A 60,948-nucleotide genomic window follows, 5' to 3' on the forward strand; every position below is an offset into this window, starting at 1 on the left:
GAGGCAGTGGGAAGATTGATTTTTGTTAGCCAGGTTGACCTTGACAAAGAGCAAGAAGATCAAGAACTCTCTTCGCTTGATTGCTAAAAAGCCAGGCAGAGAGAAAAAGAAGCAGCCCGTCTTGATTCCATGAAAAGGTTTTGAGACTCCAGGCAAGCAGAGGAGAACAGCTTCCAGGAGAGGATGAGAGTCAGCACTCTGACAGTTTGGGGGGGTCTAGGGCAAAAATCTGCATTGCATTGGCATCTGCCTACATAGCTGAATATCAAGCTGATCCCCTTCAGTTGGACCAAAGGGTACATTCTATGCTCCCAGATCTCACCATGAGCCGTACTTCCCAGGCACTGCCATGTTCGAGTGTTATGGGCCTTCTGGTGTACCGTGCAATAAAACTGACTATTTTTTAAAAAGAGTGGGCATCTTGTATCAGAGAAGAACGTGCTTCCTTGAGCTTTGGGGGAATTATGATGCTCCTCTCAATCCAGGCGCCCATTTTTGGAGCACCTTGTTTTAACACAAACGTCTGCTTTATAGTGATGTGCCACTGTAGCGCCAAAATGCATTGGAAGGCTGCAATGCTGGGGGGCGGGGGGGGCAGAAAAATGGCCTTGGGAACCACATTGGACAAGTGCTGGAATTTCACCCTCAGCTGGTGGAGAAGATCTTTGCTTCACCCTTCACTTGAGTCCCTGTCTTGATAGCAGGACTCTGGTTGTCAAAAGGGCTGTGAAGACTTTAAAAAGGTAAAGAATTAAAAATAAACCCATCTTCTGTTCCACACCTTGGGAAAGGCAGTGGTTACTATTTCATGAAGGCCATGGTTACTATTTCAGGCTACTTTTTTTTCTTTTTAATCCATTCTGTTTCTTTGAGAAGGGGTCTAAATTGTCAAGGGACTCCCCAGGTCCAATACTGATCTCCAGAGCCTCCTAGCCTTGTCCTGGTGACTAATGCCTGGTTCCCTGACCCTTCAAGTAGAAGGAAGCAGGAGAAGCAACCATTAAGGTTGATATACCTTGTCACCTGACTATCTCTGAGAGGTGGTGAGGACTCAGCCCAAAGGGCAAGGCCCATGAATGCAGGGCAAGGAGGAAGAGGTGGGTGCCGACAGGGCAGCCCTGAGAGATGCTTGCCAAAGGGACCCCAGAATGCCCTCAGCCAAGAGCATGCTGCCAAGCTCTGTAGCTAAACCTTCCCCATCCCAATTTCTTCCCCAGTGCTTAGAGTCTTCTTTCAGGCTCTGGACTTGGGGCCACAAAACCTGTTGCCATTCTAAAACTGTCTCAATCTCAAGGCGACACATCTCTCTCTTTGCTGGGATAAGTAGAGGAACACTTGCTGGAGGCATTCAACACAACGTTAGAAGCACTAAAAGAGAAAATGGGCCCACCATCTGTCAGATCTGCTTTGATTTGGATTCCTGCCCCGACCAAGAGGTTGGGCTCAGGGACCTCACAGGCCCCTTCCAACTCCATGATTCTATGATTGCATGACTTGCTATCCTCTGGGTAGGTCCACTCCACTATGGCATCTTTGACATACACGCAGACAGATACCCACAGGCACAAGCCCAAAACCCTGGTCCTACTCCCTGAGCCTGTCCAAAAGCAGCAAACGAGACTCTCCTGGGAGTTTGCGACAGTGAAAGTTAGACCCTGAACTGCACAGTGTGGCTGCCTACCATCATCAGCTGGAGGAACAGCCACCTCATGCCTCTATATCCAGAAAAGGGGTAGGAGAAGAGCAATAGCGATGTAGTAACACATGGATTCTCTGTCTCTTTCTTAAAATCCCCATCCAAACACTTTCAAAGGGCTTGAGTGGGCTTTCCTTATTCCTATACATTTATAGGCTGTAGAAGTTACTTTTTTTTGGAATACAGCTCTTGGAATATGTAGACAACACAATCAATGGTTGAGGGATCCTGGGATTTGCAGTCCAAAAAATTCTGCACAGTGATGCAATGATGTGATAAAGGTATTGACCCTAATGGACAGGTGAAACTCCACAACAGGCAAGGGACTGGATGATGTCCACAGTAACCTACAAGTCTGGTTTGAACTACAGTACATGCCTTGCAGTTGAGAGGCATCCGTCCAAGTGCAAAGAAACAATCCTCTAATGGGGGGGAAAGAAAGATATCTTAGTGTTAGGCGGCAAAGAAACTGGCTGGATAGCTCAGTGGTTAGAGGTTAGGAGTTCGATTCCCCACTGGGCCTTTTGAGAGAAGAGCCAGCCTGGGTGGCCTTGGGCAAGCTGCAGTCCCAGGGCACCCACTAGAGGAAGGGAAGGGGAAACCACTTCTGAATATTCTCTACCTGGAAAACCCTGAAAAGGGTCACCATAAGTCCGAAATGATTTGATGGCACATGTTAAAGAGGAAAGGTGATGTTGCTTCCTTCTGCATCTCAATGTTTTAAAGAAGTTATAGATCTAAAGATGGTGTGTAGTGTGACTATTCAGGAATCCATAGGCCTACTTGGAAAATCCTGACTCCCCCCCCCCCCCCCGCACTTCCTGTCACAGGCAGATAGGGAACGGCCTTATCCTGAAATCAGCACCAGTTTGGTATATAGACTACAGTCAGCTTCTCATCTACACAGTGTCTTGTGAGAAGGCACTGTGGGGGGGGGGGCTTGATAGTTTCAAGTATGAAGACTCTCTTGGGCTACCATCTTAAGCTGTAATCCTCTATTTGCCAATGGGGAGTAAGACCCACTGAACTCAGTGGGGCCTATTTTCGAGCAGACAAGGAAACGGTTCCCTGGTTGGTTTGGCATACAACCCAGCAGCAAAGCACAGGTGTAAGAAAGCATGGAAGCCTAGCTCACTGGGAACCATCACAGCTACAGGTCTGTAATCTGATTCAGGTGCTTTCCTATGGCGGAGAGACTACGAGGCATCAGGACTAAATGGCTTGCCTTGGACCCCAACGGCCAGAACAGATTCCGGGAAGCGTTACCGAGAAAACATTCCTTCAAGTTCTGCTGACTGTAGTCGCTTGATCTGGAGTCCTGGAAACCTATTTCCCTGCCCAGCAAGGCTGGGGAATATGCAAGGTCTCCAGATGTTACAGGACAACTCCCGTCCGATCTCGACACAGGCTTGGCCACATCAGGATGCTAGAGTTGTGGTGCACCAACATCCAGAGGGCAAGTACTTTTCAAGTATAACTTCCATAGGCTTTGCATGCTCAAGATGCCAGGATCCATCCCTTGCGCAGAGCTTGGAAAAGGTACTTGCTTTAGACTCATCATCATCATCATCATCATCATCATCATCATCATCATCATCATCATCATCATCATCATCATGTGCCGTCAAGTGAATTCTGACTTACGGCAGCCCTCTTCAAGGTTTTCCAGTTGGACAATACTCAAAACCAGTTTCCCATTCCCCTCTTCCGGGGGTGCCCTGGGACCGTGCAGCTGGCCCAAGGCCACCCAGGCTGGCTCGTCTCCCAGTGGGCACCACGGGGCATTGAACTCCCAACCTCTGGCTCCGCAGCCAGAGACCTAAACCACCGAGCTCTCTACTGAGGTTGTTTCAGAGTCCAGTTCTCCAAAATCATTCAATATCTGGTTGGGGAGACCCAGAAAAAAATCAAAAGATGGCTCCCCTCCAACTCTGAAAAACAGAAGAAGCAACTTTTCAAGCCCACAAAGCACCCACTAGTATTTGCAGACCGGGTTTTCCCATCCTGAACCCTCTTGATGCTGATGCAACTCCCATCAGCCCCAACCAGCACAATGAATGGTGAGAAAGTATGGGTGCCATAATCCAGCAACATCTGAAGAGCGCCAGGTAAGGGAACACTGATGGGTACAATATTAAGGTAGACAGATCAGCTGTCTTGATTCAGTCTAAGCTCTTGCTGCATGTTCCAGATACAATACTGAGTCTTCCTGGGTTGTAAAATGTTTATTTTTAAAGCTTTTCTTTTTTCTCTCTCTTTCTCTCTCTCTCTAATTGATCACCTGTCCCTCCTTCACCATGTTTTATACTGGACATCCTTTAGGACCCAGATAGATTCTCCAGCCCCAAACAGAATCCGGGGGGGGGGGGGTTAAGAAGAGAAAGAGGATTGAATGACAATAAATTGTTTGCCATTCCGGATGTGATGAATCCAATCCAGCCGGCAGGAGGGACGGAAATAGATACTGCAGGGAAGGGAAAAGGCAGCAGTGGGGGGGTGGGGGGAGAGAAGCAGAGGGTGAATAGAAGGGAGTTGACAGCCACGGCTGTTAAGAGTAAAAGCCATGACAGAGTGAGCCATTGAGAAGGAGGTTCAAAAGCAGCCGGGGCCGGCAGTAGATTTCGGGGGGTGGGGGGAATTACCTCCTTTGCTCTCTGGAAGCAGGCACAGATTTCTGCCTGCCTACAACTATCACGCAGGCTGGACAGCTCAGTGGTTTAAGTACTGGGCTGTAGAGCCAGAAGTTGGGAGTCTGATTCCCCACTTTGTCAGAGCCAGCCTGGGTAGCCTTGGGCCAGCTGCACAGTCCCAAGGCTGCCCCTAGAGGAAGGGAAGGGTAAAGCACTCCTGAGTATTCCCTGTCTTGGAAATCCTGAAAAGGGTCACCGCAAGTCAGAATGGACTTGATGACACTTGATTATTCTTATTACAGCTATCACACTCCCAACATTGTGGGTTGGGGCAACAAGGCAAATGGGAGAGATGCTAAAGAGGGTCCTCCAAACAGAGATGGGAGAAATGAGCTACTCTGGATGGGGGATGGTGGGAGAGGTTGTCCAAGAGCCCCTCATGTTTCCCATTTCTCCTTTCCAGGGGCACAAAGCTCTACTCAAGAGTGAAAATTTAGACCAAGAATGTGACTTGCAAGACCGAAAAGTACTTCCCGATCGGACGCATAAGGGGGAAAAAAATGACTGCAGATGGTTTCCAGAATGCCCCACCACAATCGGCTAAGCGCAGCCTTGCAGTGGGCATCACATACAAAGGTTTTCTGGACAGGCTTGAAACATTCCTCTCAGGGCTGATCTGAGAAATGTTAATGTTTCAGGCAAGGATCAAGTTCCAGCCAGACTTCCCAAAAGAGAATAACTCCTTCACCGTACCCTAGATATAACAGGCCAACGGAAAGGATCCAGGACAGGCGATGTGGCATGCAGAACTCTTATCCTCCAAGCTGGGGAAGGACTGTGGGGCTCAGATGGCAACGATCCAATGCCGCTTGTCACTTGACGGTGTCGACTCACTTCATCGAAGGAGAGGGCTAGCCCGGCTGGATCACCTCTCCCTTTTCTCCCCTCACCCAAAAGGCCATAAACCAAGAACAAGCGTCTTTGGACCACATACTTGATGTGTAGGGTGGGTTGTCTTGGGGGGGGCAGGACTTGTGCCCCCTACAAAAGAACACACTCACATTTCCTACAGATTTGGGGGGGGGAATGAGTTGGTTCATTCCTGTTTTGTCCAGAGAGCTGGAAGAACCTGGGGGGGGGGGGCGGAGAGGACTTTTTCTCTTACTGAAATCAGTCATCTGGGAAAGTCCATCGATCTGGCAGTGCTCTAGACGCCTCCCTGCTCCTTTTCCTGCAAGCCATCGCTCATTGTTCAACTGCTCATGCAGTTATTACTTTCGTAAAACCACACAACTTTTTCATGCGCGCAGAAGAAATGACCCGATAGAGGGAGGCAAAGCTTTTGATTTACTCAAAAGCTTCCTTTTAGACCAAACTTCTCGATCTTCTGGCCTACACACACGAGGATCACAACCCCCATCACCCCAAGGGAGCCATTTCAAGGCTGCTCGGGTGTGATGGGTACTGTAGTCCAGTCTCTCTGGAGGGGACCAGCTTGTTAAAGGCTGATGGTGACCAGCACCCCGCCCTACAAACAGGGAAGCTGTAACTATTTCCCTAGAAGTAGACACAATGGCAAAAACAAAGGAGGGAAAGCGAAATATGGGTCGTCGGAATTGTCCGCATTGAGGATCCAGACACAGACGGACATATCGGCCGACTTAAAACACTTCCCTCATTTTCAAATACATAGGAGATGAACACACACTCAACATCTGCCAGAATTAACAAAGTTCTTCTTCTTTCTTAAAAGCATTGGTTGAAGTTCCATCTTGGCCGGGTCCACAAGGGTGTGGCCCAGTGGGAAAAAATGCTCCCTTAGATGCTGGTCCCATCGGAAGGTCCAGCTGAATGAAGGCTGGTCTCATGCCACTAAGAGCCCGAGTTACCAAGCTCGTTCCAGTCTTGCTTAAAGTCACGAACTCACACAGTGGGGTAATCCAGATGAAGTAAAACCTGAGCAAGAGAGTGGGACGACCTTATATGTGCAGGATCGCAGAGTATATGTCCACAGGCCTTTTATTCCGTGCCAGCCTCAATCTGCAACAGGGGATAATACCACTCGCCTTCCCTTCCGGGCTATCGCACAATCCTGCAAACCGAGCACTTCCAATATGATGCAGAAATGCTAAAGATTTTTAACGTTATTCACATGCTTGGCCAGCAAGCTGAGCCACCGCGCACAGAATTAAAAGGGAATGGTCTTTCAGCGGCCCATTAATTTACAATTAAATGACTCATACACAGCCCCCCGCCCTGACTCTATGGGTCCACCTTCTTGTCTTCTTGCTTTCTCGTCCTCTGAAACATGCATCATGGCCGTCGCCCACAAGATCTACTTTCTGCAGTACATTAATGCTCCCAAACCTCCCTTAGCCCACCGAGCGCTTTCGCATATCATTTCACTATCAGCGCACACTCCACACCCCTGGATCAATCCCTTCCAGTTCCCACACATGTCTCAGTCTTGTGGAAAAATCCTGCTAGCCACTTTCAAGGCTCCTCTGGGAGTCCATGGATCATTTTTAAAATCCAGGGAAATTTCCTGTCTTCCCCCTTCATTGGCTCAAATATCACATTCAGACGGCTGGAGGCTACAACCATCAGTCAGAAAGATGAGGGTTGTAGAGTCCCCAGCACCTTGTATCCCAATAGCCTTCAGGTCTACTTGAGTGGCAAAGGAAAACGAGAGAAACGGAGGCTGTCCACACTGGCCTTTAGTTATGGTCTACGGTTTCCTGATAGCACTGTATGGCATAGGCGAAAAAGACCATGTCGGCTTTTGCTTCTATTTAGAACAGTCCATCCTTCCCCTTTAGGAGCTGGCCCGTATCTTTCTGCCACAGGGCTAGGGCATGCAATCTTTTTGGAGTGATTCACTGAGATGCAAAATAGCTCTTTGTTCTCCCTTTGCAGATGAGTAGGTACCAAGAATTAAAACAGATTGCACTGAAGATAAGGATTTTTAAAGCACTGGCCGGATCACGCTCAATTCCACAGTGTGGACAAGCCCATGGGCCCAAAATTTTGCTTCCTTTTTTTTTCAGTGTACCCAACACGTCATGGGCATGTTTTCTGGAACAGAAAGAGTGGGGCCATTCAGTCAAAAGGAATCTAAAGAAAAACTTTGCAGTTTCTAGTCCAGAATGGGCAACTCTATTATCCAAGGAATTGTCCAATCTATCTAGTTGTTAAGGTGGGACTTCCACCAGCCCTTTTCAGAATAGACCAGGATGCCAATTTATTTATTTATTGGACTTATATACCACCCCATAGCACTACAAGCACTCTCCGGGCGGTTTACAATTTTAATTATACAGGCTACACATTGCCCCCCCCCCCAGCAAGCTGGGTACTCATTTTACCGACCTCGGAAGGATGGAAGGCTGAGTCAACCTTGAGCCGGCTACCTGGGATTTGAACCCCAGGTCGTGAGCACAGTTTTAGCTGCAGTACAGCGTTTTAACCACTGCTGTAGTCCAACAGGTGGAGGCGGCATCAGTTGCCCACTTCTGATCTAATTCCACCCACCTCCCACATTCTTTTTCAAACAGGGCACCAACCAAGACAATCTATGGGAAATTTCAGATGCTCTCAAACTGTGGGGCCTTTATTTATTCCTTTTGTGTCCTGTCCCCATTTCCTACCCAAAAATCAACTGCCTCTGTATGTGGAGTTTCTTTTACTGATACCACCCCATCTCTATAACACTGTCTAATCTGTGAAACAGCCCAACACAGAGAGAAACTCCATTTGACAATTAAGAGGATTAAAAAAAAAAACAGCTTGGGAGAAAATGTCTAGGTATCTAGCGGTGGAGCTAGAGGTTGGGAGTTCGATTCCCCTGCGGTGCCTCCTCGACAGGGGCTGGGCTGGATGACCCACAGGGTCCCTTCCAGCTCTGCCATTCTAAGACTATAAATGAAGAACAAGTGAATGTCCTCATTCAGGAAGAAATGCTTTTCTTAGGTCATCTACAGGCATGCACAGAAAGCAGGTCTGGACCTCTGCATCGATCTTGGGGCGGGGCGGGCTGTACCAAACCAGCAAAGATTCCTGATTCCCCAAAGTTAACAAATTCAAGCATTTAAGGTTTCCTCTGGAAATCTACCTAGTATTTCGGAAACGAAGGAAGCCAGTGAAAGACGTCCACTGCAAGTCTATTCATTTTATCTATGGATGCTGACTCGACTGCAGTTTTTACCTGGGTACCCCCACCCCACAGATACCTGTGGGCTCGAAGTAATCCGGAGTCTCGGCTTCCTGCGGGGATCATTCAGGTCCGGCTCCTCGGTCTTAAGTGTGCCTACCCAATACTGCCAATTCAACTTGTGGAAATCACAACCGCGGGGGATACTGGGGAGAATACCCGCCCTCCGCTCCTCGGGGCACCCCTGCCGTATGGCAACGTTCCTAGACAGCGCAGGCTTTCAGGATGAACAGGGCTCCTCCGCACGGCAGCCACCGTCTCCGGGAGCCTCGGTGAACTTTCGAGGAAGACGCGGGGCCGCCTTCGCGAGCTCCCCCGAGGGCGGCCAGCGAAGCGGGACCTCGTCGCGGGGAGTCCCCCTCCGGGCACCGCACCCGGCCGCTCCCCCCCCCCGACGGAAGAGCCTGCCCGGCCAAAGAGTAGCCCCTCCGGTCGGATCCCGGCCCAGGGCAAGGGGGCGCCAAGGGGGTCGCCAGGTCCGGCCCGCGATCGAGCCTGGGCTCCGACCTCGGCGGGTCCCTGCCTCGCCCACCCCCCGCCCGCCTCGCCCCCGGGACTCTCTCGGCGAACCCTCCCGGCCAAGCGGCTCGGGAAGGGAAGAAGGGGGGGCGGCGGCGATCGCGGGCCCCGTGGGGTCCGAGCCGTCGAGGCTTGCCTGGGCAGCAGCCCGGCGCCCCATCGCTGACCTAAAGTCATTCCTCTCTTTCCCCCCTACCCCCCCGGGCTGGCTACCGTGGCACCCCCGACGGGGCAAGCCGGGCGCCTGCGATCCGGCCACCGGGCGCCGCAGAAGGGGACGCGTCCCGCCCCTGGCTCTCACCCAGCCGCTCAGCCGGCCCGACGAAGGGCTCTGTGGATCGCGACGCTTCCACACCTCCGGGCAGGTACCAAAGGCGAAAAAAAAGCAATACCTTTAAAAACATACACACAAAAAAAAAAAAAACTTTCGCTTTTCTCCAAAGCTCCCCGGGTCGGTCCTCGGCAGGGACCTCCCGGAGAAGCCTCGCCTCGGGCTTCCCCAGCCCGGACACCACCAGCGCTCGCTCACCTCGGGGCCCCTGGAGAGTAGCCGGCGGCGGGCTGGCTAACCGGGCGCTCCGACGGGCTCCATCCTCCCCGGGGCAGCAGGAGCGGCGCCCGCGATCTCCGCGCCGTCTACGGGCGAGGCGAGGCGAGCCCCGCCGCTCCAGCCAGAGGCGCCCCCGAGACTCCGCCCTCTGGGGCGGGGCCGGCCCTCGGAGGGGCGGGGCGTGGAGCGGGTCCTCTTTTTTGTGAATGCCGGGGCTCGCTCCGCCGCCGCGCGCTTGTGAATGGGGGCCGGGGAGAAGGGGGCGGGGAAATGGGAGCAGCTAGCTCCGCCCCCTTTCCCCTTCCTTGCCCTCCCGCCGCCGCCCCCGCCCTGTCCTTCCCTCCCTCCTTCCCTTTGCCTTCCCGGAGCAATTAATGCTCCCCAAGTGGCGTCATTCCGCTGAAATGGAATCGGCCCATTAGACGCCCCCCAGGGGGGCTCCCGCGGCAGCTCCTCCGCTCCTGCCAAGGCGGGCCTGCCAGAAAAGGGGTGGGGGGCGAGCGCCGCGACCCAGGAGGAGCAGGTTCGGGGCCCCGGGGCTGCCCTCCCGCCAACCCGGGAGGAGTCCTGGACCTCCAGACCACCAGCGATCCATCGCGGGGATGGGCGAGAGAGGAAAATGTCTGTGTGTGTGTGTGTGAGAGAGAGAGAGAGAGAGAGAGAGACAGAGGAAAGCCTCTGGGCATGTGCAGAGTGCCTCCCCGAGTCATCTATGCTCATCTAAGATTCATGGAAAAGCTTCGAGGTCAGGAAGACGTGAGGCCTCCTCTGGGTCGTCCAACTCCCCCCTAAAACCACACACACACCCCTCGATTTTTAAAAAGAAAAACAAATTATAATCTTTTTTTAAAGAATTTCCCCATCTCCGCCACCAAGCTGGATTTCTCCGTGCATCAGCCCACGCCCCCCTGCGGGATCTTTTTTTTTTTTTTAACCAGGCTGTGGAGGGAAGAGTCACCTTAAGGGAGATCAGGCCCAGCCAAGTGATCTGTTCCAACCTGACCTTTGGAACTCCCCCCCACTAGAGGCCAGCCTGTCCCCATCTTTGCTGTCCTTCCACCAGCAGGCAAAGACCGTCCTCGTCAGGCAGGCTTTCCCTCAGTGACAGACTGCCTGAGTGGGATTTCTTACATGGATTGTTACACATTACTGCTTTGAATGTGCTTTTGCTTATGTTTTTAGTGTGTTATTTGGTGGCTCGTGGTGTCCCAAACCAGGTCCAAGGTTCCGACACTCACATAGAAAGCCCTCCACGTTTTGAGCCTATGCTACTTGTCGGAGCGTCTCTCCTTCATGTCATCTGCCTGACCCACAAGATCACCCCAGTCTGGACTCCTCCGAGTGGTCACCTCAAGGGAGGCGCAGAAATCCTCTAGAAGAGGCAGGGCCTTCTTTGCGGTGGCTCCCACGTTATGGAAACAGTTTCCGGAGGAGCTCTGCTGAGCCCCCTCCCTGTGGACATTCAGGAAGCAATTAAAGACCTTGCTTTTCCAGGAGGCTTTCCACACTGACCCCAGCTGACCACCTCCCCCCCAACACCTTCCCCCCCTCCTCCTCTTCTCCCTCCCCCCTTTTCTCCATCTGCTCTGGGTTTATATGATTAGTCAGTGCCATCTGCTTTTAGGGGTTATTGTTGCTGCTTTTAACGTTTCTACCTTTATTTTTGTTTATATGTATTGTAACCAGCCAGAGTAGTGCTCCAATACTAATGGGAGCAGGATACTGAATGAACCAACAAGCGGATGAATGAATGAATGAATGAATGAATGGCTGTTCCCTTTGAACAAATAGGCATAGGCTCAGAGCTGGATGAAGACAATCTGATGCTTTAAACTAGCTCACGTCTGGGGTGGGGCACCACTTTATCCAAAAAAAAAAAAGCCCAATTCTAATAAATACTTTTTTGTTTTTTCTTGGAATAAGTTGTGATGGTTTTGGTATGCGAAGACCTCTTATAATACGAAGCCCCCAACCATCGTTTACTAGTCTGGATCTCTCTGTTTCTGAGTTAGATCCAAGATTTGCCTTCCATGGACAAAATGGTCCACTTTGGGATTTTCCCCACCGGTTGTTACTGGATGTATTGGGATCCTGCCCCCCACCCCCAGTACCACCTGTCCATATATGTATATACTGTATATCCGGAATTGCTCCCTGGGCTTTCACTCTGTCTTGCTCTTCTGCCTACCTTCTCTGTCCTCTCCCAAACTACTTCACCTTCCTTCTCTTCCATTCTCTTCCCACCTACTATTCTCAAATCTTCATATTTTGGCCACAGTGCTTTCTAATGTTAATTCATTTCCCGTTCTCACAAAACAGTACAAATAACCAAGGTGCAAGGGGCAGCTGATATATTTTCTCTACCCTTCTCTCTACCTCTTGCAACTCTCTCCGCTCTTCCCTCCTTTTTTTCCCACCCACTATTCCAGTCCCAAACCTTTCTAATTTTATATGTGTTATTTTGTTTCTCACGTTTGTGGTGTGGTGCGGAAGTAATATCACTTTTTTAAAAAATAGAAGGCAGGATCAAACCTTCAGGATTTTCCCCCCATCGTGTTTTCTAACTTTATTAAACAATTTCTAGTTTTCGTGTTTTGTGTTATGGTGCAAAAGTGGCAATATTTTAAAGAAGCCAAAAACTGGAACTCAAGAATGGCTGATATTTTCCCTTGCCGTCTTCCTGCCTAGTTCACTCTCTCTTCGCTTTCGCTCCTTGTTTTAACATCACCCAGCATTCCCCCCCATTAAGTCAATTCTGACTTGTGGGGAGCCCTACTGCCCCTTTCTGGGTTTTCCAAGAGAAGTGCTTTACCCTTCCCTTCCTCTAGGGGCAACCTTGAGACTGTGCAGCTGGCCCAAGGCCACCCAGGCTGGCTCTTCTCCCTGGAGGCACAACAGTGGGGAATCAAACTCCCAATCTCTGGCTGCACAGCCAGACACCTAAACCACTGAGCTATCCAGGAGCTGTATTAGAAATGTTGTGCTTGTGTGCAATATGGAGTGGCTTATTATCAGGGAATTTGGGCGATGGGGTGCCCTGAAGAGGAAGTAGAGAAGTCACTTTCCAGCAACCCAGTTGTATGCTGCTGCTATATCTGGATTTCAGCTTACTAAGGCTTTGTTTTTTAAAAATCTTCTTTTCCTGCAGGTATGAGACTCAGTCAGAAGGGCGGGGAAGCTTCCTATTTAAAAAAAAAAAGATAGTTTAAAGGTCAGGTTTAACAAGACAGCCAAAGAAAATGACTGTGTTGTCAATTTTCTTCAAAAGTTTGAAATCAGATGATTTCCCTCCCAATTTCGTGATTTGGTGAGCTGACTTGATTTTTGACCTCTGGATGTTAGCAATTTCCTTTGGTCTCTTTTCTTTTTCTTTTTGAAAATGCTGAGAGAGAGAGAGAGAGAGAGAGGCAGCTAATTTTGGAGCCAAGAAACCTCCTTAGTTCCAAATTTCATTGTCAAACTAACAAGAAGGGAGAGCTTAGAGCTATTTCCGAGATCCATTAGCACTGGGTCACTGTCTTCCTTCCCTCCCTCTCCCTCTCCCTTCCAGCTTCAGTTCTGTCTTTGCAATCCAATAATTAGCTGCCATGAATCAGCCCAAATGCTTTGAGAAACGGGGGGGGGGGGGGTGTGTCTTCCACCATTGTAACCACCTTAGATAAGAGAAAATGTCTGACTATATTTTGTGAATTGACATTTGAAACAAAGCATGCCTTATTCTGGGGCCTGGGCGCAATGTGGGACTGGGTTTACTTGTAGACCTCTCAGTGGTTGGAAGTGGAGCCATAGCAAGGGGTCTAAAGGTTGGGAGCCCCTTTCAGCTCAAGGGCCAAGCTCTGTATCCGAAGTGGGGAGGGATCTTAACCACAGGGTACGTGGCAAAAGGATGCAGTCACATGTCACAACATATTTTAGTTTCAGGCTCTTATAGCTGAGTGTTTCGTCCTTTGAGAATCGGGGTGGGGGAAAGCGTGGACAAACGCTAGAAAGCAACCCAATAACACAGAAGGAGGATATTGCCCTTAGGCAAACTTCAGGAGGCCAGTTTGAGATCACGGGAGGGCCCGTTCCAGCCCAGGTCCTAAGTTTCTCATTCCTTGTTTAAAGAAGTCTGACTCCAGAACATTCTGTGACTGGAGTAAGAACCTTGTCTCTCCTCCCCCCCCCCCCCACCCACCTATGGCTGAATTCATTTCATATTAAATAATTCTCCCCATGTTTGGAAAAATTACCTTTTGAACGAGAACTCTCGGAATTAAAAAGCAACTTTCCCATACTTTGATCCTGCCCGATTTCAGAAGCACAGCAGTTTCAGGCAGCCATTATCAAAGCTTTGAAAGGTGACCTTTTGGGATGCTGAACATTTTTTCAATAAAAGGCAGCTTTTCTAAGCTCTGGCCATCCTCTGACCAGTACCATTGCTCTCCACATTTGGAAGAAATCACAGCAGCGACACAGTTCCATGAGGCAGACTATCTGTAGGTATAACCAATTATTGGTCTCATGAGAGCAGTCCTCCTCATGTGTTATACTCTGCACTTGAGAAGGTGACAATTCCAACCACAGAGGCCACACACGTTGTCCACTTTTAGTATAGAATCTCCATAGATACCTCCAGGTCTTCTCTATGGACACATTGTTGGGGTTTTAAACAACCTTATTTATTTTATTTATTTATTTAATTAATGCCCTGCCTATCTGGTCCACCGGACCTTGCATGCTGCCTGTAGTTTGTTTAGCTGGGAGGGACTTCTTCTGTGCTGGGGTGACTGTCAATCTACCCAGCGTTAACCAATCATTCCTTCTTGCCTCAGAATTCAAAGACAGCCCCGCCTCTCTACTGGGTGCTCCATTTTCTCTCTTGTCTGCTGAAGCCAGTTGTTTGTTAGTTTTGCTGTTATCTGTTTGCAACTGTAAGTAATGAGGTATATTTATTCTTTCTACTACTAATACTTCAGAGTGGGTTATTGAGACTGTAAGTGCCAGTTAAGGAGAAAGGGGTGGACTATATGAGGGACTTGAAGCTCTTCTCCTCTGTGAGTCTCTGTATTGCTGCTGTGTATCCAAGAGAGAGAGGGAATTGTAACCAGATATTCAAATCTCTGCAACACACATCATCCCTCATTTGAAGAAAATAACAGAAGGGCAGGTTTAGAACCCTCCATCCTTTGCATGGGCAATGCACATGCAAAGATGATGCCAGAACTGTCCTAACATGTAGCTCCCACATTGGTGTGGCAAGGGGAGAGCCTGATTTATTTGTTTGTTTGTTTACAACCTTTGCAAGCCATCCTATAAAAAAGGCTCTCTGTGGCACGTGATAACCAACCAACCAAAATAACAAAACAGACCATATACAAAACATGAAACCAAAGCCATATCATGAAAAGGAGCATAAAGTACAACCGCAAAGCATAACTTTACAGCGCCTCAACTTTACGCATACAAGGTGTTAAAGATGAGAAGCTCCGACTTGTCATTTTTAAAAGGTCTGGGTTGAAAAGCCGTTTTCACCTGGTTTTCCCCCAAAATGTGAAGGATCCGGAATACCACTTTCCCGTCAGGCACCTGAAGCAGCAGGTGATAAGATGCGGCCGCAAGGAGAGAAAGTTGAGCGCCATGAGGCCTCCCCTTGGGATCCCCCCTCCCCCAGCATCTAGCTCCCCAAGACTGGACAAGTTACTTTTTTTGGACTACAACTCTGAGTATCCAGAGGGAGAATCCAGACATTGCTGCCCCAAGGAGTGATTTTCCAGGCTCCGGGATTTTTCCTCAGACGTTGCTTCAGATAATAACTGCCAGGACTGGCATGGAGACTCCAGTTTGTGCATGCACCCCCCAGAAAGGGACGTTCTGGACCCAGAGCTGGTCACAAGAGGGAAGGTCCATTTAGCTCTCGGGGTTGCCCAATCTGGCCTGGAAGTCATCCCCCCCCATCTCAGCCTTAGCTCCTTCCCCTTCCCTGAGAATCCTGTGAACTGCCTCAGCCTCGGCAGGATACGGGCGAAGTTTGTCTATGCACAACAATCCAAAGTGAGAGCTTCTCTTGTGTCATGCTCAGAAGCGCAGGGTGCACGTCCAGTGTGTCCAGAAGGAAGGAAGTGGGAGGGACCTGGTAGGAGATGGGTCACCTCTGTGCGCACGGACATGCGCATGCACATACACACACACAGTCTGGCATCTGGCAAGCACTGAACACTCACCATTAACACCCTCTGAGAATAGGAGCAGCTGGAAAGGATGGCGTGTCCCTGGGAAAGTCAGGAGATCCCGGGATGAGGTGTGGGAGCATCCTGCCCTGCCAGGAATAAAGATGGGAGGGGGCAGGACCACACTTGCATCTGCAGACACGCTGTTTTCACAGCTGATATCCTAGCTGGGGCTAAATATAGCCGCTTGGGGCTTCTTGCCCGTTAAACTTTAATAAACCTCTCTGCTCTGGATCCTACTTCCTTTTCCTTCTATTTTTCTCCCTACCTTGCTCTCTTTCTCTGCTCTTCCACTCCTATTTCTGCTTACACACACACACACACACACACACACACACACACACACACACACACACACACACACACACACACACACACTTTGGTACGTCTTCCAGTATGAGAATATTTGTTGCAAATATTTTGTGGACCAGAGATTAGGAGGTTTTGTCTGGCATTCTGCAAACCCAGGTTCGGGTTCCCACGGAGCCACAAAACCCAGTGAGCCACAAATCTCACCGGGTGACCTTGGGCCACACATTCCTACCTCGCAAGATTGTTGTGAGGATAAAAGTGAGAAGTTAGGAAACCATGTACGCTGTGTGCCTGGAGCTTGTCAGAGGAAAGATAAACTTTTGTGAGAGTCAATAATACTGTCCCTTAACTCTGACTAGCTGTTAAACAAAACCCCAGTGCTCTAAACATCCTAAAAACAATAATGCAGTCTTCTAGAGAAATAACTGGTAAGCAATGTCTTTCTCTTAGGATCTGGACAAATTCCAGATTACTAACTTGAATCAATCTGGCGCGGACTGGTCTGTATGGTGAAAACAGAATGGCCAGATTCTGGATCAGAGTGAAACAGCCATTTTCTGTTCTGGAGCAAAATGAAGTGAATTTGCAAATCAACCTTGCATGGGACATAAATCACTTCAGACTTTTTCCTTCTGGTTTTTTTATTTTTTATTTTTTTTTTAGTGAACTTCAAAGTTCTGGAGTTAGCTGTCTGAAAACTGGCAGGTTTAGCTCCCTTCTTTCTTTCTTTCTTTCTTTCTTTCTTTCTTTCTTTCTTTCTTTCTTTCTTTATTTATTTATTTATTTATTTATTTATTTATTTATTTATTTATTTATTTATTTATTTATTTAATATCACGCCTATCTGGTCAGGTCAGGACCACTCTAGGCAGCTAGAGACGATCATGTCCCCAATTTTCACAAATTATTTATTTTATTGTAAACATTTATATGCCACCTTTCTATTAAAGGATACAAGGCAGTTTACAGGATTAAAAGAAAGCCTGTAAAAGGAAATGTGGTCCTTCAGATAGCTTGGACCCAAGTCGCTTAGGGCTTCGTTGGTTAAAATGATCACTTTAAAAATCTAGCTACTGTATTTTGGTTCAAAAAGTTGCAAGTCAATTTAAATTGGATGGAGCACAGATCATTGCAGATGATCCAAATCAGGATATATTTAAAAGCCCCAAACTGGCCTTCAAATTGGACCAGGGGGTCCATGCACTCCTGTCCGTCTGTCTGTCTGTCTGTCTGTCTGTCTGTCTGTCCGTCCGTCCGTCCGTCCGTCCGTCCTTCCTTCCTTCCTTCCTTCCTTCCTTCCTTCCTTCCTTCCTTCCTTCCTTCCTTCCTTCCTTCCTTCCTTCCTTCCTTCCTTCCTTCCTTCCTTCCTTCCTTCCTTCCTTCCTTCCTTCCATTTCTGTAGGATAATGGAAGCCTTGTTTAGCTTACAGGGGTACCCAAGCCCAATATGTGCCCTCCCCAAAACCATAAGCTCTCTATACTACAGTAGTTTGCACAGTAGGCATAGACGAGGAGTGCAGCACGCTAGCCAGGGCCGGCTCTACCCTTAAGGCAGAGGGAGGCAGGTGCTGAGAAGCGCCAGCCCGGTGTCAGGAGAGGGAACTCCACACTGCTGCTCTTTCAGCCCTTTACCTTGGCGGCTTCCATTGGCTGTGGCAGAGGATGCAGCATCATCACTGGGCTTGAAGGAACAGCCCGACTACCAGTTGTCTTTTTCGCACGGAGGAGAAGAAGCTGCCGTCTGGTTCAGGCGTGGTGAATCTCCTAAGCCAGACCTTGTTCCAGCTGTCCTCCCTCCAGTAGCCTTGTATCCCCAAAAAGGGTTAGTGCTGAATTAGAATGCCACTTCTTATATAAATCTAAATATGATATGGGTCTATTGCATTATATTTCTATCGATTGGGTGTTTTTTCTTTCCCTACCTGTAAGGTGGGCAGATCCAGTAGAATCCTCTCCATGATGGGAATAAATGTACACCTTGAATATGGCCAGAGAGGATGGGCATGGATTTTATTTTGGCTTGTCATGAAAGCACCTGCCAAAATTAGCCAGTTTCTTCCTGCTCGGAATGGAAAGAACTTGAAGATTTCAAACAGTTCCGATGCAGGTGAAGGTGTAGCTGAGATATACCTGCTCCCAGGAATGTGGGTCTCAGGTGGCATAAGTGAACACAAGGGCTTCCTACCTGCAGGGATTGACAGGCAGATGACAGCTTAGCAGACCAGAGAGTGGACATCCAAGGGGCTCAGGATCTTCTCAGCACCCACCAGCCAAGCAAACACGCAAGGTAGCAAAAGCTTGTGCCAAACCCCCAGAATGTGCTAAGGAGGTTAAGTGCAGCCAAAGGGGAATCAAGGAAGTTGTGGCGAGATAGAGGCCAGGAAAAACCCCAGTGATGTCAGAAAGGGAATCAGAAGCAAACATTTGCAGGCTTTATTTCCTCTGGACATTCCATGGCAGCACCCACAGCCTCAGATCAGGTCCTCAGAGACAAAGTGTAATAGCCATTTACCTTTCCTTCCTTTCAGGAAGCGGAAGTCATCCGAGACTAGTTGCTATTAAGCGTTCAAGTTTGCCATTTTATGCATTTGCTTCATTACATTTCTGTCCTTTCCTTTTTGAACTTGGAAAAATTACGTTTCGGGCTCACAACGCTCAGAATCTTGTCACTAGCAGAAATCAGAGCGCTGGATTCTGATGCCTGTTGTTGTGTCACAACAACATCATATCACCTCTGAGTTGTTATGACCCTATGAATGAGTGACCTCCACAGTATCCCAACGTTTACTGCCCCGGTCAGCTTTTGTAAACTCAAAGCTATGGCAGCTAATCCATTTTGTACGTGGTCTTCCTCTTTTCCTGCTGCCTTCAACTTTTCCTAACATTATCATCTTTTCCAGACACTCTTGCCTTCTCATGATGTGCCCAACAGAGGACAGCCCCAGTTTTGTTGACACCTTCTGCTCAAATTATTTTTTTCCCAATCTCTTATTTTACCCCTCCAGCAGTTCAAGGCCCTCCATCAAGAAGCAACGGGCAAACTATTTCGCTCCCATGACAGCATTTTCCCTCTCCTTTACTTAACCCAGGATGTGTCCGGCCAAAGATGGTTTGCAGGTTCGATCAACTTGCAGAGATCTCTCTACTCCGCAACAGATGGAACAGGAATCCCTTGCAAATATTCTTCTGGAGGGGATGACCCGTCATTTGCTTATTCGTGGCTCTGCGTAGAAAAGGGCAGGAGGTTTTCCCTCTGAGTAGACTGGTCTTCGTAACTAATGCTTTTAATTTCCAGAAGTTTGACGGCAAGGGATCTGTCTAAATGGAATCCCACGGTGACATTTTATGGACTTCACTCTAGTGTAGAAAGAAATAAGTTGCACAGATAAGAAAGCTACTGCAAGCAAAGAGGAAGTCTATGTAGGGCACCTCCACCACGGTCACCTTGAAATGCCTGGGGAAAAAAAAGCAACATCTTCTCCCCTAAACTTCTCCAAGGTAGCTGGCATGGGGGTGGAATTCCCAGTCCTCATTAAGAGTTACCTTGACGGTATTAATAGAGCAGCCTCACCTGCAGTCTTCCTTGTTCTAACCTGTGCAAATATTTCACACGTCCTTCTCGAGCTGGGTGGGGGCTCCTGTGACTACAAAGAAGAGAAAGAGCGCTGCAGCCAGGCATCTGATGGGCACGGAGAATTACCCACGTTCTAGTCCTGGCATCTCCCGCTAGGGGTGGGAAAGGGGGCCCACCCCAAATCCTAAAGGCAGAGGTTGGTCTTTTCCAACCATCCCCCTCACATGTTCTCGGTCTACAACTCCCATAATCCCTGGCTGGACAGGCTGGGGATTATGGGAGAGGTAGTCTAAATGTTACCTGGAGATGCAGGAGAGTGTGTTGTCTGCTGTGGGGCCCTGGCGAAGAAAATGCCCATCTCCTGGGAGGGCCCAGTTGATACCAGCCTCATGTGGGCATGATTTGTGCCCATACTGGCCATTATTAGGCTTCAGAGTTGAGGCCTTCCATATTCTCTTTTCACCCCTTGATTTTAATATATTTTAAAATATTTTATAAATGTCTAGCTGGGTGTTTTTTTATTATTGTTGTCCATGCCCCCCTATGAAGATCTCTAGACAGGCGAGGGGATAACAACAAATGAATGCCCTAGAATTGGTCAATTGATTAAGCCTGCAGTTGGGAAAGGCTGCCCTTCCCCAAACGGGTGCCTTCCACATGCTTTTGACTACAATTCCCACCACCCCCCTAGTCGTGCTGGCCCGTGCTGATGGAAGTTGTAGTCCAGACCATCAGGAGGTTGTCTAGTCAGGGAAGAAGGAGTGGACAATAATGCCTCAGCCATTATTTATGCTTTTATGTGGCTATTAATGGCCATCGCTTTTCTAGTGCTTGGAATACAGACAATGTTAGCTGATGAATAGCTCAGTGGTTGAGAAATCTGCCTTGAGCTATCATGCTGTTGAAGCACACCTCGTATATCCAAGTGTTTTTGTCTGTGTGTTGTTGTTGTTGTTGTTGTTGTTGTTGTTTTCAGAGCTCGGGAACCCTGCTTTTCTGCACCACACCTCTCAGAATCCTTCAGCCAGCACGGCAGGCTGATGACCTCTCCCCCTTGCTGAATCTGCCCCCTCAGTGTCACTGCCCTCTCTTCTTAGGGACTGTTGTCGTTCAACTGGGTTTGATTTGGTCAGCTTTTCAAAGACAGGACACCTCCCAAGACGGGACTGGCTTCTGTGAATGAGGATGCACAGCGATGCACTTCAATTTTTAATGCAGCAAAAGGTACCCCGTCATCAGTCGTCTCTCCTCCCCTTCTTAGCTGATCAGGAGCCACTGGGTTTGCACCAGAGAAAGCTGCTTCTCCAGCAGACAGCCCATTAGCTGGGCTTCTCCTTCCTTCTCTTTCTCTGTCTCTACCTCCTGCTTTCCTTCTTGCTCCCTTTAAGCCAGAGCCTGGCTTCTGGCCAGTCAGCCATTTCCTGGTAATCTAATAGCTGCAGATAAACTGAAAATGCATTTCCTGTCACCCTGCATTTCCTGCCACCCTGCTATTTAAATATAAATATAAAGATTAGATAGATAGATAGATAGATAGATAGATAGATAGATAGATAGATAGATAGATAGATAGATAGATAGATAGATAGATAGATAGATAGATAGATATGTACATACGTACATACGTACATACGTACATACGTAGATAGATCCATAGATACATAGATACATAGGCAGGCAGACATGGCTTAGGACAGAGAATATGCATTCATAGTGTAGGTTGCATTAAAATTTCTCCTTGGGATGGGACTGGCTGGAAGGTATACTGAGATAGGGGTGGGAGATCCACTGCATTATGCTGAAGCACAAGCTCATTTTAGTTAAGTGGTCCACACTGCAAAATTTGGTGCGATCCACCCGGTGCTTAGAAGATCCCTATCTTCAGTGCAATCTATTTTAACTCTTGGTTCCCATCTGCAGAGGCAGAACCGAGAGCTATTTTGCACCTAAGTGAATCATCCGAGAAAGATGGCATGTCCCAGCCCTGTGCTGGAAAGATATGGCTCTTAAAGGGGAAGGATGGACTGTTCTAAAAAGAAACTCAAGCAGACAAGGTCTTCCCCCCCCCCACCTCTGTGCCAAACAATGCTATCAGGGAACCATAGATCATAACTATATGCCAGTGTGGACAGGCTGTGTGTTATAAATCCTCACAATGCAGGGTTTGCTATATCTCACTGTAAGGCACAGTCTTTCTACCATCCATTTCATTGATTATTTTTCTCTCTGAACTACACCATGCTCTCCGTGGAGTGGAACACAGCAACGCCATCAACCTGGCCATGCTGGCTTCCTTAGCCATTCATAATTTTTATCAAGCATTGATCTTTCATAAATTTTGTTCACCATTAGGAGAAAACAGGATGGATGGAATGTCCCATTTCTTGAACAAGCCATTGGAAATAGCCCATAGGCCATTTCGACATCAATACGGGACCCACAGGCAAAAGCACCTAACACGCAGTCAGTCCTATTTAAATAATTGCCCTTCTAACAGCCTCATGCCAGGGACCCTAATTTGATGTTAGAGAAGGTCCTTGATGTGGGGGAAATTCATACATGATCATTTGGGCAAACGTGATGTTATCTGGAGAGAGAAAAGTGGCAACAACAGCACAGCAGCATGGCGCCTTTTATGCACCTAATATTTTACCCCCCCCCAAAAAAAATGAGCAAGATCTTTGCCAGAGAAATGCAGTCTACAAACAGACATAAGGGAAACTGCGAAGGAGAGGAAAAGAGATGGAAGCAGCAGTAAACAGGCAAATAATATGTGCTTAAATACTTATTTTTTAAAAGCATACATCTTTATTTTATTTTATTTTGTGATACATCCGTATCCCTCCAAGAAGCTCAGCTGCTGTGATATGGCTCGCCTCCTTTCCATTTTCAGCATCACAACAGTTCTCTCAAGTAAGGCCACAGCAAGGAGGCTAACCTTCCCTGATCTTGGTCCGCCTTATATTCTTGACTGCTCTGTTCCCATCATCCACAACCAGCATGGTGGGTGGCCAGGGACAATGAGAAGGTCAGGAAAGCATCCGGCTAGGTGCTCACTTGAGTCCTGGTTGCTATTGCCTGGTCAGAGGGCAGGGAGCTGTCCCAGGTGCTGAAAAAACACAGCTTGGATTCTCTGGTACCTGAAATCATTTGGCCTCCTCAACTTTTCTAAACCAATCCAGAAACTTTTGAACCGTCTTTCTTGGGCATGACACCAGGTAACACAGATGGGATAGAGAGTTATCCAGTGACCTATGCAGCTTCCAAAATTAAAAAGCATTATGTTAAAAATCTCAAGAAAGAGACACTGAAACAAGAGAATCTTATTGCGAAAATATGGGAAGTGACAAAAAATGGATATTCTGTCAGATGGGCTGAAAGACTGTTCAATTCAAAAGGAAACTGAGCAATGGGATATATTGTATAAATGGCTGCAGTTACCAGATAGTGTTGGAGTAACATAGAATTAAACTAAAATTAAATGATAAGATGAAAGCAGGAGGGTAATCAAACTGTGAAAAAGCAAAAAGTTGCTCTGTTATTGTAATATGAATTGATTGGATGATGGGATACTCTGTCCTCTCCTATCCCCCTAACTTTTTTCCCCTCTTCCCTATTCCCCCTTACTTTTTGTATTCCCTACCCTGTCCTTAAATAAATACTTAAATTAAAAAAAACTTTTCTAAACCAATCCAGCATTCAACTGATGTGCTGAACCACGATGACTTTCAGCCTTCCCCTCGGCTAGCATGGTTAACAGTCATGCTGGCTAGGGATGACAGAAACTGTGATCCTACATTCCAACAAGGATCATGCGGGTCTTCAAAGGGGCAACTTCCACCTGTCCCTTGTCAATGGCTATGCCAGCTGGGACTCACGGAAACTGCAGCCCCAGAACATCTGGAGAACCACACATTCCATACTGGCTGGATTAGGCATTAATTAACATCACTCTTCTTTGGAAACAGATATTTCCACTGGCTTAATATTGCCGATCAGTGAGTTGACCACCCCAAGAAGTAGCAAAAGGAAGAACTACAATTCAGGGGCAGAGGATTGTGTTGCATTAAAAAGATCTCAGATTCAACTGCATAGTGTCTGCTTCTTAAAGTATCTTTGGCCGCTGGTGACAAGAAAGTAAATCCCTGCTACACAGCAGGGCTGTGCATTTGACCCCCAAGTTCCGCTTGTTGGCCACTTCAGGACTTCCAAATGCATTCCAACTTGGTCAGGAGCAATCTGTGCCCCACCCAATTCAATCTGTGCCCGAGACTCCTATCAATCTGCCGATCTACAGAGTCAATACCCTGGAAAACCAGAATGACTATAACATCTCTCTTTTCACACTCATGTCCAAAAAAATGTGCAAACACAACTGACCCTAAAGAGCAGAGTAAACCAACCACATTTCTGACAACTGCATACAAAGCATCTTTAGATTTTGATATTTTTTCCCCAAAAAATATAAACTAACCCAGCAGAAGCAGTTTGTACCTCCATGTGATTAAATGTATACTCTGAGTACAGATCAGATAGGGGGTGGGACATTCAAATTTTTAGGACTCCAACTCCCAAATTCTATAAGAGTTCTCCAGGCAGAATTCTGGGAGGTGCAGCCCAAAATCAAAAGTCTACAGATCAGCGGTGCCTTATTCAGGGCCTTATTTAGCCCGTTTCTACTTTCAGGAACAAGGAAGCTGCCCCAGTGCTTTCTTGGAAGTATAGATTTTCCTGGGAGATGTAGTTCTTTGGAAGGTACCTTCTATAGAACCGAATAAGCAGCAAGACTACACCTCCCAGAAAGTACAAGATTCCTTGTGTTTGAAAGGAGAAAGTGACTGAAGAAAGCAGTGATGGAGGTAAATACGGTGGGTCTGTAGATTTGTGTTTCTGGGCTGCACCTCCCAGAATTCATCCTGGGGAATTCTTAAATAGTTCTGAGAGTTGGGGGTACAAAAAAACCCTCCAGAACATGGCCAGACAGCCCAAAAAACCTACAACAACCATCACCACATTGCCTAAAGGATCCTAGGACCTGTAATTTAAAACAAACAAACAAACAAAAAACATAACCCACTGATATTTCATTCCTCCTGTATAGAGACAGACAGGAAGAGTCTGAGACTGGCAGCTTGTATACATGTTTATGTTTGTGCATGCTGGTGCGAAAATTGACCATCTGTTGTTGTTTCTAACACTTCATTTCGTTGTTTTTTCCTCCCTGCCCGAACAATTATTGGGCTGAAAGATGGACTTCCCATTTGTTTTCCCAACTGGACAGAAGAACTGATGTTCTGGTTCTTGGTTGATCAGAAGATCTCCTGAAGTAGAACATCTCGTCCAAATAATCCAGGAAATCATTTCAACCCATTTCAGTATTAAAAGAAGGCTTCGGTTTCTAAATATATAGATACATACACACAGTGAGAGATTTCACCCTATTATTTCTAGCTGGAAAGCTGTCTCCTTTCATCTTCGGTGTGGAATCTTAGCTGGCTGTGACTAATTGGTGGGGCAGTGACTCGGTATATGTTCAGATAATCTTTGTTAATAATAATAATAATAATAATAATAATAATAATAATAATAATAATAATAATAATAATAATAATAATAATAATAATAATAATAATAATAATAAAAAATGTGCCATCAAATCAATTCTGACTTATAGTGGCCCTTTTTCAGGGTATTCCAGGAAGAGAATGCCAAGAAGTGCTTTACCCTTCCCTTCCTCTAGGGGCAACCTTGGGACTGTGCAGCTGGCCCAAGGCCACCCAGGCTGGCTCTACTCATAGGAGGCAGATTCAGGAATTGAGCTACAGTATCAACCTTTGGCTCCGTAGCCAAGTACCTAAATCAGTGGACTTTATCTTTATTTAATAAACTTTATTATTAGTCCTGAGTAAAAACCAAAATGCCAAATATATAGATGTGAGGTGCATTTAATTTTGTGCCTCCACAAACAAATGATACCACCTCATCGTTCATGAAAGTAGATGCCAAGCTATTCACCATCCTCAGACAGACTCAAATGATATCCCTTCCTTCTGTGACCCAGCAGCCCTTCTGTGATCCTCACAAGAACCCTGCGAGGTACACTAGGCGGAGAGGTGGAGACTGGCTGGAATCATCAGGTGAGCATCGTGTTTGGGGCGGGATTCAAACCTGTACCTCGCCAGCCTAGGCATGACATCACACCACACTGTGCTGGCTTTCAGCCAATTGGCTTCTGCTTGCCAGCACAGCAGCAGTAAGACTTCTGGAGGGGACAGGACTGGGAGACACCCCTCCAGCTACTGCAGGCAGGAGGTGAGGGCAACAGGGAGGTCCCCCACCCGCCCGCCCATCACCTCCCCAGCAATCTGAATCGAGAGAGTCCAGAGAAAAGAGCAGCGAACTTCTGCCCAGCCCCAAACTGCTTAGCTGGAGCATCTGAGACGACAGATAACCAATGTTATTTAATTTATTTTTTCAAAAGAGAGAGAGAGAGAGAGAAAAGGAAGGAAGTTAATAAATAATGTAAAATGGAGAATGCATTAATGAAAGGCAGAGCAAGGAGAAGGAGAGGAAGAGAAGGGAAGGATGGGGCAGTGCAGGAGAGGGGGGGGAGAGGGGTTGGGAGGGGGGATATATTCCTGCCCTTATTGATTGTATATGATTACATTAGTCCTATCAAATATTTATAGTACATCCCACAAGAGGTCATTCTGTGTATCTGTGTGTGCGCTTTCCAATCCAGTCGTGCTGTGATGATAGAGGCAGATTCTGAGACAGGAAGAAGAAGCCAGCAGCCTTCTTCTGGTCAAGCCTTTCCTGCACCCTCACCTCAGCCCAGATTCCAGCTTGGCCCTGCTTTCCCTCCATCTTCATGGGAGGACTCAGGAGGATGTCCTATAGGCCTGCTGGCAGAAAAGCACCTGCTTGCAAGCCCAGGATCCAAGAGGCCCCCATGTTTTGACTCGGTGCTTGAGAGGTGGCAGACCAGACTGGCAGTTGAACTTCCCTTCAACATGGATGGGTGGATAGGCCCCTTCACCCCATAGATACCTCTCTCTCTTCTGCTTTATGGGGGCACCCAAGGCTGCTTGGAGGCTCCAAGATCAACCCCGGAAGGGAGCTTAAGGACCACGGCCATAGTTTGAGCAGGCAGACAGACAGACAGACAGACAGACAGACAGACAGACAGACAGACAGACAGACAGACAGACAGATAGATAGATAGATAGATAGATAGATAGATAGATAGATAGATAGATAGATAGATAGATAGATAGATAGATAGATAGATAGATAGATAGATAGATAGATAGATAGATAGATAGATAGATAGAGGGAGGGAGGGAGGGAGGGAGGGAGGGAGGGTCCGTCCGACCGTCCGCCCGCCCGACCAACCGACCGACCGACCGACTGACCGACTGACCGACAGGCAGTGACTTTGGGGCCAACTTTTTCTTTTAAATGATAAGTGGATTTTTCAAATCAAGTTTTTAGAAACAATAGTTGCAAAATTCTTATGCCTAACAGTGAAAAAAATGCAATCTGAGATCAGTTGATGATGGCCCTGAGATGTTAAGTTACTGACCTGAAATCATGACACGCACACACACCCCAAATTTGTGTCTCAGATGCAAAGCCTCAATAACAATTTGTATAACAATTTAAATTCTTCTCTCTATTTGTACAGTTCGTGCACATGATAGCTGATCATTGTGTGGTCAAAATGGCATCATCCTTGTCCAAGAAGGTATTGGCAGATTCAGAGGTATAATTACCTGCATTAGTCTTTCTTGTTCGCTAATTATTACTTCTGCTCAGAATCAAATGCAAGCTTCCATGATTTGTCAAATTTGCCCTGGTGCATGTCCTGGGCATTCATTTCATTCATTCATTTCATCTCTATCTCATTGTCCCTCCATTCACGGCTTCTTCCCTATGTTGTGCTCACAACAACCCTGCGAGGTGGGTCGGCCAAAGTGAAAAGAAAAACAGGCCACCTGAGGTCACCCACGGAGGGTCACGGTGCAGTGGGGCCTGGCAATGGGCTCCCCAAGACTCCAAGCACTACACCGCACTGCCCCTCCTGGCATGCTGAGTCATGTCCTGCAGCACCCTTTGTGCCCATCACAAAATGGTCCTGGGAAATGGGAAACATCCTTGTGTCACGGCTGCAGAGCATCCTTTCAGCTGGGGGCAAGAGGAGCCGGCCCACCCTAGGCAGTCACAACAGAGCCCTCAAGCAAAAGCTGAGTGGTCCAAGCATTAAAAGGCGCATGGACCCAGGCTGAGAGGGAGAGCAAGAGCGCTAGACGGAGGAAATGTCTTAATTTAATTGGGTTTTAACAGCACATTTAGTTCCCATCAGACTGGCTTCCGCTGGCCTGCCAATCTCTCTCTCTGCTCTATCATTTCAATTAGCAGCACCTGAGTCAGCAGCTCCAGGGACTGGGAGACAGGAGGAGACCGAGGCTAGAATTACAACGGGCGAGCAAACGGCTGGGAAGCAAGGGCTGTGGGCTTCGCCACTAGCACTGTCTGAAGCCAGCATCTTCCCAGATGCTTGTTCTCCCTGATCTCCCTCTGCCTTGGCCTCCCGCAATATTTCTCACTGTTATCTCCCTTGTGGAAAGTCAAATCTATGCGTGCCTGTGTGGATACAAGAGCGGAAGGCGAGTCGCATAGCCTAGCCTTAGAAATAATCCAGAAAAGAGGACGTGCATAAAAAGGAAGAGATCAAAGAGGACTCTTTTTGGCATAAAATGGCATATGCCAAAAAAAATATGGCTAGCTGGATGGATACTTGAAATATTTGAAAGGTAGCTATACAGAGGAAGGGCAGGATCTGTTCTCCATCGTCCCAAAGTGCAGGACACCTAATAATGAGCGCAAGTTACAGGAAGCCAGTTTTAGGCTGAAATGTCAGGAAAAACATCTGAACTGTTAGAGCAGTACAACAATGGAACTGATTATCTCGGGAGGTGTGAGTGCTGGAGGCATTCAAGCAAAAATTGGACAACCCTCTGTCGGATCTGCTTTGATTTGGCTTCCTACACTGAGCATGGGGTTGGACTCAATGGCTTTACAGGCCCTTCCAACTCAATGATCCTGTAATGCTTCGTGGGTTGGAGCAGCTAGCTACAGAGCCAGAGGTTGTCAAAAAAAAATGGGGGAGAGGGAGCCCAAGGGGACTCAGATTTATGGAACATTTGCAAATATTTGCCAGCACATTCAGATTTAGAACGAAGGGCCCAAATCCTGGTGTGTATTGACACTGGCATCAGACAATTGGTGTGAATCTCAGTGGGAATTGCTGCAAGATAAAATAGTGTAGGCACTTGCCATCGTTCACTTACACAGCAATGTAATTAATAAGGGTTTGGCCAAACAAAATAGCAGTACATTCCAACCGAGTTAGGGAAGAGTGTGACTCCAAGACCTATGTGCTTCCTCAGTCTGCTGTACAGTTTTTGTCCATTGTGAGTAGGCAATTTCAAAGCCTTTAGTCTCCTTTCGTCTGGGTTTTTCTCTTCCAACCTAGCCCCTAGATAGCTCTCAGACTCTGTAAAGGACGGCACATCGCCAACTGGAGGTGGGACACAGCCTAGCAGCGCTGCTCCGGATGCCAAAAGTTGTGAATCGGAGTCAGCCGATGGTCACTCTCGATTGACAGCTCTCTCCTGATCAAACAGCAGCATTTTTTAAAACTGGGTATTGCTCAACAGATATGAAGACAGAAACAGAATAGCAGGCTTAGCTGGAAATTTGTCATCAATATCAGAAAGAAATGCAGAAGAATCCACCACACTTGAGTATTCTTTTTCAGCATTCTTAGAGTGTGGTTACACTGGGGGGGGGCATCATTGGATCAGATTTAGCACGTTTTAAATCAATTTTTTTAAAAAAAAATGTGGCTACATGATGCACATGGAAGTGCACATTCATTTGACAGAAAATCATGTTATTTTGATCAGATGCAAGGTGTTTTGCGCTTCCACCAGAGGGTCATTTATTTTAACTCATCAAACCGATTTATTTTGAATCGTTTTGGCATGTGTGAAGACCTCTGTTGGTGTAAATTGTGTCTATGGGACTTGATGCTTACTGCCGTACCTTCCATGCTCACTCTCCTTCTTCCCCCCGCGCGTGTGTGTGCGCACACACGCGTGCGGGCAGGTGCATGTGTTTCCCTCCATTGCAAGCCTAGAAGTGACAATCTAGTCAAAATGCCAGGTAACTTTCTACCCCACCTCTGTGTCTCCAGCCTTTGCAAATCCGATCAATTTCATCCTCATCTTAGTGTCTCCTTTCTTCACAAGCCTGGTCACTTTCAACCCATCTTTAATTTTTTTTTCTCTCTCTCTCTCTGCCATACTCTTCTAGTGCTGTTTCAGATCGCAGGAAAGAAACAAACAAAATAAAATATTAATTCTTTTTATTAAAAAATATAAAAACATTAAAAATAACGCCACATCCGCAGTAGCTAGTGGCCGTGAGAGGCAGCCAGCATGAGTGTGGGTGGATGGAGAACAAAGCCTCAAATGTAATGATTCTAAAAGCCCACACCACACCCTCAACCAATATATAACACAGTTTAAAAACAGAGGAAAAGTTTTCCCAAGAGGATGCACCCGCCAAATCAAAAACCATGTGACTATCATGTGACTTTCAACAAATTCAAAAACCCTGATCCCTCACCCAATTTGTTTCAGTAGCGTAACCATGCTGTAATTCAGGGACAGAAAATATTAGGCCGTTGTTATTATTATTGAAGAATTAGAAGTCCGAAACTTTGGCTACCTACTGCAAATTACTCAGAGATCTGCAGTCTATCTTATGCCTTGGCCCCCATTCTGTGCCACCCTGCGGATGATGATGACCTAAGCGTACAGTCTGTGGACTGCAACTCCCAGAGTTTCTCATAACAGGCAAAAACAAAAGAAAAATTAAAAATAAAGAAGACAAAAATGTCACTGCACCTTAAAGATTAACTGCCACGTTTTAATATGAGGTGGTATTTCGTAGAAGGATTCCTAAGTGCAGACATAGATTAATATGAGATTGGGAATCCTTCAGGCATGCTGAGTCCCAAGCTCTGTAAAACTTTTCAGTTGACCACTAGCACTATTGTGCTAAGAACAGGATAAACATCCTGTTTTTTTTAATGCACTCGTTGAGATGAGTTCCTATCTCTAAGTCTTACATACCACCCTAACAGTTCTTGCATTAAGCTAACTGCACTTGTCAAACAGTCTTCAAGGGCAGCCCCACGTACAACACTTTACAGTGGTCTAGCCTGAACTCCATGACAAAAATAAACATGGTTGGGTGGTTGTGTTCTTGTTGTTCCTTTATGGAGTTTTCACAATAGCATTTCTTGCTTGGGTGGAGTAAAATCCCATACAGTGGTGCCTCGCATAACGAGCGCACCGTTTAATGACGAATTCGCATAGCAATCCATTTTTTGGGATCGCTAATGCGGCCGCATACTGATGCCTAGATAGGCAAAAACTCACTTTGCAACGATCGGTAAGCGTTTCACTTACCGATCTTCGCATAGCGTTTTTTTTAAATCAGCTGTTCGGCTTTTCCAAAATGGCCGCTGGAACACCCAAAATGGCCACGCGCAGCATTTTCACACCCTGCCCTTGGTTACCGAGGGCACAAAAATGCCTGTGCTATGGAGGAACATCGCATAACGGTGAGTTTTGGGCCCATTTGGGCTTTTTTGTTCCGTATAGCGATGTTTCCCCATAGCGATGGTTAATCCGGAACGGATTAACCTCGCTATGCGGGGCACCACTGTACTTGCAAAAGATTGAGGGCAAATGTTAGCCATGGAAATGCAGGGTGTACAGGCAATCACGCAAGCAGCTTCCCCTTTGAAAGGGTGGGGGCGTCCTTTGCATTCCTGGTTGTGCATCATTTGCAGAATGGAATGCACAGAAGGCAGCCTCCCAGATGACACCCTTCCTGGTGTGGGATAAAGTTTTTCACAATGGGAGTTTGGCTTGAGACAAACTGGGCGGAGGCAGGAAGGGCCTTTGAACTTGAAAGATCTCAAGAGGACTTGTAGGTCACGTCACGTATGCCCCCTTGTGGCTATTCTTATTTTTAGCATGAAAACTTCAGGACGGCCCTCGTGGCTCCATCTGAAAGGCATCAGCCTCGTGCATACAAGCGGGATGACGGCAGAATTCAAGAGACTTTGAGCAGACTGCTCCGGTGTGGGAAGGAAGAGGAGCAGGACCAGCCCAAGATGTGTTGCTGTCTATGGGCAAGAGCCGGCTGGTGCTTTGCCCTTCCATGTGCCAAAGGCAACCGGGCGGATGGTTAAATCTTTCTTCAACTCTTATGATGGAACAACAGCCCAACTTCAAATTGGAAGCTCTTAGGCTAGTTTAGGGGACCTTAGAACAATCCATGCGGCACACCGCGCGCTCTCCTGCTACCTGCCTTCTGATAGGGCAGCAGGAATGGTAGAAGAGGCTCAGCCTCGGGACACAGGAGGCAACATTTCTGCAGAGCATAAACCAGGCAACGCTGGGGAAGCAAGGATTATGCAGAGAATCTTTGCTGACACGACTCTTTCAGAAGATTTATAGGATCACCAAAAAGAGAGAGAGAGGAAGGAACATTCTTAGGTTCTGTTTCTCTCATCTTTCTTACGGGTCTCTTCCACTGCTTGAAAGGCTCTCACTAGAGCAGTAATTGGCGGTATTGGGGAAAGAAGACAGTCCCTGTCTTCTTTGTTTGCAATCTTTAAAAGGGCACGACACAAAAGGAAAAAGGGGTGGTGAGGGCAAAGGAAAATAAGGAAACTCAGGCACCGTGTGTGATCTGAGGTGCCACAGTCTGGTGGAACAGATGCTGGGTGACAGTTGCGGAGAAGTGAAGCCCATTGGCATCATCTTCTTAGGTGGGCTCCTGAGGCTTACTTTCCTTCTCTCTCTCTCTCTCTCTCTCTCTCTCTCTCTCTCTCTCTCTCTCTCTCTCTCCCTCAGCCTGGTGAAAATATATCTATACTTCACTTTTTCCACAGGAGGGACACGTTTTAAATGAATCCTATCCAGTTTCCTTTGAGTCATCCCGGTTCCTCTCACAAACACACAGCCTGAAAGCATTTAGCGTCTTAATATTGCCTAATGATGCTCTAACCACTAGTGCCACACACACAACACACCCCAACATTTTGGTTGCTCCCTTTTCACAGCAACTCTTTCCCATCTTCTTTGGAAACGTTTACTTCTTACAGCCTCCTTTGTGAAATGTGTTTGGTTTGGATTTTCCGACACGGAAAGGGGTTTATTATAACTGGACCAGAGTCTCTTTCTTCTGTACGAGGCAACGGCTTTTGCAAAATAGGTGGGGTATCATCCTTCATTCAATATCTCAAGAAAAAGAGCAAATGGGTATTTAGATATAGGAAACTGTTTTTCATTATTATCAGACCCAGAGCCTGGAAACATTTTGGGGGGGGGGGATTTTCTAGTCTGACTTTCTGCTTCCTATTTTGAAACTAGTTTTCACCTCTTACCCCACAATTACTCAGTTGTTCCAGGAGTCTTTGGTGAGAGATTTTGCCCAAAGCCTTTTGGAAGAAAAACTAAACAGTGTTTACCAGATCATTTCTCTTCACGTATCTACTGATATTTTCAAAGAATTTCAAACAGGTTTTGATAGAAGGCATAGCTTTGCAAAAGCCACACTGATGCTTTTTCAACACAGCCTGCTCACCTATATGTTTGAGAATTTATCTTTCACAATACTTTCAGTGTATTTATCCAGAAGAGACATTAAATTTATCAGTGTGTGTTTCTTAGGACCATTGCCTTGAGCCAGGGTTAAACCCAGTTGTTAAAATAGCCAATCTCTAATATTCTGATGTAGAAGCTGACTGTAGGGACATGTTGCATATTTTAATGGGAAAAAAATCAATGTTGACAAAGCGCTGGATGAAAAATTAGTATTGATAAAGTACTGTGAGGAAGGAGTTCCTAAAATTACACAGCAGAATTAACTGAATATTCAAAGGGGAGACTTTTTTTTTCTTTAGACGTGGTCTCTTTCATCCTGGTGAAAAGGCATGATCTAGGAATGGACAGCAAGAATAAGCATGCAGAACATATACTTGGAGTCAAAAGAAACAAAATGTGTTACAATCCCAGCTACGCTAATCTGAGAGTCATTTCAAGAGCTGCACAGTGAAAAATGTGTGTGAAAAGAATAGGCTTGGACAGATTCCACTTCTCAGGCTAATTGCCACATGCTAACATACTGGACAGAAAACACACCAGTCAGGGAGGGAGTGTTTTAAGAAGCATGCCACTTATCACTAATAAGAGAAATTCTTCCTTTCCTTCCTTCCTTCTTTCCTTCCTCCCATTCATTATCCCTTCCTTCCTTCCTTCCTTCCTTCCTTCCTTCCTTCCTTCCTTCCTTCCTTCCTTCCTTCCTTCCTTCCTTCCTTCCTTCCTTCCTTCCTTCCTTCCTTCCCTCCTTCCCTCCTTCCTTCCTTCCTTCCTTCCTTCCTCCCTTCCTTTCATTCATTATCAGTTCCTTCCTTCCTTCCTTCCTTCCTTCCTTCCTTCCTTCCTTCCTTCCTTCCTTCCTTCCTTCCTTCCTTCCTTCCTTCCTTCCTTCCTTCCTTCCTTCCTTCCTCCCATTCATTATCAATTCCTTCCTGCCTCCCTTCCTCCGTCCCTCCCTCCCTCCCTCCCTCCCTCCCTCCCTCCCTTCCTTCCTTCCTTCCTTCCTTCCTTCCTTCCTTCCTTCCTTCCTTCCTTCCTTCCTTCCTTCCTTCCTTCCTTCCTTCCTTCCTTCCTTCCATTCATTACCAGTTCCTTTCTTTCTTCCTTGCTTGCTTGCTTGCTTCCTTCCTTCCATTCATTATCAGTTCCTTCCTTCCTTCTTACTCTAACTATCCTTCGGTTCCAATGAATGGGAATGAGTATCTATCCTTGTTGGGCCTAAAGAAAGGAAAGTGACATCCAGAATGCTTCAGGAAGCCGTGTCTGTGAACAGCAGCAGCAGCGACAGCTCAGGCTCAATACTTTGAAGACCCATGATTTTTGTGGATGGGGTCGGTCCTTCAACCAACGCCAATCACAGCTCTTCCATACCCTCATTGTTGTGTTCCTTAGCTGCTTTGTCCAGTTCCTCCCCAGTGGCAAATCCTCTGGTGCCAACCCTTTCTCTAATTAATCTTGGACAGAAGACGTACAGGCTATCAAGAATATTATTTTTTTCAAAGATTATCCAAGGGAGATTGAAATCAGTAACTTTTTCCCACCAACTGTTGGACATCTTGCTGGATTCATTTGGATCCGAGAGGAACCCACCCGTAGGTTCTCAGCAGCTGCCTGGGATGGTATAGCAATGCCTTGACACTGTTTCTCACTTACGACTGAAATTTCTTAAAGGGCTACGTTAAAGCAGTACAGTATTCTCAGTTGCTGTCTACAGATGTGAGAGTTGAAAAAAAGTGGCAGGAAAAACATTGATTCATCTGAAATATGGTCCTGGAGGAGAGCTTTGTGGATGCCTCAGACCACCAGAAAGACATACAAATGAATTCTACAGCAAATCAAGCCTGAACATTCTTTTGAAACAAAAATGACAAAATGGAGGCTGTCATACTTTGGGCACATCTTGAGAGAAGGGAAGATTCGCTGGAATAGACAATAATGCTAGGAAAAGTTGAGGGCAGCAGGAAAAGAGGAGGACAAAATGAGATGGGTTGACTCCCAGAGGAAGCCACAGGCTTGAGTTCGCAAGAGGTGAGGAGGGCTGTTGAGGACAGGACGTTTTCAAGATTGCTCATTCATAGGGTCACCATAACGTCAACAACAAGAAGTATAACTGGAAGTGGTAAATTGGCTCTTTACGGAGCAATGGCTAAACTTGGGGCCACAGTTCTTTTGGGCTGTAACTTCTAGAAGCTCTTAACTACATGCTAGTTGTAAATTTCAGCTGCATTTATGTGGCCAAAGATAGGGCTCTGTGACCTCTCTTTCCTCCGTTGAGAAAGAGTGAAACGTAGAGCACATACAACTGATGTTTAATTAATGCATTAACCACGCTAATTTAAGGAGTCAAATGTTCTCAGTTTTGAACCTTAATTGCAACGCATCGATTTCCCGGTTTTTAACATTTAACTTTACTCAATTAATTTCCAAGCCCAGTATTCCAGGCCCTGAGCTAGCGAGATCCCCCGCCTCTCTTAAAAAGATCGTGGCAAGAAATCAAAGCAGCTGAGCAGCCACTCCCTAAACTCTACCAGCAAATATTTCCCTCATCCATTCCTGGGTGGCATATATTCAATACTCCATAAATATTTGCCCATTACGGGCCATGTCGAACATATATTATACCATGTAGTAAGCACAGAATTTACAACCTAATGGCTTGAGTGAAAAGCTGGAGAAAGACTCTGTCTTCCCCACCCACCCCCCCAAACGTCTTTCCCCCAGTGAATTTTCTTCTCCTGGAACTATCCATAGCCACATCGCTTCTCTGGCGTTGATCTTCGTGGCGCAGAGGATCCGTCACATAATTCATTCAACTGCAGACGGCGCATTCACAGATCCGAAAGGGGGCGGGGAATTCCAAATGAGCCTTACTGGGAAAATTTCTTTTGAATGAGACATGGGAAAGAATTGGTGTTATATGAGCTGCTTGTTTACAGCTGTGCAGGTACAGCTCGAAGGAGCGCAACGCACATGACGCAGCTCCAACTGCAAGCATCTTTGGTTGCTGTGGAGCACTCAAAAGGGAACACAATCCCAGGGTGACATCCAGCATGGGAAAGGGGTTAGAATGCTGGATGAGGACTTAGGAGAACCAGGCTCAAGGCCCCACTGAGCTATGTGCCTTTATCTAAGCCCCACTCACCTCAAACAGCTGTTCTATGGATAAAGTGAGAAGAACCATGGATGTTTATTCATCTACAGTCGTGCCCCGCTTTACGATTACTCTGCATTACGATGAATCCGCTTCACGATGACGTTTTTGCGATCGCTTTTGCGATCGCAAAACGATGGTCTAAATAGGGTTTTTTCGCTTTGCGATGATCGGTTCCCTGCTTCGGGAACCAATTCTTCGCAAAACAATGTTTTTTTAACAGCTGATGGGCTGTTTCAAAATGGCTTCCGGGTAATTAAAATGGCTCCCTGCTGTGCTTAGGGACGGATTCCTCGCTATACAGGCACCGAAAATGGCCGCCGTATGGAGGATCTTTGCTGGACGGTGAGTTTTTAGCCCATGGGAACGCATTCAAAGGTTTTCAATGTATTTCAATTGGCTTTTTATTTTCGCTTTACGATGTTTTCGCTTAACAGCGATTTTCCTGGAACGGATTATCGCCATTAAGCGAGGCACCACTGTATTTTATTTGTATGCCACCTTTCTCCTAGAGGATCCAAGGTGGCTTACAGTATTAAAAGAAACAAAGTTAAGATATGAGGAACCCCCCCCCGTCTTTAGCTCCCTCTAGCGGCCATTTCTGGAAACGTCATAATTAGAAATATATGTTTTTAATACTGTATTTTAAATATTTTTTCAGATGGTGGATAAGAAAATCAGTGGATGCTGATCCCGCGAATAAGGAGGCGCTACTGTATATTGCCACCAACTCATTGGAGGAAAGTGGAATACCGATGTGGCTACTTATAGAAAGAATGGCCTGCTCATTCTTTCCTCTGTGTGTGGTTTACAGGGGGATTCTATACACCTTTGGGTAGAAGCAAACCCCAGTTCATTCAATGGGGCTTACTACAAGAAGTAGGGAAATTATTTGTCTGTTTACAGGCAGAAACACACTCAGTGTGGACTATATGTGTTAGGTGCCATCAAGTCAGAACCAACTTACAGAAACCCCAATTAAAAAAAATTAAGTATGTATTGGGCAGTGAATATTTGCTCAGCCATGGGGTATGGAACTGGTAAAAACCACTCCTCAAATACAGTGGTGCCTCACTTAACGAGTGCACCGTATAGCGATGTTTCCGTATAGTGATCCCTTTTTCGGGATCGCTATACGGAAACTCCCCCGATCGTCGCAATGGGGAAAACCCGCATTGCGAAGATCGGGTATTGCGGCGGCCATTTTGGAGCCGCCGAACAGCTGATCGGCGGTTCCAAAATGGCCGCTGGAAGCCCGGAAATGGCTGCCGGCAGCCATTTTCGCGCCCTGCCCTCGCTTAGCGAAGGCGCGAAAATGGCTGCCGGCACCTGGAATCCTCGCTGAACGGGTAAGTAACAAAGGTATTGGAACGCATTAAACGAAGTTTAATGCGTTCCAATACATTTCCCCTACCCGTTTAGCGACGATTTCGCATAGCGAGGGTTAATCCGGAACGGATTAACCTCGCTATGCGGGGCACCACTGTATCTCACTTAACTTGAAAGATTTATTTATTTATTTATTTAAATAAATAAATCTTTCAAGTTAAGTGAGATATTTGAGGAGTGGTTTTTACCAGTTCTATACCCCATGGCTGAGTGAATATTCACTGCCCAATACATGCTTACATTTTTCTTCACTTCCTCAGCCCCTCCACGAAGAGGAGGCGGTGATTAATTTCAGAGAGGTTTCAGAGAGAACCCTGCCTCTCCGTTGAGTGTTTTTCCCCTCTCTAAAGTCTGTCGAGGCCCGTTGCTAAAAGCAGTCATGCCTGTCAGTTTGCTGTGTGATCTGTTCAATTTTCAGCAATGAAATCATTTTATCCTTTCTCTTACAGATGTCTCTGAGTGAGTTATTGACACCGTAAGTGCCAGTTAAGGAGGAAAAGGGTGGGCTGATCTGGGGAACTTGACGTTCTGTGAATCCATGCACTTCTGTTGTACAGTTAGAGGAATTTAACCAACAGTCAAAACTCTGCAACAAAGCCCGCCAGGCAAGGAAGCCTATGCACTTTGCCTATCGTACTTCTCCAAAAAAAAACCCTCTGGAACTGGCCCCATTTTCAAATCCCACACAGCCACTGGATCCTTGCAAAGCAATGTGAGGAATAGAGCCAGGGCATTCTGCACATTTAATAGCTTGTCATTTCACTGCTTTGCACACCCATCTATATGGCCTGCTAGGCTGCAAACGAGAATAGTTAGTGAGCTCCGTGTCCAGGACTTTTCTTTCTTAGAATTCCCACGGGGCCGATGGATGGCTGTGCTGAAGGCTATTTCCCTCTACTAGCTCCCAAGCACCTCTCCTCAACTCCCGGATGCACACCAGGAAGAAGAAGGAAAAAAATGTGTCTCCACAACAGGGAAGGGAAATAACGTCCCAGGGCCGAAATGGATCAGAGAACAGTTGTGACATAAAGTGCAAGCGGGGAGGGATGCAGGCCTGACCTCTCCCAGGCTCTGCAGTTCTCACCCTCCCCTGTTCCCGGCTAGTTTATCAACCATTGGAACCAGACCAAGAGAATATCGGCTGGGACAGAATGGATAAACATCCGAGCCGGGACTTCCTTCCTCTCCTTAATAACGCAGGGTTGTTGGGGGTTTTTTTAAGGGAGAAAAAAATGACAGCATAGAAGAGAAACTTGAATGACATGTGAAACGCATCACAAATAAACAAGGCATTTGCATCTCCATGGTGATGCATGACATCTTAGAGGAGGGGTGAGTCCCAGAGTTTGAAATCACAGGGAGAATCCCATGGTTGTCAGTAAACCAAAAGGTTGCTGAAAACCTTGATGGGTTTAAGTTTGGCTGAAGGAAATATTTTGAGTTCATTTCTTAGAAAGGTGGCTTGGCGCAGGAACAGAAGAGGTGACAGAATAGGCCATGCCATTTGCAATTGGGGGATCCTGTTACTTCGTGGTCTTTGGGCAAAGAAAAAGAAAGAAAGAAAGAAAGAAAGAAAGAAAGAAAGAAAGAAAGAAAGAAAGAAAGAAAGAAAGAAAGAAAGAAAGAAAGAAAGAAAGAAAGAAAGAAAAAGAAAGAAAGAAAGAAAGAAAGATTCTTTTATTACAGTCAACAGATCAAATAAAAATTAGTAACAAAATTGCAAAAATGGAAATTATTCAGTACAAATTACTGTGTATGATTAATTCTTAAAAATAGACATTTTAATTTTTTTCTATGGTACCATATCTTGCCAGCAAGCTAACGCCACTGCACAAATGCTAGCTACCGTTGATAGTTACTGATGGGCACTGGTGTGCCAATAGATAGTGTATATAGTGCTCATCATCTCTTCCAGGGATGCTTTGCAGAACTGGGTGAATAAAATGTGATGGAAACTACTGTACTATAAAAGGAACAACACAACAGTACATGCCAAATGTCTCAACCCCCATGCCGTCACCCACCAAAAAAAAAAAAAAAGCTTCTGAAAACAGCAGTGAAAGGGCAGAACAAAAAAAGGCCATGTTTTAAAGAATAAAGGCTGAATAGCTCAGTGAGTTAAGTATCTGACTGCAGACCCAAAGGTTGGGAGTTCGATTCCACACTGTGCCTCCTGAGAGATAGAGCCAGCCTATGTAGCCTTGGGCAAGCTGCAGAGTCCCAACACTGCCCCTAGAGGAAGGGAACGGCAAAGCACTTTTGAGTGCTACTGCCTACCTAGTAAACCTTGAAGAGGGTCACTACAAGTTAGATTTGACTTGACGGCACAGAATTATTATGTTATTTAGAGCACTGGTTCTTAACCTTTGTTACTCAGATGTTTTTGGACTGCAACTCCCATAAGCCTTCACCATCAGCTCTGCTGGCTGGGGTTTCTGGGAGTTGCAGTTCAAAAACACCTGAGTAACAAAGGTTAAGAACCACTGATTTAGAGGTTGCCATACTTTCTTCTCTGTGCGCATGAATGCCAAATGCAATGCTTTTCCTGTTCTGGTGCCGCTACACTGGGGGAAACCCATTAAAAAGTTAGAATTCTTAAGATGTCGGACTTGGATCCTGAGGGGGACAATCTTCTAACTGCCCTTCAACTTCCCCTTCATTCCTTTGGGAAACTGGGTTTTAAAGAAAGAAATTAGGGGGAGGCCTGGGAGTTTTGCTGTCAACTTGTCCCAGGAGGAAAACAAAGGTTTAGCCACAGAGAAGCAGCTGCGTTGAGGGAGGTTGGAGGAGGCCATTCCCAGCTATGGTCACCCCTCACTGCAGTTTTCTGTCATTGGCTGCGATGGTTTCTCCTCCACGCCGCCACCCTCTCTCCCCTTTGCCCACCCCAGGGAAGCGCCAACGGGCCTCAGGAATCCCAACAAGAGTCTTTGACAAATTCTCTCATGGAGGCCAAAGATACCTCAGCACTGAGATCACTCAGTGACTCACCCCATTTTCGTTCCTCTGGGAGTAGCTGAGCTTGAGAGCCTTTGGACCATTTTTCTGCACTTCTCCTCAAACACAACACACACTCCAAAGATCCAGTGATAAAACAGGTCCGACGGAGCCCTTATGAGAATCGGCTGCTCTCCGTTATGTCTCCCTTGCTCCCTTAACCCTGACCCCCTATTTTGAGACCTCGAGGGGCACTAGGAAGAGGTCCAGCCAAGCTGTTGTCAAGGATAAAGCACAATCTTTTTTTAAAAAAAATCTAGGTAAAATCGGTGCTCAGATTATTTGAGGCTGGATTATAAAGCCAACCAGTCGGGGCCCACTTCTGATATTACCTGCTTTTAAATGTCTCCACATGCCCCCGCCGCCACCACTACAAAAAAAAACAAACGCTTATTTTAAAAAAGCTGAGAGGACAATGCAAAGAAAAACAAAATAAAAGGTGTTGGTTCCCTTAGAACCCCTGCAAATTGAATATCACATAAACTAAGGGCAAAGTGTGGCCCTTCAAATGTTATTGGATTACATCTCCCATCAGCCCCAGGCAGCATAGAAAATAGTGAGGAATACTGGGATTTGTAGTCCAACAAATATTACAGATGGCACCTAGACACAACCAATTTATTTTGGCATCTGAGGTGGAAACTCCCCCTGAGAGCCTCACTCCATCTCTGGCAGTAAAAATATGCATTCATGGCAAAGCCAGTTATTCTTTGCTCCTCTTTTGCAACACTCCGATCATGTTCTCTGAGGAAACTGCCTCACTCTACCGAGCAATTGAGCTAGCCATGACTGGACAGCCGGATGCATAATCTGTGCAGGGACCCAAGAGGGCTAACTTTATGGTTCTAAGTTCACTGCACCCTCAAGGAAACACCCAAGGGGGTTATTCTGAGCGGTCCAGGGAGTTATTAATATTCTCTCCCGAAAATGGAAGCCCTTGGCCCCTTGAGAATCCACGGCGATTCTTTTCGAGCCCCAGAAGTGGGTTCCTTGCAAAAAAAAGAGAAAGATTCTACCCGGGTAGGGTTGCCAGATGTCAGGCAAAAGGAGGACATGTCCATCTTTTTGGCCTAATGTCCTCCATCAGGCAGGCAAATATAAAAATCTTTAAAATGTCAGGCTTCTGTATGTTATAATTTTGGATGGGAAGGAGAGAGGTGCTGGAGGAGGCTCTTGAGAATCCCCTGGACTGCAAGGAGAACAAACCTATCAGTTCTAAAGGAAATCAACCCAGAGTGCTCACTGGAAGGACAGATCCTGAAGCTGAGGCTCCAGTACTTTGGCCATCTCATGAGAAGAGAAGACTCCTTGGAAAAAACCTTGATGCTGGGAAAGTGTGAGGGCAAGAGAAGAAGGGGACGACCGAGGATGAGATGGCTGGACAGTGTCTGCGAAGCAACCAACATGAATTTGACCCAACTGCGGGAGGCAGTGGAAGATAGGAGGGCCTGGCGTGCTCTGGTTCATGGGGTCACGAAGAGTCGGACACGACTAAACGACTAAACAACGACGAATGCATTCCTATGCGGTTTTTTGCCCCGCATAGAGACGAATCCGGATAGCGATGATTTTTTCGGCACGGATTATCGTCGCTATGCAGGGCACCACTGTACATATACACACACACACACATATATGCACAACCATTTTGGCGCTGTGTTCCTAACCTCTGGCAACCAGGTTTTTATCCCTGTTGCAATACGAAGCCTCGTGATGCTGGGCAAGTAGCGTATGTTAGGCAGCAAGCCCCACCTGCTGGGGGCTCCATACAATATGGTAGGAATAAATTGGCTCAGGAAAAGAAATATATATTTTCAGCCTTTGACTTGGAGGGCATCTAGTGGACAAGCATGGGAACTTCACCCAAGATTTCCAGAGCAGCTTTATGAGGAAGTTTTGGCCGAGCCAAAAGCTTTAGACTTCAGCTCCCAGAAACCTCTTCTTTTTCCCACCATGCATGCCAAGGATCTAAGATGCTCTCTAGGGTTTTGGGGGAGGCAGGTCAGTCATCCCAGTTAGCCGGCCACCTCCAGAAACTCCCAGGTTTCTTGTCTCTCTGTGAAGGATGGAGCCCTCTGGCCCCCTTTTGCATCCCAGGTCTGAATCTGTCCCACACCCCATACCCTGCCTTGAGGAATACCCATTATTGGAGGGAGTGTGAGTTGTTGTTATGTTGGCTAGGGAACCTACAACTTTGACCATTCTTTTCTATTGGCCATGCTAGCCAGGCATCTTCCCTGAGAAGCATTTCTGCAGGTGAAGCTGTGTGGTCAGTCTAAGGGTCAGTTCCGCAGCCACTCTTTGGCTGACGGCCTGGTTGCATCCACTTTGTCATGGGGACTCAGAAAAGAGTTGCAAACCTGCAGGAGCCCCCCATCAAACTGGCCAACAAATCCTGAGTGTCAAAAGAAAAGTGTGCAGGGTTGATCTATGCTATGGTGAGGAAAGAGTTAACGTCCCATGGCCCACATCTCTTGCGAATGAAAAAATAAAATGTTGTTTGGAGAGCCCTCTCTGTAAGGCTCTGGCATTTTCGAATGGGTTAATACGAAAAAGTTCAGGGTGGATTCTTCCAAGAAGAATTTGCAAGGCTGGCTGAACTGGTTGTACGTTTGATACACCCAACAGTCCTTAAGTAGAAGAGGCGTTGGGGAGAAGGTGCCTTGGTGGGTGGACTCACTAAAGGAGGAGAGCCGTGCCAGCTCTTTCAGGGGTCCCAGGAGAATCCGGCACATCAAAAGGCTTCTTTCAAGCATTCAAGGCCTGCTTTCAATACAGAACTTACATGGATCTGCATTAGCAACCGAGGAGAAGGTTCAATTTTTCAAAAACAAGAATTCACCAATATTTTTAACTGATTATATGTTCAGGATGGAAAGAACCTAATGTGAAAAAAACTGTAGGAACTTTTCTTTTCCTGTTAAGCAACCAAGGGCCACCCGGGGTCACCGGAAGAGCTGCAAAGGGATTTTCTTCCTCATCATCTGCGGCAGGCATGTCATCCTCCCAGATTTAAATTTGTACGAATCAAAGTCCTCTTTGTCCCTTTTTCAAGGGAGAGAGAAGATATCATCAGAACCCAAAGAGCAACACACACGCACGCACGCACGCACGCACGCACGCACGCACGCACGCGCGTCTTTCCAAGCTGCTTGTTCCCCTTTCCACCTAGGTATTTGCAGCATGGCAAAGGAAAAAACAGGCAGGGAGTAAGCAGAAGGCAGGGCAATGGGATGGCCACCATCAGCAGCGGCAGAGAGGCCTCGGTTGTTTCCCATAGTGCGCAGAGGCTGTTTTTCTTGGTCGAATGTGACCTTTGGCTAAAAACCTCTAGCCACACAGCAGGGAAAAGTTCTGTGATCTACAGAGCAGAAGGCACTTCAAGTCTACCAAAGCAGACCACTCCTTTTTGGTTTGTTCTCCTCAAATGGCACTTACAGTCTCAACCACTCACTCAGTGCCAGCCTGCAAGGAATGGCGTCTGAGCTGAGCTCCAAAGAGTGAAGAGGGAGCCCACCCACCCCTTTCTTCTTCCAGGGACTCCCAGCCCAGCTCCCCTTGGCCTCCGGCTATTCTGCGGCAAGGGAGACATGGCGGGACCTACCCCCAGGTAAGCCTGCCTTCTCTCCAGCCACTCTCTGCCTCTGCTCCCTCGCCCGTTCTCCTCTCCTGCTGCCCCTGCCACGATTAGGTTCACCGGAGAGGACGGAACCTGTTGGATTGCCAGATCCCGTGATCTCAAAGGGGGATGGGATTTGTGGTTGCTGCTGTTAAAAAAAAAAATCCCCTGCCTTTATTTAATTCAAAACCCCCTAAAAATCACATTCCTGCACAGTTTAAATAGGGTTCCCACGGGGTTAGTCTAGGGTGGGAGCAGCTTTGTATTGAAATAAAGGAATGAATGTCTGATTTTTATTCACAGAATTCACATTGGACACCATCACTTCACAGAATTCCACACGGAACACATAAGGTGCCCAGCAGACACAGGGAGCCTTCACTCGAGTAATCCATTCCCAGAAAATGTGGCTTTTGCCGTGAGACGCTGTTCTCTGCCTCCCGGGGTGGGGGGGGGACGGGCTGCCCAGGGCTGGGATTTGAGTCTCCTCTAAAGGAGCCCTGGCACTTCTTCTAGGTTTATCCTCTAAATGTAGGTTCTTCTCATCCGTTTCTTGTAGGGCCAAAGAAGAGCCAGGCCGAAACCTTGGGGATCCCGAAGACTCTCCTGCCTCTCTGCATTGACCCCGGGGACGGCCCTAAAGCACACCGTGGGACGGTCAAGGAGGTGCTTCTCTTGCACCTGACAGGGTCTTATTTTGATTTTGGCTCCAAAAAACACATTAGGGCTTATTTTCAGGAGAGGTTTTATTTTTTTTCCATGTACAACAATCTATATTTATTCAAATACAGTCATGTCCTCTTCTTCTGGTTGCTGCACAAAGGTGGAGGGCAGGGTTTCCCTTCACTGGGACTTATTTTTGGGGTAGGGCTTCTATGAGGAGCCTCCTGAAAAATCCTACTAGGGCTTATTTTCAGGTTAGGTCTTATTTTCAGGGAAATGGGGTAGTCAGGGGGCTGACAGCTCTGCTGGATTAGGCAGCTTGGTTTTTGGGGGTTGCCACGGTGACGCCTAGGTCACACAATACCCCAGGGGGACTGGCCCTTTGTCCCCAGGACTGAGGTGTGCCCAAGTCACACAGTACCCCAGGGGGACCGGTCATTTGCGCCCAGGACCAAGCTGCTGATAAGAGGAGCTGCTAGCCTCTCTTGTTTTGCAGTGCAGTCGTTCCGCGCAAGCGTTTGGAGTCATGGGACTCAGAAGGAGGATTGTTCGCGCTTTGAGGGTAAGTGGAATTTTAACTTTTGTCTGTTCCAGACTAGTTTCCATCCCAGATCTGTTTTAATCCCTTCTTGGGGTGGTCTAGAACAGTGGTTCTTAACCTTGGTTTACTCAGGTGTTTTTGGACTGCAACTCCCAGAAGCCTTCACCACCAGCTGTGCTGGCTGGGGTTTCTGGGAGTTGCAGTTCAAAAACGCCTGAGTGACCAAGATTAAGAACCACTGGTCTAGAATTCTGTGGAGCCTCAATCCGGCATGCCCCAAAGCATGTTGGGAATGTGATGAGGAAATTGGTACGTATTTTCATATGTGGTGGGAATGTAAACTGGTTAAGAACTTTGGGGAATTGATTTTTAAGGAAATGTGCGATATATTTGGTAAAGATATTGATTGTAATGCTAAAATTGCTTTATTGTCAATTTTTGATAACAATTTGGATTGTTACTCGAAAGAATTAATCACCAATTTTATGACAAGTGGTAGAATATTAATAGCTAGATTTTGGAAAGACAAAAATGATATTAAATTGGCACAGTGGGGTCTTGACTTGAGAACTTAATCCATATTGGAAGGTGGTTCTCAAGTCAAAAAGTCTGTAAGTCAAGTCTCCATTGACCTACAGTGCATTGAAAACCGATTAATCCTGTAACAGGCCGTTTTTGTTCCATTTTGGTTTTTTTCTGGTCTGTAAGTCAAATCTCAGTCTGCAAGTCAAACCTAAATTTTGCGGCCAGAGAAGTCTGTAACTCAAAAAGTCTGTAAATCAAGCCGTCTGTAAGTCAAGGGTCCACTGTATTGTGAAGTACTGGACATTGCATTAAATGATAAATTGACTATTGAACTAAAAATAAAAAGAGGGAAAATAAGTTCTAACAATTTTTATGATATTTGGGGTAAATTTGTGGAATTTGTGTTAGTGAAAGGAAGGGGGAAAGCCTGTAAAGAATACTCTATACAATTTTGGAGAGGTAGTCCGTAATAAAATATGGAGTCCCGTGGGTATGGGGTGCACATTGGAATTTAGTTTATAATAAGCACTATTATGTGTAAAAAAAGTGTATTTTTGTTTTTTCTATATGTTTTTGGAGGTTTTTTTGTATTATAAAATAAAAAATATTTTAAAAAATAAAATTCTGTGGAGCCGAATGCGGGTTCTTGGTACCTTGTTTCTGTGCTTGAGCTAGTCTTGGTTCTAGAGAGTGAGGGAGAGACTTCTCTGCATTAGTAGAGAGATGAGCAAGTTCATCCGGATCTACTTTCTTGTTTAGAATTAGCTGCTCTGTTTGCATTGTACTTTTCTGTGCTAAGTTAATATCCAGTAATTTTAAAAGTTTGCTTCACTGCATCTTTTTGTATGGAACTGGTTTGGGAATTTTTTTTACATATTTACTTTTCGTCTTTTACCGTTCGTTATTTTTCCCTTTTCTCGCCTGTTTTCTGCATATCAGGCTGGTAGTAGAAGCAACCCTAGGACATGATCTGCTTTCAGTTTCCTCTGAGTCAGATCTTAACCATAGCTTTTTGCAGATAGCCATCAAAGTGTTTAAAAGTTTGTAGGATTCATTCAGGAAAGATTTCATGTGCTGTATGTCCTCTGTTATGGAGACAAGCTGGCTTTGAACTAACAGGCTGTCTCCACCTGGAATTAGAGTTTGAATTGGGAATTATTCGGCTGTACTCGCTTTATCTGCGTTCAGCCCTGAGGACTGTGTCTTTGATTCCTCTAGAGACTGGACTTATAGTTTGTTGAAGGTGGTGTTGCATGTCTCCCCATTTGAAAAAAGGGGTAGAAGTGAGAGTCTGTGTTGGGATTTTTTTTCCAGAAAGGCAAATTGGTGAAGTGGCCCTTGTTAGAAAAGGTCGATAGGGCGGGTGGGTGATGAGAGGTGCAAGCCGAGCATTGAGGCATTTCAGGGGGGGGGGGAACGGCAGCCCCCCTCCTGCTCCCCTCCCACCCACCCCTCCTGCCAAGGGTTGGGCAAAGAACTGGCAGCCTGGCCACAAATCTCCAGGGGCTTGGTCTCCCTTCCCTTCTCCTAAGCATATGTACCTTCTATCTCCTCCTCCTCTCCAATCCACCTGTATTTTCCCCCATTTTAAGTATAGAATCTTGGTCTTGCAAAGACGAATCCACTGGAGATTTGAAATAAAATTAAAAGGAAGTAATCTAAAGGTCCAAAGAACTGAAAAGGAAAAGACCCACACACCCCCGTATAAAAAGGCAGAAACACAAACACACACACACCTTACACAAAAGGCCCTCTGAATAAGAAGAGCAATGAGATCCAACCGGTTTAGTTTCAGTCATCAAAACGTAGCAATCCATGGGGGTGGGAGGGGCTGCTCCTCTTCCTTAGAAGGACCCGGGGTCCGGGAGAGGTGCAGGAGACCCAAATAGGGCTAGTAATATCAGGGAGGGTGGGAAGCAGATCCTCTTCCCCTCCTCTTTCCATCTGATCTAGTGGGGAGTCTCTTGAGATACCCCAGTGCAACACGGCAGACCTTCAGGGCTGTGAAAGGGGATGGGGGAAAAATAGAGGTGCCAGTGCCCCCTTTCCAAACAAGGATCCAAAGGAGGTGGGGCAGAGAAGGACAAAGATTGACTCCCACTCCCCCAGGACCCCATTTCTTTAGACACTCATGGACCGGTAGGTGGGTTTCGAAAGAGTCTAGGCGTTTTGCTAACCCCACCCAAACATCTCTGCTTCTCTCAACGTTAACCTTTAGCTCTTTCTCTTTTCCAGCGGTTGGGGAGGTGGTGCACATTTTCTTGTTGTGCAGGCACCCCAACCCGTCGAGAGCCTGCTCCTGAACCTCCCAGGTAGGACCCCAAACATCAGAAGCCCTTCCTGTCGTCAAAGTAAACTCAGGTCCAAAGCTCCTGACCAGCAGAGAACAGGGAGGGAGGAGGCACAAGGGTTGGAAGCGAGGAGCAGAAATAAAAACCGGGATGGCTCCGTTCTCCCTTAGCCTTTGGGAAGATGAGGGGGACATGGACAGGAGAAAGGAGGGGAGGCTCGGCCATGGGGACCAAGAGATCTTTAGGATAGATCTCTAAGCAGATCTTAGGGGCCTTGCTTGTCTGCTTGAGTTTCTGACCTCTTGTGTCATCTTCTCATCCTAGCATCACTAGGGAGCACCAGGAGCAGACGGAGGAGACATCAGATTTCAGGGTAAGAAACACAAAGATCCCTTTTCTTCTCCCAGTGCGACATCCCCTTTCCCTCCCGTTGCACAGCTCCTGGCTTCTTGCAGAGAGGCCGGCCCCGGGGTTGGTGAGGTCGGCTGAGATTCAGAGCCCATGTAAACACCGTAGGTGCAGCGAGGAGACAATTCCTGCTCCCATGCTAGAAACAAACCGTTGGGAGCCAGGATGTGGCCCAAGACCTCCCTGCTGCTTCTCCCTCTCAATGGGGTTTCCATCGCAGAGAGGCTCCTTCAAATATGAAACACGGATATGCTGTCATGCTTGAAACTGGGTGAGGGAGGGTCTTGCACCAGGAAACCAGAGATTCTTGAGGGCAGATGAAAGGCCCTTTCCCTTCTTCTTGTCGCTTCTCCACCCCTTTCATCCTCCATCAGCTTGACTCCCCCTGCAAGCAGTAATTTATACCATGGAGAAGAAAGTACTCCCCAGCCACCCTTTGCGTTAACGGGAGAGCCAACTTTGTCCAGGGAGAAATCTTAGCAGGGAACACCTTTTGGGTTGGAGAGGCAAGTGGGCTTCAGGATGTGCGTCTGATCTTCCGATTCCTTCTTCCCTTTCATTGACAGGATTCCGTGGTGGTGCTTGTCCCACAGAGCACCCAGACCAGCTTTCCAGAGTCTCTGGTCATCTCTGAGGTGACCGGAGAGTCAGGGAAGCCGGTTTGCAAGCCAGGGAAGCCGAGGAGAAGAAGGAGGAACCGCAAGGCTCCGTCTCTGGTGATCTCAGAGGTGGAAAGGTACGGTCTTCCCAGCCGAGGGACAGAGAGGGCTGCCCTCCGTTAGGCTATGCATTTCCCAAACAAAGTCCAGTCACTCCCTGTGTCTCAAAGGCTGGGGGTGACTGACTGGTGTCCTGGGGAACCAAGGATGGGAGCTGGTGGTGGTCTTCATGATCCTCTGATATCTACTTGGGGCAACAGCTGGAAGTAGGATTCGAGCCCAGTGGCTGCCGCCCTGCTTTCCTCCTACGATACTCTGGGGCGTCCAGTTGCTGATCTCTTGTGTCCTTTTTTCTCCGCACCCGCAGTGAGCTGCCAGCCAGGGAAGCTGAGGAGGAGAAGGAGGAACCGCAAGGGGCCCTTTCGACCTGCTCTGCAAGGACCCTGGATTCCATGGTGGGGCTTGCCCCTCGGAGTGCCCAGAGCAGCCTGCCACGGGCTCCGTCTCTGGTCATCTCCGAGGTGGAAAGGTACGGTCTTCTCATCCAAGGGACAGAAAGGGCTGCCCTCCGTTAGGCCATGCATTTCCCAAACAAAGTCCAGTCACTCCCTGTGTCTCAAAGGCTGGGGGTGACTGGCTGTTGTCCTGGGGAACCGAGGATGGGAGCTGGTGGTGGCCTTCATGATCCTCTGAGATCTACTTGAGGCACCAGGTGGAAGTAGGATTCAGGTCCAGTGGCTGCCGCCCTGGTTTCCTCCTACGATGGTCTGTGGCCTCCAGTTGCCGACCTCTTGTGTCCTCTTTTCTCAGCACCCACAGCGAGCTGCCAGCCAGGGAAGCCGAGGAGGAGAAGGAAGAAAAGCAACGGGCCTTTTCGGCCTGCTCTGCAAGGACCTTGGATTCCATGGTGGTCCTTGCCCCACGGAGCGCCCAGAGCAGCCTTCCAGAGGCTCCGTCTGTGGTCATCTCCGAGGTGGAAAGGTACGGTCTTCCCAGCTGAGGGACAGGAAGGGGTGGCCTGGTTCGGGCAATGCATTTGCCAAGCAAAGCCCAGACACCTCCTAGAAATCGGAGTTAGGGCAACGATGGGGATTGCTGCAGCCCTGGTCTCATCCAGTGGCCCTTTTATGCCGTCCTTTTCTGACCTGTGGTGTCCTCTTCTCACAGCATTTACAGCCAACTGCTACCCTGCGGAAGAGAGGAGGGGAAGGATGGCCGGCAATCCACATTGACTGTGGTAAGGAATGGAAGGAGGTTTCCTCTACGGAGGGGACGTCCCCTTTCCCTTCCCTTCAAAAGCCTCCTGCAGGACGAGAGAACAGCATTTGGGCTAAAGAGAGAGGTGGGCTACAAATCATTGTGTCTGTAGTTTCAAATCATTTAGCCATTTATTTTTTAATTTTTCAGGATTCTATGCCCCTCGGAGCCTCAATTAGCTATTGGGGCAGCTTGGATGATGAGACCTTTGTCTCACGACCGATTTCTGGAAGGTACGCTCTCTTCAAGGGAGGATTGGGGGGGATGCCCTGGTTTGGCCCACGGACACCCCCAGACCTCCCCTCAACATCAGGGCCTGGGCAATGGTGGGGATGCTTCGGGAAGGGCCCCATAACCTCTGACCCCTTTCTGGCTCCACCAACTGGAAAGGTCCCCACACTCCATCACAGCAGGCAATGCATGTGCCACCCCCAGTGGATGGAGCTCATAAGGACAAGGAGCTCCTGAATTCAGGAGTCTAATCTGTTCGGTGGCTTGTTTCTCCTAGTCTCGTGGCAGTAACATCAAGGCAGGCATTTGTGGAGGAAGAGGGTTCCACGTTTGGTTTTTTGGTAAGTTTTGGATGCAAAGCTGGGCGTGGAAGGGGCTGGTGGAGCCTGGAAGAGGGGGCTGGCCTACCCCTTGCGTCGGGCTTCCTCTCCCAAATGCTCTTGGCCCGTTGCCATTTCCCCACCAGCTCTCCAGGAGGGTGAGAAGTGTGGGGAGCGCCACCCAGGTAAGCCAGCCCCACACCTTAATGGGGAAAGGAGAGAGATCAGCCCTCCCTCCCTCTCTCTGCCTCCTGCTGCCCCATCAAGGGAAATGTGCCCCAGAAAAGAAGGATCCCCTTTATTTACCGGATCCCCTTCTCTCAAGGGGAACCGTTTCCTTTTAAAGGCCCACTGTTACTCTGCTTTCAATGTTATAAAAACCCACAAACACATCCTACTGGCTGAGCAGGGTTCCCAAAGGGATGGAGATCACTTTGCTTTGTACTAAATGTATGAATGCTTGGTTTTGATTCCTAGAGTTCTTCAGAATACACATCGCCCTTTACCCTCTCGGACACCACGGACGAGAGCGAGAGCCTCCCTGCACAAGCAATGGTACCATCACCCAGGTAATCTGTCCCTCTCTCTCTCTCTCTCTTTCTGGCTTGATGTGTGAAAAAGCGGGTTGGGGCTCACGGAGGATCCCTCCAGGTTTTAATTTTAGTAGGAAGACTTAAACAAACCCAGGGAGCTTCCTGGTTGGGTTCACGTGTCGTTTGCCTCCTTGTCGGTTTCAGTGTTTGGCTGGTTTATTGGGCTGCCTGGCAGCTCAAGGGCACCTTCCCTTTTTCTGGCCTTTTTAATTTTCCTCCCAAGAAGCCAGAGAAAGGAGCCAGGAAGAAACCCTGCATTCATGATCTTGCTCCTCGGGAGGTTTTTAAAAAAATAGAACAGGGAAAGGAAGCCGCCTGCTGCCAGGGAAGCGCCTGGATCGAGGACACTATGGATGCTGCTCCATGGGAATCCCGCCAGGGTGTCCTCCTCTCTTCCAACGCCGGACCTGGAGGCCAGGGCACTCCCAAACAGGCTCTTAAGAAAGCAGAAGGAAACGTGCCTTTTTGGCCCTTAGGAACTGTTCTCTGCATCCCAGAGGGATCTGGCCCCCCAGTGCAGGGAATGGAGCCCCGATGGTTCGATGGCTTGGTGGGGCTGGGCTGGCCTTCTAGCTCCACACGCTGGCTTTAGGCTCTTATACTTCTCTGTTTCTTGCAGTGCCCTGGCGGAGGCCCTGAACAAACTCCTCAAGGAAATGGAGGACGTTCCACCTTTGGTAAGGAAGGAAGAGCTGCCCCTTCTATGGGAGGTCAAGGGGTGGAGGAAGGAGGCATCCCTTATGCCCCCCAACCCTGGCATGCCCCACGGCTCCCTTCTCTGAAGAGACCAGACCTTCTTGCAGTTCCGGACTGCAAAGGCTCCTTAAAGAGGGGGGTTCCCAATGGTCTCCAGCTTGAGTCCTGGTTCTCATTTAACCAAATCCCTCTTTTTCGTAGGATTCTCCTGAGGAGTTTGGTGACACCGACACGCTGGAGGACATCCCCAGCCTGGAAGATGAGGAAGTGGACTCGCTGGCCGACATCGCCAGCCTGGAGGAGGAGGAGGTGGAGCCGTAGACCATCTCGGCCAGGTAGGGTCATCCCAGGCAAAGGTCCGAGGAATGGCTCCAGGGAGAGCAGTCCCTTCCCCCTCAAGAAGAGCAGAAAGGGTCAGGGTCTTGCCCTTTGAGGGGGAGAAAGAAGGCTTGAGAGTGACAATGTCCCAAGGCGGGGTTGAAGATGGCTGACGGAGGGAGGATTACAATGTTTTGCTGGGCTCTGCTGCAACCCCTCTTTAATCCCATTTTAATTTTTTATTTTTCAATCTTAATTCTCACAAAGAAGCTTTTTATTTTTATTTTTATTTTACCATTTTACTGTTTCTCCCTACCTGCGTGCCTTGCAATATTGCTGCTAAATTGGCTGTGCAACTGAATCCTGCTTTTGATCTGCCTTCCTTCTGCAGGTGCTTCGGCGATCCCAAACAAACAAACAAGGAGCGTGGCATCAATTGAATTGTTTCCAGCCATCTGCTGGGATTGAATTACACTCTTCCCCCACCTTCTTTTATCATTTATTATTATTATTATTATTATTATTATTATTATTATTATTATTATTATTATTATTATTATTATTATTATTATTATTATTATTATTATTATTATTATTATTATTATTATTATATACAAATTTAAAAACATTAACAATCTAAGAGATAATTAATGAAACAAACAGAGAAAAAGAAAAGATACCAGCTGAACATCTTTCATTCCCCTGTGGATCAGAGATTTCACCATCGTCTGGTCATCGAATATCTTCAAGGGGATTCCGGTGAGCACTGATTCGCTATAGACTAATTTTCCCACTAAGCTCCTGTCTTTTTCTGGGGCCAATTATGTATTACTTCCAGATTTGCTTTACAAAGTCTCTTGGTTGATCCCGTAGTGCCTCTGAAAGCATGTCTACTTCTGCAATGTCCAATCCCTTCTTTAAGAGCCCAACCATCGTTGGTGTCTCTTCATTCCTCCATTCTTGGGCCAAGAGTAACCTAGGTGCTGTGAATAGATACAGTAGACTATATTCTATTTTCTTGTCAATTATTGATGGCCTTATATTCAATGATCACATTTGAGAGAACTCAAGGCCAAAGAAAGGAGAGGTGATAGAATTGCTGTGAGATTGCCAAGAATACCAAGAGACATCCAGGCTTGCCTGAAACATTCCATGCTGTATTATATTTCAAGTTGGGGGGAGGAATAGTGGGAGTGGGGAGAGGAGAAGGGAAAGCCCTAGATAGGCAGCAAGAATGGTTTTAACCTGAAAGGGATATAAATCACTGGGTCTGTTTCCAACCACTGCTAGGGCCCCTTTAAAAGAGGGGAAGCAAACAAAAATCACTCCATTTTTCTCCGAGAGGAAGAACGCAATGGTGGAGCATTGTATCTTTTGATCTTAATTGTCCCAAAGAAGCCTTTTATTTATTTATTTTACCGTTTTACTGTTTCTGCAGACCTGCGTGGCTTGCAATATTGCTGCTAAATTAACTGTGCAACTGAATCCTGCTTTTGGTCTCCCTTCCTTCTGCAGGTGCTTCGGCGTTCCCAAACAAGCCAACAACGAGAGTGGCATCCATTGAATTGTTTCCAGCCGTCTGTTGGGGATTGAATCACACTCTTCCCCCACCTTCTTCAACTTGAAAAGTTCCTGAGAGAACTGCAAAGGCACTTCTGAAGGGAGATTTCCACCCGGGAACAACCCAAATGTTGCATCGTTGGCGGAAAGTGACCTCCAGCAGCCAAGGAAGAAAGGGAATGGAACTCACAGAATCCATGGAACCAGATGAAAAAAAAATCTCCAAAGCTCCTTCCAAGCTCTACCCTGTGATGCATGGAACAATAGAGTGAACAGATCTGAAGGTTTAAAGCAGGGGTGTCCAACCTTTCACCTTCCCTGGGCCACATTAGAAGATGAAAATTTGGTTTGGGCCGCATGGGGGGGCAGCCCTAGCCATCCTTCGCAGCCCCGCTCCAAGCACACTTACTGGCAGCTGCGATCTCAGACAGCAGAGGCTGCCAGCTTCGACTCCGGTGGCTTTATGGGGCCGGGAGGGGGTCCACCTATTGACGGGGATGACGCAATGCAGTCACGCAGCCCCCCTGTCCCCTCCCCTCCCACTCCTTCCTTCCTTCCCTCTCTACCCCCCTACCGTTGTGACATGCCCCGGCCGCATTCCAGCCACAAGCGCTAGCAGTGTAACTTGAAACTTGGGAATTTCTTTAAAAATAAAAAATTGCACTGGGCCGCATTATGAGCCGACCTGGGCCGCATGCGGCCCTCGGGCCGCAGGTTGGACAAGCCTGGTTTAAAGGAAGACTGAATTTAAAAAGGGGCAGCAAAAGAAAGACCTAATGAATGCATTCCAGTATGGCCTTTCTCACAACATTCCTGCCTTTGGGGGAGTCTTCATCATCATCATCGTCATCATCTGCCATCCCTCAGGCACCGAGAGACAGTGTGGCTGTGCTTCTGCTGATTGCCAGCCTTCCTGGGGGACTTTGGCCTGGACTCCCTCGGCCTTGCAGGACTGGGCCCTCACTCCCTCTGGCTGCCCCACCCCATCCGTCAACATCAGCCACCTGGCTTGGAGGGGAGAAGGAGCTTTGGAATGTTTTTATTGTTATTATTAATTATTATTATTGGGACTATTAATTGCCATCAGGTTACATAGAGACCCACAGTGGATCTGAGGTAACAGGAAGGGGGGATGGCATTGGAGGGGGCAGCCATGGAGGTGGTGCTGGGTAGGGGAAGGAATGGTGGTGGGGGTAGAACATGCCCACGTAGGAGAAGAGAGGTGAGATATCTTCCATCTATCCCCTCTTCTAGTCCTACCCCCAACCAGATGGTATCAGGTGACCATATCAGCAAACCCTCGAGCCACACGGTGCTGTTGATGAACGCCAGGTCAGTACAAAACAAGACTGCCCTCATCGATGATGTAATTCTGGATGAGGGTGCTGACCTGGCGTGCATTACTGAGACCTGGGTGGGAGAGGTGGGTGGTGTTCCCCCCTCCCAGCTATGTCCGCCTGGGTACTCGGTCCAGCACCAGTGTCGCTCGGAGGGTCGGGGAGGGGGAGTTGCTATAGCCTATAGGAGTTCCATCTCCTTGATCAGGCTTCCTATCCCTTTGAGAGGAGGTCTTGAGGGCCTGTATTGTGTGTTGGGCTTGCGAGACAGATCAGGGATTCTGTTGGTGTACCGCCCACCCTGCTGCATACCAACAGTCTCCCTGCCTGAGCTGAAGGAGGTCGTCTCAAACCTGGTGTTGAGGACTTCCAGGCTGTTGGTGCTGGGGGACTTCAACATCCATGCCGAGGCTGCCTTGACTGGGGCGGCTCAGGACTTCATGGCCGCCATGACAACCATGGGGCTGTCTCAATGTGTTATCGGCCCGACGCATGAGAAGGGCCACACCTTGGACCTGGTTTTCTCAACGGGACTGGAAGATGGTGGTTTGGATGTGGAGGGGCTGGTTGTGACCCCATTGTCATGGTCAGGCCACTTCCTGGTCAAGTTTAGTCTATTAGCTTCTTCTCCCCTCTGCAGGGGTGGGGGATCTATTAAGATGATCCACCCCCGGAGACTAATGGATCCGGATGGTTTCCTGAATGCTCTGGGGGAATTATCTGTCTGATATGGTCGGCGTTCCTGTCGAAGGTCAGGTCACCCTATGGAATAGGGAAGATGACCCGGGTGGCTGACACGATTGCGCCTAAGCGCCCTCTCCCTGCTCGCCGAGCGCAGACAGCTCCTTGGTATACTTCTGAACTGCGGGCGATGAAGCGAGAGGGGAGACGGCTGGAGCGCAGGTGGAGGAAATCCCACCGGGAGTCCGATCGAACACGACTTAGAGCCCATTATCGGGCCTATTTCGTGGCAATATGGCTGGCGAAATGGCAATATTTCTCCAGCCTTATTGCTTCCTCAGAATGTTGTCCAGCAGAGCTGTTTTGGGTGGTCTGGGATCTTCTTCAACTGTGAAATCTGGTGGAGGTCCCGGACTGCTCATCAGCTGGCTGTGATGAGTTTGCCATTCATTTTGAGGGGGAAATCGCTCAGATTCGCAGTGGGTTGGACTCTACTATTACTGCAGAATCAGAGGATGTGTCCAGTGTGCCGTGCTTAGGTCAGATATTAATGGATGAGTTTCAGTTGTTGAGACCTGACAGTTACACACACACTGGTAACATCCTGCATAGATTACTGCAATGCGCTCTACGTGGGGCTGCCTTTGAAGACGGTCCGGCGACTGCAACTGGTCCAGAATCGAGCTGCGCGGCTGGTGAGTGGTGGGGGCGCTGAGTGGTGGGGACGCTAGGGGGCATATCAAACGGATTTGTTAAGATTACATTGGCTACCAGTTGCTGCCCGGGCCCAATTCAGAGTGCTTGTTTTGACATATAAAGCCCTAAACGGCTTGGGCCCTGGATACCTGAAGGACTGCCTCCTTCCATATGGAACTACCCGGCAGCGAAGATCTAGCCAGGGGGCCCTTTTGAAAGAGCCGTCCCTCAAGGAGGTAGGCAAAGGGCCTTCTCTGCAGCTGCCCCAAGACCATGGAATGCCATCCCAATTGAGATTTGTCTGGCGTCGACGCTGATGACATTTCAGCACCAGGTCAAATCCTTCCTGTTCCAGAAGGCTTTTAATTGAAACAGTATCTACTGTGGGTCCTGATGGCAATTTTTAGAATATATATTTTAATTGTATTTTAAATAATAAATAAATGAATGAATAAAATAAAATTGTTTTATCTTTTTATTGTATTTTAATTGTTGTCAGCCACCCAGAGACCTTTGGGTAGAATGGGCAGCATATAAGTCAAATAAATAAATAAATAAACATGCCCAAGCCAATGTAGACATCACTGTTTCAGTAATGTATACGTACATGCTAAAAATTCCAGCTCTTTCTAGGACTGCTCCGTTTGGAACTTTGTCCTGCCAGGTGATACCAAAAATGTGTCGGAGACAACGCGTAAGGAACGTGTTCAGCTTCCTCTCCTGCCGTGCACAAAGGGTCCATTATTTAATGCCTCTTCGGTTACTATATTCTTTCTGGAATATAGCTCAGAATAGTGCTCCACCCATCTAGAGAAGCTACTGGCATTACAACGACAGAGCCAACTCCCCAAAAAGATAGGTTGCCTGTGTAAACCAACACAGATTCTGTGGGTGGACAATAATGATAGCCATGTTGTCACCTTTCCCGTTGCTCCTCACAGTGATCTCATGCCAGTGACCACCCTTGTGAAAAGGGCCGCAGGGGTGATGGTCCTCATAGCACGACATTCCAAGAGAAAGTTGGCAATACTAGGAGTACTCTGTCTCAACAGTGATTGTTACTGAAATCCCAAAGCAACACAGATTCTTGTCACAACTGGAGCGGAGGTTCTGTACCAGACCGTTGGGCTATGCCGACAGCAACACTGTTCTCCTTGATGTCTGTTGTGGAATCGGTGCAAGTGGGCAATGTTTTAGGGGGTGAAGAAACATCATATGCAGTTTTCTCTCCCTGTGAACCATATATTGACATTACAAAGTATGTTGATATTAAGATTACATCCTTATCAAGTCATATCCTTATCAAGCATCATCAGGATGGTGTAGCTGTTAAGCACGCTGGACTGGGGATTGAAAAATCCAAACTCTGATACTCTTTGGGCCTTCAAACCTATTGGGGCTGGTCACTCCACATCTGTCCTACCTGCCAGGGTTGCCGGGTTGATACAGTGGATGGGAAAGAGCAATGCACACTGCGGTGAGTCAAAATGGGAAGTATATTGAACAAAGAAATCTATCCACTGGAGTGTAGTAATTCCCAGTTAAGTGAATGGTGTAGAGACTTTGGGATACAGCTGCTCATGATAAGCTTACATGTAACATAAATGTTAAGGGAGGGACACAATGGCCAAGCAGGAATGTATAGATATATGGGGAGAATTCAGTGATTTTTGTCTTAATAAAGGGTAAGGGGCAAAACCCATTGCAAGAGTCAATACAATTCTGGAAGGTAAATAGGGTTCCATAGGGTAAATGCTTGCTCAAATGATCCCAGCGAGAGGAAGTAGTGTGTAATCAGATAATTGTTTATTAGAACTTTTTTTTCTGTTTGATTTTTTTCTGTATTAAAAATTCTAAGGAAGGAAACCTTGGCAACGGGCCTATAATTTCCAATATCATCCACTGCCAAACTTGGTTTCTTCCTAATGGGCCTAATGAGTGTCTCTTTGAGAGCAAGGGGAACCTCCCCTCCTGGAGAGACCCATTAATTATTGCTGTCTTTTGTTGCATCAGTCAGAGAAGAGCTACCTATGAGCTACCCTGTTAACAAAGGGACCAGAGAGAGAAACAGAAACTCACATTGACAGTGTGATGGGGGAGTCACTGTCTGGTAAAGACGACGAGGAGGAGGAGAGTGATGTGTCCCCAGCCAAAGTCTCCAGGAGATTTGGACCATATGCTGTTATTTTAAATGTGATAACCCTGTCCCTGTTTTTGAAACATTCCACCCACTTTTTGGCTGTTCAGCAGCAGATTCTTGAATGCAAGACACCAAATTCTTGTCATGACTCATCTGAGCTGGGAGGTACCTGCCGAGCTTGGAGAAGCTTCCCTTTTGATTGTCAACTCCCAGAATTCTCCACCCAGTAGCATGCAGTTGCCATCTAAAGCAAGAACATATTTATTTATTTATTTATTTATTTATTTATTTATTTATTTATTTATTTATTTATTTATTTATTTATTTATTTATTCATTCATTCATTCATTCATTCATTCATTCATTCATTCATTCATTCATTCATTTATATTTATATTTATATTTATATTTATATTTATATTTATATTTATATTTATATATTATTTTATTTATACCCCGCCCATCTAGACACAAATCTACTCTGGGCGGCTAACAATAAAACTGGAATAAAAACAGTATCATAAAATAAAAAGCAACAATAGTAATATGGTTCAAGATAGGGGGAAAAATAAAAATAATCAAGTGATCGTGATTATTTGCAGATTATTTGATCTTGATCTTTGCAATCTGCAGCAAAGTCTGCCAATATATCACAGCATGATGTAACCTTCTCCCCACCAATATTTTTAAATCCTAAAGATACCTCTCTTGATCATCACACCAATATTAGTATTTTTTAAAGTAAAGTATATTCTATGATTTCTTGAAAATCTCCAAAGGAGAAGCTTCTGCTACTTCCCTTTCTGACTTTCTTGAAGAAGGGGGTCTGTGGAGTGCATGTTCTTGAAAAGCAATTGTTTTTCTCCAGATTCAGAAGATGGTGGGGGAGCTGATTTAATGCCATCTCAGAGAAATTGAATTTTTCATAGGCTGTGCAACTCCTTAACTAACTTGGCACTCTCTTGACACAGGGATCTCCAACTGTGAGTTTCACAGTGGGAAGGCAGACAATGTCTTGCCTCCATTCCTGACAGTATGGACAGATGGCAAATCTCTTGGTGCTGTAGCTCCATCTAGAGCTGGACTCCGTAAGATGGTGCTTTTTTTTTTTGTAGACCCAAACAAAATTGCAGAGAAAATAATCACCACACCTTGGAAGTAACACATTAGATTAGATGTCTCAAAGTTAAAATCATCACTTTTCTGTTAAACAAGAGGAATGCATCTATTCACTTAAAAATGACATAAAAGTTATGTTAAAATGCTAGATATTGCTTTTGAAACCTTATTCTTTTGATGCACAAAGTGTCCAGTTTTCTTGTGCTTTCTCTAGGCTCTGTGAATCCCTAAGCTTGGGTCACTCTCTTCATCACAGTTGGGTTGGTTTTGCATTCATTGCTTCTTAAGGTCAAAACTAGGTACTAAAAG

The 60,948-nt window shown here is 47.0% G+C and overlaps 1 protein-coding gene and 2 long non-coding RNA genes across 3 annotated transcripts in view; 2 read left to right on the plus strand and 1 right to left on the minus strand.

The window, feature by feature from the left end:
• Window positions 1–9,737, minus strand: part of SPRY3 (sprouty RTK signaling antagonist 3) — a 17,258-nt gene extending 7,521 nt beyond the window's left edge. Inside the window, exon 1 of the mRNA XM_020815530.3 lies at window positions 9,585–9,737. The gene's annotated coding sequence lies outside the window, so the exon portion shown is untranslated. The remainder of the gene's footprint in view (window positions 1–9,584) is intronic.
• A 40,798-nt stretch (window positions 9,738–50,535) lies between these two features.
• On the plus strand, window positions 50,536–51,268 carry LOC144584494 (uncharacterized). Its single transcript, XR_013538774.1, has 3 exons — window positions 50,536–50,672; window positions 50,859–50,928; window positions 51,099–51,268. It is a non-coding gene; the product is annotated as an uncharacterized LOC144584494 (long non-coding RNA).
• A 1,116-nt stretch (window positions 51,269–52,384) lies between these two features.
• On the plus strand, window positions 52,385–53,657 carry LOC144584495 (uncharacterized). The gene is made up of 3 exons (XR_013538775.1): window positions 52,385–52,769; window positions 52,990–53,123; window positions 53,498–53,657. It is a non-coding gene; the product is annotated as an uncharacterized LOC144584495 (long non-coding RNA).
• The last annotated feature ends 7,291 nt before the right edge of the window (window positions 53,658–60,948 follow it).

This window comes from Pogona vitticeps, chromosome 11, assembly GCF_051106095.1.
Source record: "Pogona vitticeps strain Pit_001003342236 chromosome 11, PviZW2.1, whole genome shotgun sequence".
Lineage (NCBI taxonomy): Eukaryota > Metazoa > Chordata > Lepidosauria > Squamata > Agamidae > Pogona > Pogona vitticeps.